At 46.0% G+C, this 68,536-nt stretch overlaps 7 protein-coding genes across 10 annotated transcripts in view; 4 read left to right on the top strand and 3 right to left on the bottom strand.

Annotated features, from left to right (window-relative positions):
• The window catches only part of usp49 (ubiquitin specific peptidase 49), a 7,815-nt gene extending 5,049 nt beyond the window's left edge, over window positions 1-2,766 (top strand). For 2 of the 3 annotated variants that reach the window (XM_069724043.1, XM_069724042.1), the window contains 3 exons: window positions 508-616; window positions 774-979; window positions 1,077-2,766. In XM_069724043.1, coding sequence (XP_069580144.1) covers window positions 508-616; window positions 774-979; window positions 1,077-1,180 — 419 coding nt within the window. In that variant the 3' untranslated portion in view covers window positions 1,181-2,766. The remainder of the gene's footprint in view (window positions 1-507; window positions 617-773; window positions 980-1,076) is intronic. The other variant, XR_011312237.1, reaches the window with a different exon arrangement.
• A 1,216-nt stretch (window positions 2,767-3,982) lies between these two features.
• On the bottom strand, window positions 3,983-11,673 carry tmcc2 (transmembrane and coiled-coil domain family 2). The gene is made up of 5 exons (XM_069724056.1): window positions 11,421-11,673; window positions 8,873-9,295; window positions 8,129-8,772; window positions 6,269-6,404; window positions 3,983-5,076 (listed from the first exon to the last, which is right to left on the bottom strand). The coding sequence occupies exons 1-5, from the start codon at window positions 11,421-11,423 to the stop codon at window positions 4,777-4,779; spliced, it is 1,506 nt and encodes a 501-aa protein (XP_069580157.1). The 5' UTR covers window positions 11,424-11,673; the 3' UTR covers window positions 3,983-4,776.
• Window positions 11,674-16,809: 5,136 nt separating this feature from the next.
• Window positions 16,810-17,529, bottom strand: cdkn1a (cyclin dependent kinase inhibitor 1A). The gene is made up of 2 exons (XM_069724037.1): window positions 17,487-17,529; window positions 16,810-17,286 (listed from the first exon to the last, which is right to left on the bottom strand). The coding sequence occupies exons 1-2, from the start codon at window positions 17,487-17,489 to the stop codon at window positions 16,810-16,812; spliced, it is 480 nt and encodes a 159-aa protein (XP_069580138.1). The 5' UTR covers window positions 17,490-17,529.
• A 5,028-nt stretch (window positions 17,530-22,557) lies between these two features.
• On the bottom strand, window positions 22,558-27,369 carry srsf3b (serine and arginine rich splicing factor 3b). The gene is made up of 6 exons (XM_069724050.1): window positions 27,251-27,369; window positions 26,051-26,261; window positions 25,663-25,803; window positions 23,826-23,864; window positions 23,317-23,403; window positions 22,558-23,226 (listed from the first exon to the last, which is right to left on the bottom strand). The coding sequence occupies exons 2-6, from the start codon at window positions 26,251-26,253 to the stop codon at window positions 23,199-23,201; spliced, it is 498 nt and encodes a 165-aa protein (XP_069580151.1). The 5' UTR covers window positions 26,254-26,261; window positions 27,251-27,369; the 3' UTR covers window positions 22,558-23,198.
• Window positions 27,370-30,622: 3,253 nt separating this feature from the next.
• LOC138636165 (S-adenosylhomocysteine hydrolase-like protein 1) lies at window positions 30,623-49,945 on the top strand. The gene is made up of 18 exons (XM_069724039.1): window positions 30,623-30,697; window positions 30,788-31,091; window positions 33,900-34,011; window positions 34,328-34,471; window positions 38,966-39,066; window positions 39,749-39,851; window positions 40,388-40,482; window positions 40,591-40,697; window positions 40,780-40,896; window positions 42,861-42,924; window positions 43,752-43,840; window positions 45,679-45,749; window positions 45,881-45,975; window positions 46,078-46,176; window positions 46,303-46,371; window positions 46,580-46,658; window positions 46,967-47,087; window positions 47,397-49,945. The coding sequence occupies exons 2-18, from the start codon at window positions 30,912-30,914 to the stop codon at window positions 47,401-47,403; spliced, it is 1,653 nt and encodes a 550-aa protein (XP_069580140.1). The 5' UTR covers window positions 30,623-30,697; window positions 30,788-30,911; the 3' UTR covers window positions 47,404-49,945.
• A 1,139-nt stretch (window positions 49,946-51,084) lies between these two features.
• On the top strand, window positions 51,085-58,075 carry strip1 (striatin interacting protein 1). Its single transcript, XM_069724041.1, has 20 exons — window positions 51,085-51,229; window positions 51,872-51,941; window positions 52,049-52,123; window positions 52,204-52,338; window positions 52,433-52,553; window positions 52,808-52,983; window positions 53,055-53,182; window positions 53,266-53,448; window positions 53,634-53,854; window positions 53,957-54,022; window positions 54,124-54,187; window positions 54,287-54,358; window positions 54,496-54,570; window positions 55,423-55,520; window positions 55,885-56,011; window positions 56,100-56,200; window positions 56,300-56,366; window positions 56,453-56,557; window positions 56,689-56,893; window positions 57,013-58,075. The coding sequence occupies exons 1-20, from the start codon at window positions 51,119-51,121 to the stop codon at window positions 57,258-57,260; spliced, it is 2,448 nt and encodes an 815-aa protein (XP_069580142.1). The 5' UTR covers window positions 51,085-51,118; the 3' UTR covers window positions 57,261-58,075.
• Window positions 58,076-59,903: 1,828 nt separating this feature from the next.
• The window catches only part of LOC138636181 (tripartite motif-containing protein 16-like protein), a 9,990-nt gene continuing 1,357 nt past the window's right edge, over window positions 59,904-68,536 (top strand). The window contains exons 1-6 of one of the 2 annotated variants that reach the window (XM_069724060.1): window positions 59,904-60,400; window positions 66,802-66,897; window positions 66,981-67,214; window positions 67,289-67,457; window positions 67,545-67,637; window positions 68,501-68,536. The exon at window positions 68,501-68,536 is cut by the window's right edge and continues 30 nt beyond it. In XM_069724060.1, the coding sequence (XP_069580161.1) occupies window positions 59,939-60,400; window positions 66,802-66,897; window positions 66,981-67,214; window positions 67,289-67,457; window positions 67,545-67,637; window positions 68,501-68,536 (1,090 nt within the window). In that variant the 5' untranslated portion in view covers window positions 59,904-59,938. Of the gene's footprint in view, window positions 60,401-66,801; window positions 66,898-66,980; window positions 67,215-67,288; window positions 67,458-67,538; window positions 67,638-68,500 lie in introns of both variants that reach the window. The other variant, XM_069724059.1, reaches the window with a different exon arrangement.

The following is a 68,536-nucleotide window of genomic DNA, read 5'->3' as shown; positions in this document are numbered from 1 at the left end:
TCAGGATGTCTGCACATAACTTAAATATTAATAATCTGGAAGGTTTTTTATTAAAATACATGTCTGAATGTCACTTTCTTTCATTGAATGAGTTAAAACAATATCATCAGGCTCTGCTCCACTGATTAAAGCCTTTTCATTTGTACAAAGAAAAGATTTCATTGGTGGAAGTGGATCTCTGGGAAGTGAAGTCCAAGATCTCAGCTGCAGTTACCCTGTACCTCCACAGGGGTCGCCAAAGAGAACTAAACGGAGATCATAAATCTGACTGTGTTCGTAAAACTAAAAACGTCCCTGTGACAATCTTAATCATGAGGTGTTCCACAAAATTATTCAAACAAGGTTTCATCAGAAATAGAATTGAGCATTAAAAGCAGATTGAATTAGTGACCAGAAGAATTTAGTCTGAATGAGACAAATGAAATGTTTCTCTTTAAGGTTTCATTTTCACTGAAGCCTGACATCAGTAATTCACCTGTGGATTAACTGTCCATCTCTTTGTTTCAGGGAGAAGACGGAAATCATCCCGCAAACCCTTAGTTCTGTCAGAAGCCTGTAAGCAGCTTCTGATCTACCGTTTACCTCAGGTTCTACGGCTGCACCTCAAGCGCTTCAGGTGAGGGGTTTTTCTTATAAAACTTTCATCATATTCTCTGAGCATTTAAAACCCAGCAGTGGTTTTTTCTGGTCTTCTGTAGCTGAAGTCAGCGTGTTATTATATTAACCGTGAGGCCTGTGAATCCTTGTCACTAACGGCCCCTGTGGTTTGGCAGATGGTCGGGGCGGAACCATCGGGAGAAAATCGGCGTCCACGTGGCCTTTGACCAGGTTCTGAACATCAAACCGTACTGCTGCACGGGCTCAGGTCACTCCGTCCACCGAGGAGGCTACACCTACGATCTGTCCGCTGTCGTCATGCACCACGGGAAAGGCTTCGGCTCAGGGCACTACACCGCTTACTGCTACAACACGGAGGGAGGTGAGGAGGAGGAGGAGGAGGAGGAAGCCGGCTCGGTGCTGTCGACACGTGTGCATGTTCTGCCGTGTTCTTGACGTGTTTGTGTCGTCCCCCTCAGGTTTCTGGGTCCACTGTAACGACTCTGAGATGAAGGTGTGCAGCGTGGAGGAGGTGTGCAACACTCAGGCCTACATTCTCTTCTATACCCAGAGGTCTGCCTAAGCTCCTCTCGCTGTGACGCTGACCTGTGCGCCGAGACCGAGGGCTGCATTTATGAAAACGTTCTCCGACGTTTTCCCAGATGTCATTAAACGATCACTTTGACATGATTTGCTAAAAAAAGATGGTAATGAGGGCAGTGGGACAGCCTGAGTCAGGAGTCAAGGTGAGCATTTCAGCAGCTCCATCCAGACCAGACAGACGATCACGGTGGTGTGTAACGTCGTCGTGGTTACGATCACGGTGGTGTGTAACGTCGTCGTGGTTACGATCACGGTGGTGTGTAACGTCGTCGTGGTTACGATCACGGTGGTGTGTAGCGTCGTCGTGGTTACGATCACGGTGGTGTGTAACGTCGTCGTGGTTACTGGAAGGTAAACATGAATGATGGACAGAAAAGTAAAGAATAAACAAATGAAAATCTTATAAATGAGGCTGCAGTTCCTCAGTCTCTGTGGGAGCAGATCGGCCTCAGTCCTGCTGAACACGTGTGTGCGTGTGTGTGTGTGTGTGTGTGTGTGTGTGTGTGTGTGTGTGTGTGTGTGTGTGCGTGCGTGCGTGCGTGCGTGCGTGCGTGTGTGTGTGTGTGTGTGTGTGTGTGTGTGTGTGTGTGTGTTCGTGAACCACTATCAGGTTCACGTCTGTGGAAACAACCTCAGACAGCATTTTACTTTGAAAGGCATCACGGAGTCTGGAGCATTTGATCCCAGAGATGTTGATCATGTGTGTTTTATATGTAACTGTCCACCAGGAGTCTGTCGATGAACCCAAGTTCAGACTCCGTGTTGCCTTCCATCAGCGTTTTTAACGACGGTGAACTCTGATCGTCCTCCTGTGTGCTTCGTCCTCATCACGTCCTCTCCTCGTGTTCTCTGACTGGATACTGTGTCTTCGGCTCAACGCTCTGTCAACACCAATAGTTCTTGTTTTAGTTTGATTTGTAGTCACTCTGTTTCTATTCCACGAAAAAGAAGTCTGGATTTCAGACACGTGATTGATGATGAGTGACGGGACGCTGCACTTTGAGTTGGGCTGGTCCTGGTCCTGGTCCTGGTCCTGGTCCCGTCTGTGGCTCCTGTTGAACTGGCAGCTCTTCCTGAGTTTCAGGGTCGGACCGGTCTGAGGCGGGTCGGTTCTCCTGCAGGAGGTGAGGAGTGTCCGACCGGCCGACTGCCATACTGAAGAATGTTTCTGGGAAACCTGGGTATCCATTTTGAGTTGAGCACCTGAAAGCAATATATTGTACATCTTTGCATCTCGACAGGAAATCAAGATCAAATCAGGAATTCTTCTGCTTGTTATACGATGTTTTTTTCTACTCTGCTGTTTCTATCAAAGTCTTTAGGATTTGCTAGGTAATCAAGGAAACTGTTGTGTTTGATACGAGTCAAATGCAAAACACATTTGTGAACTCTGTGAAAGTTGGAACAATCTAATGACGATGAATGTGTTACTTTTTAGCGGTCAGGTGTGGCCATGCCACCGCCTCTGATCCCCTTCAGTTCTGTCTCGTACTGTAAGAATACCTGTCATACATGTAATGGTCATATGGGTTTTGCCTGACAGTAATTATTAAAAATACAAAACAATTTTGAAATGGGTTTGTGTTGTATTCCTTGTAGAGCGAATAGAAGAGCGGATCATTTAATATTATACGTAGCTTCACTTCCTGTTGCCGTCTCAGGTTTTCATGCGTGTTTAAAATACAAAAGGTGTCCGGAAACATCCCGACTGAACAGACGCACAAAGCAGCACCGACTTAATCCACAGGATGAACAGATGGAGTCAGCTGATCTGAGACCTGCTGTTAATTCTGCCCCTCTAAAGCTTTCCCAAAGAACTTCATGTAATCTGATGAAGATGCTGCTGATGTGAGGACATTAAATGTAAATAATCTCTGACAAATATCTGCCTTCTTACCAGAGAACTGATCCGACTCCTCAGATTGTTTTACAATCAGGTCCTTAAAGCTCTGTAGTTGATGAAAAGTGTACAAACACGAACCGCCAAGAATCCTTCGTACACTTGTATCGATGATGTCCTGGTGAGCTTCAGGACGGCCGTTGTCTTAAAGCAGGACTTTAGAAAGAAGAAACAACAAATTGGAATTGAAAAGCAGTCTTCATAAGTAGAGAAATGCAGCCTTGCTTGTTCTGTAGATCTCAGAGTTCTGTTGCTGCAGCCTCACTTGCTTTCATATAAAATTTCCCCACTGGGATTAATAAAGTCTTATTTTATCTTATCTTCTTAATTCTGTAGCATATGGTGGCTAATGTTAGCTAAATGAAATAAAGTTATTGAAACGGCAGAAGAGAAGAGTCATGAAGTCATCAGCCGACGTTATTCCATATCGTGTAGCTGTAAGCGGATGCTGCTTCATCAGAACATCGAAGTACAAAAGCAGCATTGGGGTCAAAACTCCTGAGAAACTTCTAAAATATGTAGAGGACACCACCAATGTCTTATTAATAATGGTAAACAAATCATTTACTAATCATTTATAGGTCAGCAGGAAAACAGTGAGGTTGACGGGCCGTGAACAATCTACTCCCGTTTGTTTTCTCTCGTCGGCAGAAATCCTGTCATAAATGTTGGTGATCAATTAATAAATGTTTGATACATCAATAATAAATAACTCAAAGGCATTTTTCACACTGCAACCCACAACTTGTTGTTAAAAATGGCCTAAACTATTAACAAAGCCATTAGTTACAGCTTAAGTAATTTTTAATGTTATTATTTCCATATTGAAGTTGTGACGCTCTTCTCCGACCCAGTAAAAAGGATGACGAAGATGTAATCAAGTTCATTCTAACATATGAAATCATTTATTTCTTACATCGCTTAATAAAACAGCAATCATTATTTTTTGCAAACTGGATATAAACGTTGACATGCCAGTTAGTTTGACACTGTGGAGAGTAGTAGTTCTACAATAGTGGTACTGAAACAGCTTTATGGACAGATGTGACATGGTGGGATCGTCATGGTGATTTCAGCAGATATCAAACTTCAGATTGTTTTTTTAAACTGTTCATTCAATTGTAATAAAAAAGACCAAAAGAAAGAAACGAGTCTAAAAGCTTGAACATCAGAGCGGGATGTGAAACGAGCCGGAGACACGACAACGTCCTGACAACGACATGGCAGTTATCCAAGATTAATGTAGTCATTAATGAAATGTTGACTCGTGCTGGATGCGTCTCGGTGCACATATGAACATGCATGAGCACATAACATTCATGAAAAAACATGTTTCCTCTCAGATGTACTAAAGCTTCAACATGAAGATTACAGCGAAGGTGATCGGCGTCGTCAGGAGTCGCTCCAGTTTCTAAACTCGCGTCTCATAAATAGTTAGAAAAAGACCTTCCAAAGACTTCCTGTGCAGCCGATGATGGTCGTCGACATCTGTCGCTTGACAACCAGAGATTCTGTCCTTCTGCTTTGTAAACAGCCGTGAGCGCCCCCTGCGGGCCGCGCCGGGTCGACTCCACAAATGGCGTTTTACGTCCTCGGGAAGCTTCAGGTGGAACCGCTGCAGCAGCTTTCCTTCAGAGGGAACAGCGGCCGGCTGCTCTGGAGTCTGTCGGGGGACATTAGCTGGGCAGCAGCCACGGCTCCACGAAGTCCCACTGCTTCCACAGGACGAAGAGCAGCAGCGTCAGCAGCACGGTGGCCGCCACCCGGGCTCGGGTCTTCATCAGCGGGGTGATGAAGTTGGCCAGCGTGGAGACGAAGACCAGCAGCACGGCCATGAGCGCCAGGATGACGTTGATGAGTTTCCCCAGTAGGGCGCGAGCGTTGGCGTTCTCCACCCCCTCCAGCTGCACCACCTGCTGCTGCTGCTGCTGCAGCTCCAGCTTGGTGATGCGGGTCAGACACGACTCCACGGCCTCCTGGACGCACCACCCAACACAGACAGAAGCACAGCGCTGTTATGCAACCGTTCTGCTCACACAAACAGCTGGGTCAACTTTCAAACCTTCAGCCAGATTACATCTTTACTCTCCCAGCAGCTTCAAGCACCACAACAACAACAACAACAACAACAGTGGAGCACAATGCAAACAGTGCATCTCCTCCTGGAACGATTGTTGTTTGTTTACTTTTGACTTTACGTCCGTTCTGAAGCTCTTTTCTTGAGTTGGTCGTCATAATGATGTAACGGGTTCTTGGTTATAGGCCAGCAAAATGACGCCAACCATCATAAGCCATCAGTGATGTCATCAACCATCAGTGAGGTCATCGTTGGTTTGTGAACGTTATGAATCCTCCAGTTCAGATTCTGTCCGTCACCATCTTGCTAGTTCGGAGCGGTTTGGAGCAGGAAGTGACCATATTTGGACGAGCTGGGGGAGGAGCCAGCGGTGGATCTGACCGATCTGATCGGAAACCTGACGATACTACGTCCCGCCCACCGATAGCTGTAACCTGACTGCACCACAGGACTGTCAATCAAACAGACACGCCCCCAAAAACAGGTCTTCTTGAATCTTCTTTTCTAATGAATGAGGGATTATTTTCAGATGGACCTCCAGAAAACTAAGAAGAAGGAGTGACTTTAGCTAACAACACCGAGATAACTGATGGACACATTTTATTCACTTTGGATTTGATGAGAGAAGTTGAATGGGAGTCTATGGAGCCGGAGACTTTTTGGAGCCGACCTCTAGTGGCACTCGCTGGTATTGCAGCTGAAGACACTTCTGGATTGGAAAAAATGTTCAGACTTTTACCAACAAATAGACAAAACATGAGAGCTCGAAAATCTTTCTGACAGGTGAGCTACTTTTTCTCAGGTGTCTTTTTTTTTAGTTCTCTGAATTACAGTAAAATGCCAGCTTGAGCCTCCTTGAATAAAATCTTTGAAACTGGATTGCAGAGCTGAAGAACCGTAGGATATGAAGGAGGTAATCATATAGTTATAATTATGTTAATTTAGAAACATCCAAATATTTTACATAAAGTGAAAAGAGAAACAAGAAGTAATATTTCATTTCTTTAACTCCCTACTAAAGATGTTTTACTTTGTTCCTTCTTCAGTTCTGAATATCAGACGTTAACCGGAGGAACTTGAGCGTGTTTTACCTGAATGTCGCGGGCTCTCTCGTACGACTGGTAGGCCACCTTCTCCTCCATGCTGGCCAGCTCCTGTTTCAGGTTGGTCATCTCGTTCTGGTGCAGCTCCGTTAAGTCATTCAGCTGCTCTTCCAGTCGCTCGTACCTGAACACAGCGCAGAGCACACGGGACTCCTTTAGGTTAACCAAGAGTAAACAAAGGTTTCATTTCTAAATAGTGTAAGTGTTGCACTGAGTCATATTCACCTTCACTGACCTGAATCTTTATTGACTACCTGTCCAGATGCACTAATCACTCCCTAGAACACCTGAAAATATCCCCCAATGAATGCACTGCTGACTCAGGTAAAAACTAATAATCCTGGATGTATCGAGACATAATTCAGTATTTTTTTTTTTAAAGTATAGAAATATTTGTGATTTATTTGAAAAGATTTGCATCTTCAGTAGGAACACTGATGATAAAACACACTTTGGTCCTTCAGGATGTGTTGATAATCTTATTGTAGCCTTAATATTGAAGGGAACGATGGTTGTGCAGGTGTGTGCTGGTGTGTGCTGGTGTGTGCTGGTGTGTGCAGGTGTGTGCAGGTGTGTGCTGGTGTGTGCTGGTGTGTGCAGGTGTGTGCAGGTGTGTGCTGGTGTGTGCTGGTGTGTGCTGGTGTGTGCTGGTGTGTGCAGGTGTGTGCTGGTGTGTGCAGGTGTGTGCTGGTGTGTGCTGGTGTGTGCAGGTGTGTGCAGGTGTGTGCTGGTGTGTGCTGGTGTGTGCTGGTGTGTGCAGGTGTGTGCTGGTGTGTGCAGGTGTGTGCAGGTGTGTGCTGGTGTGTGCTGGTGTGTGCAGGTGTGTGCAGGTGTGTGCTGGTGTGTGCTGGTGTGTGCAGGTGGTGTGTGTGTGCAGGTGTGTGCTGGTGTGTGCTGGTGTGTGCAGGTGTGTGCAGGTGTGTGTGGTGTGTGCAGGTGTGTGTGTGTGTGCAGGTGTGTGTGTGCAGGTGTGTGCAGGTGTGTGCAGGTGTGTGCAGGTGTGTGCTGGTGTGTGCAGGTGTGTGCAGGTGTGTGCTGTGTGTGCTGGTGTGTGCTGGTGTGTGCAGGTGTGTGCTGGTGTGTGCAGGTGTGTGCTGGTGTGTGCTGGTGTGTGCAGGTGTGTGCTGGTGTGTGCAGGTGTGTGCTGGTGTGTGCTGGTGTGTGCAGGTGTGTGCTGGTGTGTGCAGGTGTGTGCTGGTGTGTGCAGGTGTGTGCTGGTGTGTGCAGGTGTGTGCTGGTGTGTGCAGGTGTGTGCTGGTGTGTGCAGGTGTGTGCAGGTGTGTGTGTGTGTGCTGGTGTGTGCTGGTGTGTGCTGGTGTGTGCAGGTGTGTGCTGGTGTGTGCAGGTGTGTGCAGGTGTGTGCTGGTGTGTGCAGGTGGTGTGTGTGTGGTGTGTGCAGGTGTGTGCTGGTGTGTGCAGGTGTGTGCTGGTGTGTGCAGGTGTGTGCTGGTGTGTGCAGGTGTGTGCAGGTGTGTGCTGGTGTGTGCTGGTGTGTGCAGGTGTGTGCTGGTGTGTGCAGGTGTGTGCTGGTGTGTGCTGGTGTGTGCAGGTGTGTGCTGGTGTGTGCTGGTGTGTGCAGGTGTGTGCTGGTGTGTGCTGGTGTGTGCAGGTGTGTGCTGGTGTGTGCTGGTGTGTGCAGGTGTGTGCTGGTGTGTGCAGGTGTGTGCTGGTGTGTGCTGGTGTGTGCTGGTGTGTGCAGGTGTGTGCTGGTGTGTGCAGGTGTGTGCTGGTGTGTGCTGGTGTGTGCTGGTGTGTGCAGGTGTGTGCTGGTGTGTGCTGGTGTGTGCAGGTGTGTGCTGGTGTGTGCTGGTGTGTGCAGGTGTGTGCTGGTGTGTGACCGTGTCCCACCTGTATCTCTCCTCCTGCAGACACTGCGTCATGTAGGAGTAGTCGCTCTGCAGCTGTCCCTTCATGTCCTCGATGGCGTCCTCCATGTGCGTCTGGCTGGCTTTGATCTCCTGCAGGCCCTCCAGCAGAGAGTCCCACGAGCTGTGCACGTGGTGGTGGTGGTGGTGGTGGTGGTGTCCGTCCAGCCGGGGACTCCCCATCGTCGGCCCCAGCAACCCCCCTCCTCCTCCACCTCCACCCCCTCCCCCTCCGGCTCCCCCAGAGTTACTTCCGGCCCCCGAGCCCGACGTGGCGCTCGAGCACTCGTCGTCGCTGCCGTACTTGGGGCTCGAGACCAAAGTGGCACTTCCGCTGAGGGCCCGAGGTGTGGGGGCGTCGTCGGAGTGCCCCCCCACTCCGTCCTCCAGCGAGTCCTTCAGGTGAGCGATGTTGTCCGCGCTGCCGAACTTGTTCCGGATGAGACTGGCGAACTCTCGCGGCTTGGACACCACGGCGGTGTGCGTGAACGCGGACACGCCACCTTTGACCCCTTCAACCACTCCGCCTCCGAAACCACTGATCCCCGCGCGCACGTTGGCCCCCACGTCCTTCAGGCCCTGCTGCATGTCCCGCAGGACGTCCTTGGGCTGCCGGGCCGGTCCATTCTGGGGAGAGGGGGGGACATGGAGGATGTCAAGTGGGACACAGATGAGCAGAGGGACAAAACTCCCCGTGGACAAGTGAAGACACCACGTGCACACGCACCTGCTCGATCTCCTTCAGCTTCTTGTGGTAGTGCTCCAGCTTCTTGTGCAGGTGAGCGATGGTCTGCGCGGACTTCTGGTTCTTCTTCTCGAACACCTGCTTGATCCGGGACGCCTGCTGCTTGTCGGCGTTGTGAGCGAGCTTCAGGTACTCGGCCACGTTGTCGTCTCGCGCCTCCTGCTCCACGCGGATCTGCTCGGTGACCTTCAGGATCTTCTGCTGCAGGTGCTCCAGAGCGGCGCGCGTGCGCTGCGGCTCGCCGGCCCCGGAACCCTCCGCTGCTCCGGCCGGGACCCCGGAGGAGGAGGAGGAGGAGGCCGCCGCCGCCGCCGCCCCGACTCCATCCGCGCTGATGTTGCTGTCGGAGCCTCCGTGGCTGGTGGTGGAGGGCAGGCCGAGGGTCGCCACATCACTCTTGTCCAGCTGTAGGGACGGGGAGGGAGGAGGAGGAAGAAGAAGGAGGAGGGAGGGAGGGAGGGAGAAGAAGAAGAGGAAGGAAAGCGGAAGAAGAAGGAGGATAAAGGAAGGGAAGAAGGAGGGGAAAGGGAGGGAGGAAGAAGAGGAAGGAAAGAAGAAGAGGAGGAGAAAGGGAGGGAGGGAGGAAGAAGAAGAAGGAGGAGAAAGGGAGGGAAGAAGGAGGAAGGGAGGAAGAAGAAGAGGAAGGAAAGAAGAAGAGGAGGAGGAGGAAGAAGGAGGAGAAAGGGAGGGAGGGAAGAAGGAGAAAGAAAGGGAGAGAGGGAGAAGAAGAAGGAAGAGGAAGGAAAGCAGAAGAAGAAGAGGAGGAGGAAGAAGGAGGAGAAAGGGAGGGAGGGAGGAAGAAGAAGAAGAAGGAGGAGAAAGGGAGGGGAGAAGGAGGGAGGGAGGAAGAAGAAGGAGGGGAAAGGGAGGGAGGAAGAAGAGGAGGAAGAAGGAGGAGAAAGGACGGGAGGGAGGAAGAAGAAGAAGGAGGAAGTGATGGGAGGAGAACAGAAGGAAGCAGAAGAAACACAGTTTGTATTCAAATGAAAGGTTCTTTTTCTGCACCATGATGGAGCCACGTGACATCCTGTGTTTAATTATTTGGGTTTTGTAGGAAAAGAAGTCTATTTTAATCTGATGATGTCACAACAAACTACAGGTTCCGTTGCACCTTTATTTGAACAATAACTATATTCACATTATAGGAAAAATACAGATGAAAAAAGGATTATTTACAATAAATTTCTCTCAATTAGATTCTGCTGTAGTCCAGGTTTCTTTTAGAACAGAAATGTTCAGCTGATCATGTAAAACTATCTAAAAATACTATTAACGATATATGAGGATTCAAATCTCCAAAAATAAACAACAAACAAATATTTACTTTGGTTTAAACTGAACCATTTTTTCCAAAAGAAATTCATATTCATAAATAATCTCAACATAAGTAAAATAACTTTTTTTTTTACATCCCAGAGTTTTTGTAGAAGAAAGTTCCCCTCAGACAAAGTAAAAGCACTGAGCTAATTAAAAACCCTTCTGAGATATGAGGACTTAAAATACGAGTTGGTGTCCTCGCTGGTGCTCGTGGCTCTAATTGATTTGGTAGAGAGATCAGAGAACAGAGAGGCCAGCATGCAGTAATTAGATGATACATAATTATACTTCCTGCTCGGCACGGCCTCACAAACAAACCACTTTAATACTCTTCAAATGCATCAGCAAGGTTGAGACGGTTTAACAATAAAATGTAGATTTAAAACCATGAAAGTGACGATAATGAGCTTTGAAATCTCTGCAGGATCCTCCTGACATCACCCCGAACGTCTCCGTTATAAAAACAGTAAAAGGATGCGTGCTGCCGGCCGTCGACCCGCGAGGGCATCCCCGGTCGGTCAGCTGCATCTTTACCAGCAGCCCGGCAGATGGCGGGAACGTTAATGACTGCTGACGTCAAAACTGTAATCAGAGCCTGCAAACATGAGCTCAGCGACACATGACACCACACATCTCAGCGCTGCTCTAATTTCTGCTGGCAGGACGCTGCAAGGATTTATTTCTGTTTTATTTGCCTGAGTGTGAAATGAGCACGAGCTCCCTGGTCAATATTTAAATACAGATAAATATATAAATAAATGAGGCGGAGCAGGCAGTGATTTTAGTTTTTAAAAGTAGGTTACAATCAAGGGATGAAAAGCATCTGGTCATTTTACTGATCTTGTGAGGATAAGTGAGACGCTTCTGCAGCAGCAGTAGCTCACAGGATGGAGGTGTGTGTGTGTGTGTGTGGGGGGGGGGGGGTGCAATGTCCAGCGTTACATATGTGTGAAAAACAGCCTGTAAAGCAGCGACACGGAGACGTTGTTCAGGGAGATGCTGAGGAAGCACGCAGCCTCCGGCAGCGCTGCGGTGAGGATGGAGATGGGAGATGTCTGGAGCATGAAAACAACAGGACGGGAGCTGTGCCCCCCCCGCATCCCCCCTCCACCCGGCAGGAAGACACAGTGAGACATGAGAGACGGCCGATGGATGCGGACACATGAGGATGAGACACAAGCAGCACAGCAAGAAATTAAATCAGAAACGTTACCATACTGCTTTAATCCAATTTTTGCAGTGCCATTGCAAGTCTGTGTTCGAGGCCCATCCTCCCCATCCTACTCCTCCTCCTACTCCTCCTCCTTCTCCTTTTCCTCCTCCTCCCCCTGTGCTCACCGAGGAGGAGCCCCCCTCCTCAGATGTCTTCACCCCCAGCTGCTGTGAGGCTGACTACCACCTCTCTGGATGCTAACCCTCCATTGTTGATGCCATCAATACTGCAGCCTCTCTCTCTCTCTCTCTCTCTCCCTCTCTCTCTCTCCCCCCCTCTCTCTCGCTCTCTCTCTCTCTCTCCCTCCTTTGTGTCATGTGTCCCCCCCGCCTCCCCCTGTCTCTCTCTCCTGCATCTCTCTCTGTCTACATGCAGTCCTGCCCTGTAATGGATGTGGGAGCGGAGGGACAGATGATGGAGGGGGGGGAGGGGGAGCTTAGCGCAGGCGTGCAGGTGCCACTGTGCTGCTCAGGGCAGAGGGAGGGGGGAGGAGAGGGAGGGGAGGAGAGGAGGAGGAGAGGGGGAGGAGCATTACATCCGCTGAACCTCAGTACAAACATGCAGCTGGTGACTAAATACACTTCAGTCTGATTCTACACGCAAATCTAAATAAAGAGGTTTCTCAACAACAGAGACTTCTGAGGGAGTCCTCATGTGTCCTCTGGTGTTCTCAGGTGTCCTCAGGAGTTCTGAGCTGTCCTCTGGTTTCCTCTGGTGTCCTCAGGAGCCCTCATGTGTCCTCTGGTGTCCGCAGGAGTTCTCGGGTGTCCACAGGAGATCTCAGGCGTCCTATGGTTTCCTCTGGTGTCCTCATGTGTCCTCAGCAGTTCTCAGGAGTCCTCAGATGTCCTCAGGTGTCCTCAGGAGTTCTCGGGTGTCCTCAGGAGATCTCAGGTGTCCTCTGGTTTCATCTGGTATCCTCAGGAGTCCCCAGGTGTCCTTATGTGTCCTCAGGAGTCATCATGTGTCCTCAAGAGTCCTCAGGTGTCGTAAGGTCTCCTGTGGTGTCCTCAGGAGTTATCAGATGTCCTCGGGTGTCCCCAGGAGTCCTCATGTGTCCTCTGGTGTCCTCAGGAGTTTTCGGGTATCCACAGGAGATCTCAGGCGTCCTATGGTTTCCTCTGGTGTCCTCATGTGTCCTCAGCAGTTCTCAGGAGTCCTCAGATGTCCTCAGGTGTCCTCAGGAGTTCTCGGGTGTCCTCAGGAGATCTCAGGTGTCCTCTGGTTTCATCTGGTGTCCTCAGGAGTCCCCAGGTGTCCTTATGTGTCCTCAGGTGTCCTAAGGTCTCCTGTGGTGTCCTCAGGAGTTATCAGGTGTCCTCGGGTGTCCACAGGAGATCTCAGGCGTCCTATGGTTTCCTCTGGTGTCCTCAGGAGTTATCAGGAGTCCTCATGTGTCCTCTGGTGTCCTAAGATTTCCTCAGGAGTTCTCAGGTGTCCTCAGATGTCCTCTGGTGTGTGTCTCTGCAGAGGGATGCCCACTCGCAGCTTTCATCACATCTTCAAAACAAACCCTGAATACATTAAAAAGATGTTCAGAGAAAGAAAAAGTCCAAACAGACGTTCAAACACGGAGCTGGAAGAAATATTCACACGTTTTACTTTAATAACGAGCAGAACTATTGAATGTAAATCTAAACTAAAGTAGAAATGTAAATACTATGCATGTTGTTAGATTACTGGGTTATTGTTTATTATGGATTATCTATAACTATTGATGGGAAGATGATTATTTGTACTGTAGTTTCTATCCTGTCTGCAGCTCTCATGAATTTAAAAAGGACATTTTAATGTCTCTGTGCTGTTGACAGCTGAAAGTGTTATTATTAAACTATTATATTTCATTTTTATTATCTATATACTATGTCTTATTTTCCATCTTTATATTTCATGGCTTCGTGTTTTCCGTCCTTTCATCAGCTCAAATGCTCACTGGGATTCAAGGATGAACTGATTTGATTTTAGAGGTCAAAGGTCAAGGTGAGCCTGACCTCACGTCCGTCCCATTCCTGTAAAAATGATGCGGTCACTGAGGAACGGGAGTGAACTCTGTGATCCTGATCCACATGTGGTCCGATCCTGAACTGGGTGTTCACCCTGAAACCCTGATCATACAGATCATTGGTTCTCAACTAGTGGGTCGCGACCCAAAAGCGGGTCGCATGCAGCATCACTTTGAGTCAGTCACAGATGTGTCCATTAGGAGTTAGGATCAGATAAATCAGACTTTTGTTTAATTGTTTTTGTTTATTTCATGTGGTCAACACTTTAGTTACATGTTGTGTATCTCTGAACTTCACTCACTGCTGCAGATCGTGTGTGTGTGTGTGTGTGTGTAACATTCACCTTTTACAATCTGTTGCTTCTCTGCAGCATCATCTGTTGTCACGGTAACGACTTCTATCAGAATCAGTTTATTGGACAAATTTCTTCAAAGTCTTCACTTTGTGTATTATATGAAACTGATGGAGACATTCAGAGACTTTCACATTTATTTTATAATATCTATTTATCAGCTGTGATTTTTCTTGCACCTGCAGATGGAGAAACATCAAAGCAAAAAATGACCACAGAAAATGTATTTGAACATTTTATTTAAATAGATTTCACATAATAATTAAACATAATCTAAATAAACAGGAGGAACATCATCTGACAATAAATAAGGATAGATCTTTTCATTCGTAGCTTCTAACAGAACATGGAGGACGTGTGCAAACGTCTATAAACAGAAGTACATTCTTTCTGATTTGATCTCAGCGGCACCTTTAAATGTCATCAACAAACTTATTTCTTCTTCGTCTGTTAAATTTCACGCTGCGTCCAAATAAAGCTTCAGCTTACTAACTTTTCACTGCTCGTCCTTTATGGAGCTTCAGGGTGCTTTAAACGCCGCCATCAGATTTATGTGCAACACTGCAACGTTTTTATGTTGCTGCTACTCAACAACGCTATATTAAACTCTGAAATATATATATTTAGCTTTCTATAGGTGTTAAAGTGTTGCGACGTGGTGTGGAACTGTTCAGGTGTGAGTGTGGACAGGACAGCTGGGGGAGGAAGACGAGGACATAAAGGCACTTCTGTCATTTAAAAATCAAAGCAAAGCGTGTTCAAGACATCCTGAGCTGCTTCCTGGGATGGTGGAAAAGAGCACGATGATACAGCTGGAAATATAAAAGTATAAAAACACTTTGGACAGTAAAACATGAAGACTTCCAGCTGAGACACGTAAAAAAAACTAGAAAAACAAGAGAGGATCCGAACGAAGGAGCCAAAGAGCTTCAATCGGTTCTGTTCAGTCCGTCTGCAGCAGTTCAAGTGTGTTCAGGTGTGTGTGTGTGTGTGTGTTCAGGTGTGTGTGTGTGTGTGTGTGTGTTCAGGTGTGTGTGTGTGTGTGTGTTCAGGTGTGTGTGTGTGTTCAGGTGTGTGTGTGTGTGTTCAGGTGTGTGTGTTGGTCAGTCGACCTGCAGGAGGAGCAGGTGAGTCTCCTGCTGGCCGTCGCTGTGCAGAGTCTGTTTCCTGAGTGCATCTCTGGTTCTGAGGTTCTGATGGACCGTCGGCACCTTGGCAGGACATTTTTTTTCTTGTTTCAGACGTTCTACTTGTGTTCCAGATGTTCTACCTGTGTTCCAGAGGTTCTACTTGTGTTCCAGACGTTCTACTTGTGTTCCAGACGTTCTACCTGTGTTCCAGAGGTTCTACTTGTGTTCCAGATGTTCTACTTGTGTTCCAGACGTTCTACTTGTGTTCCAGACGTTCTACCTGTGTTCCAGAGGTTCTACTTGTGTTCCAGACGTTCTACTTGTGTTCCAGAGGTTCTACTTGTGTTCCAGACGTTCTACTTGTGTTCCAGACGTTCTACTTGTGTTCTAGAGGTTCTACTTGTGTTCCAGACGTTCTACCTGTGTTCCAGAGGTTCTACTTGTGTTCCAGACATTCTACTTGTGTTCCAGAGGTTCTACTTGTGTTCCAGACGTTCTACCTGTGTTCCAGACGTTCTACCTGTGTTCCAGACGTTCTACCTGTGTTCCAGACGTTCTACTTGTGTTCCAGAGGTTCTACTTGTGTTCCAGACGTTCTACTTGTGTTCCAGAGGTTCTACTTGTGTTCCAGACATTCTACTTGTGTTCCAGAGGTTCTACTTGTGTTCCAGAGGTTCTACTTGTGTTCCAGACGTTCTACCTGTGTTCCAGAGGTTCTACTTGTGTTCCAGACGTTCTACCTGTGTTCCAGACGTTCTACTTGTGTTCCAGAGGTTCTACTTGTGTTCCAGATGTTCTACTTGTGTTCCAGATGTTCTACCTGTGTTCCAGATGTTGTTCTTGTGTTCCAGATGTTCAACCTGTGTTCCAGATGTTCTACTTGTGTTCCAGATGTTCTACTTGTGTTCCAGATGTTGTTCTTGTGTTCCAAATGTTGTACTTGTGTTCCAGATGTTGTACTGGTGTTCCAGATGTTGTTCTTCTGTTCCAGATGTTCTACCTGTGTTCCATATGTTCTAATTGTGATCCAGATGTTCTACCTGTGTTCTAGATGTTGTACTTGTGTTCCAGATGTTGTTCTTGTGTTCCAGATGTTCTACTTGTGTTCCAGATGTTCTACTTGTGTTCCAGATGTTCTACTTGTGTTCCAGATGTTCTACCTGTGTTCCAGATGTTCTACTTGTGTTCCAGATGTTGTTCTTGTGTTCCAGATGTTCTACTTTTCTACTTGTGTTCCAGATGTTCTACTTGTGTTCCAGATGTTCTACTTGTGTTCCAGATGTTCTACTTGTTTTCCAGATGTTCTACTTGTGTTCCAGATTTTGTACTTGTGTTCCAGATGTTCTACTTGTGTTCCAGATGTTCTACTTGTGTTCCAGATGTTCTACTTGTGTTCCAGATGTTCTACTTGTGTTCCAGATGTTCTACTTGTGTTCCAGATGTTCTACTTGTTTTCCGGATGATGTTCTTGTGTTCCAGATGTTCTACCTGTGTTCCAGATGTTCTACTTGTGTTCCAGATGTTCTACTTGTTTTCCAGATGTTCTACTTGTGTTCCAGATGTTCTACTTGTGTTCCAGATGTTCTACTTGTGTTCCAGATGTTCTACTTGTGTTCCAGATGTTCTACTTGTGTTCCAGATGTTCTACTTGTGTTCCAGATGTTCTACTTGTGTTCCAGATGTTCTACTTGTGTTCCAGAGGTTCTACTTGTGTTCCAGATGTTCTACTTGTGTTCCAGATGTTCTACTTGTGTTCCAGATGTTCTACTTGTGTTCCAGATGTTCTACTTGTGTTCCAGATGTTCTACTTGTGTTCCAGATGTTCTACTTGTGTTCCAGATGTTGTACTTGTGTTCCAGATGTTCTACCTGTGTTCCAGAGGTTCCACTTGTGTTCCAGACGTTCTATTTGTGTTCAGAAGAAGTGCTCACACCTGTGATGTTGGTCTGCTTCCTCTTCATGGCGCCGTCCTCTCCTCTCCCCAGCGTCCCCAGCGTCCCCAGAGTCCCCAGCGTCTCCATCTTCAGCTCACATCTGTCAGGAGTAGGAGGGATGTTCTCCTTCTGCAGCCTCCCTCCTCGGGGAGTGACTCCAGTCTCCGCTGACCTCTGACCTCTGACCTGTCCCAGTATGCAGGTTCTGTAGAGCGGCGGTACTCCGGTTCCGGGGACGACCTCCCACTGGAACTCGCTGCTCTCCAGAGGCTCGTCCGAGAGGAAGTCGAAGCTCCAGCGCCGCGACGCCTCCTCCAGGTCTCTACGCAGGGCGGCCTGGTACTCCACCTGCAGATGGTCCCGGTCCACCGGGCCAAACAGGTTCCGTCGGGTCGGGCCGTTCCTCAGACATCTCAGGATCGGCTTGTGACAAGCCATCAGTCTGCACTGGAGGAAACCGAGAGGAGAAGCCGGGTTAGATGGAAAACAACATTTCAAGGAACATAAAAACTCAAACGAAATAAAATCCTGCACAAATCAAAGATGTCACTTCTGTCAGGTGATTAAAATAAAGATCTGAAACTCAAACACAAGAAATGATCTAGAATCTGGACTCTAAATCCTCCGACATCAGAAGTTCTTCTCACCATCGCTGTGATCAGAGTGAACAAACACTTCAGTCTCTGAGGATCTTTATACTGCAGCCAGTGACTCACTGAGCCTCCTACATGCCTGGACATAATCTCAGACATGTAGGGACACGTCCTGAGCAGTGACCACAGCTACCAGCAGGGGGCGGTGTCGCACCGCAGCCTCAGAAACACCTCAGACCAGCTGATCAGCAGCTCTTCATTATGAATCTTCTGTCCACAGTCACAAGTTCACAGCTCTGATGTAGAAACTTAAACAGACTGTCAGAGATCAGCTGTTTCTCTGGAGAACAACACGTCATCAGAACCATCCGGGTTCTACTGTTCAGAACATGTTCTAGTTTCTACAGATGTTCATGAAGTACAAGAAGAGTCAAGAACACTAACTTCAGCTTGGAGTTCATATAAATACACTCGGATCAATGAGTCAATGAAGTCTGAGGACCTACAGAGATATTTATTAATCATAATCATAATAATACCAAAGAGTGGGATCAAACAGCTGATCAACACCCATTTATTCTGTGTGAAACTGGGTCAGAACCATTTAGATTTTAAAAACACACACAGACACACACACACACACAGACACACACACACACAGACACACAGACACATGGACACACACACAGACACACACACACACAGACACACACACACACAGACGCACACACACACACACACACACACACACACACACACACACACACACACACACACACACACACACAGACACACACACACAGACACACACACACACACACACACACACACACACACACACAGACATACACACACACAGACACACACACACACACACAGACACACACACACACACACACACACACACACACACACACACACAGACACATACACACACAGACACACACACACACAGACACACACACACACAGACACACACACACACACACACACACACACACACACACACACACACACACACACACACACACACACACACACACACACACACACACACACACACACACACACACACACACACACACACACACACACACACACACACACACACACACACACACAGAGTCACCGGGCGGAGCTCCGCAGGGAGTTTCATCTGAACCCAGAAGAGAACCGAAGCAAGAAATCAGTGCTGGAAACTTTTCATTTATAAAAACAAACTGGAGTGTACGGGATAAATAACCTGAACAGCTGTTTCCTGAAGTTACATACAAACCAACTAAACACAAAACAAACACTTTAAATACTAGAAACGTCTTTAAAACATTAGAAAAGTTCTTTTACTCACATTTTGAGGAATAAAATCCTTCTTTAAAGATGACGTTTCTTTTTCTTCCTCGTTGGTGTTTCTGACGTAAAGTTTCACAGCTCATGTAAAATCTATCAAAATAGATCACATCTGTCGTTAAGCGACAGCAGCCTCCTCGGTCCTTTCTCCAGGTCTTCTCCAGGTCTTCTCCAGGTCCTTTCTCCAGGTCTTCTCCAGGTCTTCTCCAGGTTTTCTCCAGGTCTTCTCCAGGTCCTTTCTCCAGGTCTTCTCCAGGTCCTTTCTCCAGGTTTTCTCCAGGTCTTCTCCAGGTCCTTTCTCCAGGTTTTCTCCAGGTCCTTTCTCCAGGTCTTCTCCAGGTCCTTTCTCCAGGTCTTCTCCAGGTCTTCTCAAGGTCTCCTCCAGGTCTTTCTCCAGGTCCTTTCTCCAAGTCTTCTCCAGATCTTCTCCAGGTCCTTTCTCCAAGTCTTCTCCAGATCTTCTCCAGGTCCTTTCTCCAGGCCTTCTCCAGGTCCTTTCTCCAGGTCTTCTCCAAGTCTTCTCCAGGTCCTTTCTCCAGGTCTTCTCCAGGTCTTTCTCCAGGTTTTCTCCAGGTCCTTTCTCCAGGTCTTCTCCAGGTCCTTCCTCCAGGTCTTCTCCAGGTCCTTTCTCCAGGTCCTTTCTCCAGGTCTTTTCTCCAGGTCTTCTCCTGGTCCTTTCTCCAGGTCCTTTCTCCAGTTCCTTTCTCCAGGTCTTCTCCAGGTCCTTTCTTCAGGTCATTTCTCCAGGTCTTCTCAAGGTCTCCTCCAGGTCCTTTCTCCAGGTTTTCTCCAGGTCTTCTCCAGGTCTTCTCCAGGTCCTTTCTCCAGGTGTTTTCTCCAGGTCTTCTCCAGGTCCTTCCTCCAGGTCTTCTCCAGGTCCTTTCTCCAGGTCTTCTCCAGGTCCTTCCTCCAGGTCTTCTCCAGGTCCTTTCTCCAGGTCTTCTCCAGGTCCTTTCTCCAGGTCTTCTCCAGGTCTTCTCCAGGTCTTCTCCAGGTCCTTTCTCCAGGTCTTCTCCAGGTCCTTTCTCCAGGTCTTCTCCAGGTCTTCTCCAGGTCTTCTCTAGGTCCTTTCTCCAGGTCCTTTCTCCAGGTCCTTTCTCCAGGTCTTCTCCAGGTCGTTTCTCCAGGTCCTTTCTCCAGGTCATTTCTCCAGGTCTTCTCCAGGTCCTTTCTCCAGGTCTTCTCCAGGTCCTTTCTCCAGGTCCTTTCTCCAGGTCCTTTCTCCAGGTCTTCTCCAGGTCCTTTCTCCAGGTCCTTTCTCCAGGTCTTCTCCAGGTCTTCTCCAGGTCCTTTCTCCAGGTTTTCTCCAGGTCTTCTCCAGGTCCTTTCTCCAGGTCTTCCTCAGGTCTTCTCCAGGTCCTTTTTCCAGGTCTTCTCCAGGTCTTCTCCAGGTCCTTTCTCTAGGTCTTCCCCAGGTCTTCTCCAGGTCCTTTCTCCAGGTCTTCCCCAGGTCTTCTCCAGGTCCTTTTTCCAGGTCTTCTCCAGGTCTTCTCCAGGTCCTTTCTCTAGGTCTTCCCCAGGTCCTTTCTCCAGGTCTTCCCCAGGTCTTCTCCAGGTCCTTTTTCCAGGTCTTCTCCAGGTCTTCTCCAGGTCCTTTCTCCAGGTCATTTCTCCAGGTCTTCTCCAGGTCTTCTCCAGGTCTTCTCCAGGTCTTCCCCAGGTCTTCTCCAGGTCCTTTCTCCAGGTCTTCTCCAGGTCTCCAGGTCTTGTCAGGTCTTCTCCCAGACGTGGACTGGCCTGAACTTCTATCAAACTCCGGTGGGCGGGGAGCCGCCAGTCCCGTGCAGTCTCTCCGGGGGACACGTGGAATTCACACGGTAAACACACGAGCACACGTGAACTTAGCTCAGTAGTAGGTCAGCTATATGAACGGAGGGAATTCCAGGTCAGGACCAGCCCAGCACGGCTCCCCTCTCCGGCTGCTACTGCGCATGTCAGAGCTCGGCACGGCTCCCCTCTCCGGCTGCTACTGCGCATGTCAGAGCTCGGCACGGCTCCCCTCTCCTGCTGCTACTGCGCATGTCAGAGCCCGGCACTGCGGCTCTCTCCAGCTCCCACTGCGCATGTCAGAGCTCGGCACGGCTCCCCTCTCCGGCTGCTACTGCGCATGTCAGAGCTCGGCACGGCGCCCCTCTCCTGCTGCTACTGCGCATGTCAGAGCTCGGCACGGCTCCCCTCTCCTGCTGTTACTGCGCATGTCAGAGCCCGGCACCGCGGCTCTCTCCAGCTCCCACTGCGCATGTCAGAGCTCGGCACTGCGCCTCTCTCCGGCTGCTACTGCGCATGTCAGAGCGAAGCAGAATCCGGAAACATCCTCCTCCCGTTTTCTAAAATCAATAATAAATGTCAGTTTGTGTTTATCAGATCGTTCCCACGAGAGAACAACAGGTTGCTAGTAGAAATATCACTTAATATAAAGTAGAAACACCAGAATGCACAAATAAACAATAATAAAGTATATTTACTAAAACAGGCTCCTGTGCTTCGGTACAGATCTGCAGTAACTACTTTTATATTTCCTGTCTGTTACTTAACATTTCAGAAGGAAATATTCGGCTTTATACCTGATCTATAAATATTTTAACATAAAAAACACTATTATTTTAGACAACAAGTTTTCTTCAAGTCTAGCCTGCGTGTTTTGTAGGTGATACTCCTTTTACATTTTGCTCTTCTTTAAGGACCAGTTTCAAATGCAGGACTTCTACTTTACTTTTAAGATCCAAACACTTCTTCATGACCTCCAGATGTGAAGCAAAATGTACTAAAAGTATGAACAGTGAAAGCCAAAAGGGTCCAAATGTCACATGCAGCACTGTAACATATATATAAATAATATTGACTATTTTTAGTTGTCCAAATCTTTCATCTGATTTGATAATACTCAGAATTTATGTGTTTATATCAAAGAAAAAAAAATCATCTTATGAAATTGCTATTTTTACATGTATCTCACCATGAAGTATTGTCAGTAGAGAAATCTTTTTATAATTGTGTAGAAAAGATTGTCTGGAATCTGGTAATATCTGAGTGTTTCTGGGAGATTGTATGACTCAGCAGATTAAATAGAATAACAGAGAACATGCAGACCTGTGAACGCTCCTCCCTGATGGACGTTGTTCTTTTAGCTGCAGACTGTTGTGTTGCTGTTGTTTCTCTCAGCGGTGAAACCTGTCGACCGTCTTGCTGCCCGTCAGCCCGGTTCACAGAACCTCAACTGTTGGCTCCAGAGAATAAAGGCGGACTGACCTGAGACCAGTGAGGCTTTTATTAGGTGGACGGACGGACGCACACACGAGCCAGACTTTCAACATTAGTGACAGGATGCAGATTTTCACATTTTAGTCAACTGAAACAAGGAATCTTAAACTACATTTTCAAAAGAAAATCCGATCTCTCAATTCAGTTTTTGCTGCCTGAAATGTGAATTTCCTTTAAGTTCAGTTCACGACATCTTCAGAACAAGTTCCCAACAGAATAAACAGTTATAAACATCTAAAAGTGGATTTATGATTCCTGAAAGCAACACTGCTGATCACCTGAAAACATACTATTATTTAAAATGGACTGAATCTCAACAGAACCGCCAGGTGAAGCATGACCCTGTGACTCAAAGTTTCAGCCTGCAGATCAGTGGACTCAAATAAAATCTCCCGTTTTCATGACCTGAACCAGAGCTCACCGACATGTTGAAGGAGAGCCTTCTTGTAGAGAACAAACACAATATTAAGAGAATATAACAAAGTCTAAAGAGGAATAAAACACGTGCTCAAATGTCTTTTTCTTAAACCAACCAGTTTTAATTGAGACCATTTTCACATCGTATCAAACAAAAGAAAAAATAATGGAAAACCTAACCGACTAAACTTGGACTTGTGTTCATTATTTTTTTTCTCTAATCGATGCCGAGGTTCTACATCTTGAACGGGGTTTCCCCTTTTTTTGTTTTGTCATCAGATGGAAACCGTCAGTGTGAAGAAAGTAGCACGTCGAAAACAGACCCGATTTTACAAAAGGAGGGAATCTCCCGGTCCTTTCTTTAAAAAAAAAAATAATAAAAAAAAAATCACAGTGAAACTGAGGAACTAGTCACGATGTCAAACTACACAGTACATTCATGGACAAAACGCTCAGAGGATTAAGTGATGAACTGGAATGCGAGGCGACGGTACAACTCTTCAGGACCGGCGAGACAAGACGTAGCTTCCGTGACACAGGTGAGGCGTCACACCTGGACATGCCCACCACTCAGTTACCTCAATAAGAAAAGGGAGGGGACACTAAAAATGCTCGACTGTTTAAAAAAAGAAGAAGAAGAAAGAAAACAGGCAGAAATGACCACACGGTCATGTTTGAAGTCCATCACATGAAACGGCATGAAACCGTTCATCTCCGGCTCCCTTCACACCAGACAGGCTTTTATTTCCTGTCGTTGGACCTGGAGCGGCTGTGGAGGAGCAGGACAAAAACAGTTAATGACGTCACATTAAAGGACTGAAATTATCTGATCTGTCCAAAGTTCAGGAGACGTCCGTACCTCCGTGATCGAGAGAAGGACCTCGAAGGTTTATGGTTCCTGTCCCGGGAGAGGGACCTCTCTCTCCTCCTGTCTCTGGAGAAAGACCTGAAAAACACAAACCATCCCATCACATATACGTAATAAACTCAAAGAACAGACACATCATATTTCCATTAGGTCACCATGAAATTTCATGCAGAAATGTAAAGAATATTTTTTCCTAAAAACCCATTTATGATCAATTTATTGGTGGAGTTACTATAATGTGTAACAGCAGCACAGCCTGCTGCCTTTGACGTGGTAATAAAAACCCTCCAAACACGCTCAGATAAAAAAAAAAAAAAGGGTTTAGTTTTAGCTGGGTGTACCTAATAAACTGGTTAGATCAGCGGTTTCCTGAAGTTTGGAGGCAATTTTAAGGGTCATCTTTATAGAAAATGTTAATTTATCAATGAAAAAAAAAACTTCCCATCATATTTGAGCATTAATAAGCATGTTTGTGTGAAATGCTCCCAGAGGAGACGTACCTGCTACGGCTGCGGCTGAAGCTCCTCCTGCGTGGGGATCTGTGCAGGGAGAAGTTCACATGTTAACACCACAGACAGAAGCTCTGACTGCCCTTTAGAGCGCCACATTATGTTACTCTCTTTCTTACATGGGGCTCCTTCAGAAAAAAACCCTCCCTGTACATATCAGTAACTCAATATAAAAACACTTTTTCCCAGGGAATCAATTTTCTCAACCAGAAACTAGAAGTCACTGAGCGCTCCGAGCTCGTACAGATGGAGACGCTCACCGGTCCCACAGCACCGTGCACACCTTCACATACAGTCACCCGTGTGGATCATATTGAAGTGTGATGTAAAATCAAAGTGAGATAACACTAGCAGAAGAGTGAGCATGGTACTGTGGACTGGAAGTAAAACACACAGCGCCACCATCTGTATGAAACGGTCCACTGCTCTTTGGGGGAAGAAGATCTCTTAAAAGCAGCACAGAAACAGATTTACACTCATTGGGGGTTGAGAAGAGGTCAGATTGGAGTGACTTCATTATTCTGCTCAGACATATCAGATGGTTATCTATCATCAAAATCTCTGGAAACGTGACGTTCCAGATATTTGATGTTGGACCATTCCCCTTTGAAACAAGGACTACAGAAATGGTGGAGGACAAAATGACAAACTTATGATTCAAATAATAATAATAATAATAATAATAATTAAAAAAAAGAACAACCTTTTTAAAACCAGCTGTTTCTTCACTTTCAAAACTAATCAGCAGTGTACTGAATGAAGCAGGAAAACTTACTAGTATTTTTGGTTTTCAACAAGCTAGATATGACGAAAGGGAGGCAGACTGTCGGCCGGGTAGGTAGAATTGGCTGAATAGGACTGGCCAGATGCTGCAAGGTGATTAGCTGGCAGGCAGATGGGGGCTGCAGTGGCTTTTTTCCTGCTTTAATTGGTTAGCCGAAGGCTGCTGCTGGTAGGTTGTAGACTTTTGGGAACGTAATACGCTGATTGGTCGGGAATGTGAGGTGGGCCGCTGCCGTTTGGGTTAAGGTTGAAGGAGGAGGAGGTTGAGAACGGCATGCTGAGGAACCAATGGCCTGGTGCAACCTGACGACTGGCCATGCCTGGGTCATGTGACAGCACCAGCCAAGCTGATTGGGGCACGATGATCAGCAGTCACATGATGCTGAAAGAGGACTAGTTGATTGACTCAGAGGGTGGTGAGAAGAGGCATGGTGGTGGCTCTGCAACGGGTTTCATTCTTATTAATATAGATGAAAAATAAAAAGCATCCTCAAACAAAAAGAAAAAATTGCATCACATTTCGCAATTTCATCCCCCCAAAATTTAAACAGATTACACTTTATCCGACAAAGGAGCTGCCTAGACCTGTTTCACATCCTACAGCTGCTGTAAGGCAGCTCAAATGGAGAACCTTTGAGAGTGCACAAAAACATGTGCACTTCAAAAGAAGCACTGCTGCCTAAAGCAGAAATTATGTTTTGCATGCCATATTTTAGATGCATTTTGCAATAGACAGGCATCCTTACATGACCAAGCATCATGTCCTAGTTCCTCATCATATCTCATTAGTTAGTTATGAATGCCTATCTTCTCGGCTCCTTACAGAAAATGACCCTTAATGTTAATGAAGATGAAACTGCAAGCCTTACACATCGCAACAGTCACAAATGTATAAAAAGGTCACAAGAACTAGAAATGCTTAAACTGGAGCACCATTAGCATTACCGGCAAATCTACGGTGGGTACGAGAGTTGCATCACAAAGACACAGAGCAGACTGAACGCGGTCGCTACTGGCCGCCGTCAAACAACAACATGTAGGTCACCTTCGCCGAGGTGGCGGGCTGCGCCTCCTGTAGTCGTCTCGGTCTCGAGGACGCCGGCTCCACGAAGGGGGAGCGCCCCGGGTGCGGCTACGCTTCTCCCCGTTGGACAGCTCCACTCGCACCCGGCAACCACACAGCGTCCTGGAAAACAAGCAGCCGCCGTGAGACGCCGAAGTCGAAGCAAGACGCATCTTCTGACAGCTGTCACTCAGAACACGGTCAGATCGTCGGGCAGGACTCTGCAGCCGTCCCAGAGTCACCGCTCACCACTGAAGGTGAGCAGGTTTTAGCAGTCAGCTGGGGAACTTCCTGTCTGAGTCTGTGACATCTTTTAAATCGCTGATTAATATTATGGTGATGATGATGATGGTGATGATGATGGTGGTACCTTCCATCCAGCTCTCGTACAGCATCAGTTGCGTCTCTGGGATCTTCAAACTCTACGAAGGCGAAGCCGGGCGGGTTCCTGGCGACCCAGACGCTGCGGAGGGGCCCGTAGTAGCCGAAGGACCGCTCCAGCTCCGTCTTGTTCCCATTGTTGCCCAAGTTTCCAACGTAGACTTTACAGTCGAGGGGACAATCACGATGCATGACTGGACCTGGACATGGGGACGAAGAGACTTGGTGAATGAGCAGCATGTCGTTTCCAGTTAAAACAAAGACACCTTCTTTACAGGTAGAAACTAACAGGTTGCATCATGGTTGTGTTTCAAACTGGAAAAGCTCCCATTAGTTCAAACACTGCTTTACTGCGCATGTGCAGTGAAAACGAGCATCGGTGCTCCACATTTCAGTAAAATACGTCTTCAACACATCTTCCACAAAACATCCAAATAAATAATAATCCAAAACCGTGAAATTACATTTTCTGTTACTGAACCAACTTTGCATCAAAAACGCACTGCGTTCAAAAATCACGATCTTTCCTGGAAACTATTTGCGAACAGAAGCCCGTCGGCGGCCTACCGGCCTACCATCGGCGGCCTACCGGCCTACCGTCGGCGGCCTACCGGCCTACCATCCTACCGTCGGCGGCCTACCGGCCTACCATCCTACCATCGGCGGCCTACCGTCGCGGCCTACCGTCCTACCGTCGGCGGCCTACCGGCCTACCGTCCTACCGTCGGCGGCCTACCGTCGGCGGCCTACCGGCCTACCGTCGGCGGCCTACCGTCGGCGGCCTACCGTCCTACCGTCCGCGGCCTACCGTCGGCGGCCTACCCCGTCGGCACGAAGCCGAACGGTAGCTTAGCTTAGCAAAAACACGCTGTGCACACGCTCGCTACCAGCTCACTCCTCTTATGACTGAAATAATCTCCTGAACTAAACTGAACGGTTCTCGGTAACGTTTCCGTTAAACCGCCTTTTATAAATGTTGTTTCGCGGCCGGCACCGGATCGTGTTTCGAAGCTAATGATAGCTAAAAGCTATTCCCGGGCAGCTAAGATGGCTGTCGGCTCCCCGCGGCCTCGGCGAGGCGGCGCGCCGGCAGCAGACACGCGAACCGGCCGCGTTACGTCGGACTCACACGACGCTCCGTGAGCGCCTCGGTGTGACTTCATGGTCGGTACTTTAAGATGAACTCTACCGTGAGATGCAGTTACAGATCCGGTTCTCCGCGTTTGTACCGGTGGTTCGCTCTCGGTCGTCGACGGAAAATGGCGTGACGGAAAATACGTTCGTCTGGTCGGTGACCAGGATGTTGATCCGGGGGGGAGGGGGGAGCAGGGGGAGGAGAACGAGGGGGAGGGGGAGGAGGGGGAGGGGAGGAGAAGGAGAACGGGGGAGGAGGGGGAGGGGAGGAGAGGGGAGGGGGAGGAAGGGGAGGAGAAGGAGAACGAGGGGGAGGGGAGGAGGGGAGGGGAGGAGAGGGGAGGGGGAGGAGAAGGAGAAGGAGAACGAGGGGGAGGGGGAGGGGAGGAGAAGGAGAGGGGGAGGGGGAGGAGAAGGAGAGGGGGAGGGAGAGGAGAAGGAGAGGGGAGGAGGAGAAGGAGAGGGGAGGGGGAGGCGAGGGGGAGGAGGAGGGGGAGGAGAAGGAGAGGGGGAGGAGGAGAAGGAGAGGGGAGGAGAGGGGAGGAGAGGGGGAGGAGGAGGAGGAGGGGAGGAGAGGGGGAGGAGGAAGAGAGGGGGAGGAGAGGTGGGAGGGGAGGAGAAGGAGAACGGGGGAGGAGGGGGAGGGGAGGAAGGGGAGGAGAAGGGAACGAGGGGGAGGGGGAGGAGGGGAAGGAGAAGGAGGGGGGAGGGGGAGGAGAAGGAGAAGGAGAACGAGGGGGGAGGGGAGGAGAGGGGAGGGGGAGGAGAAGGAGAGGGGGAGGGAGAGGAGAAGGAGAGGGGGAGGAGGAGAAGGAGAGGGGAGGGGGAGGCGAGGGGGAGGAGGAGGGGGAGGAGAAGGAGAGGGGGAGGAGGAGAAGGAGGAGGAGAAGGAGAGGAGAGGGGGAGGAGGAGGAGAGGGGGAGGAGGAGAAGGAGAGGGGAGGAGAGGGGGAGGAGGAAGAGAGGGGGGAGGAGAGGGGGGAGGAGGAGAAGGAGAGGGGGAGGAGGAGGAGAGGGGAGGAGGAGGAGGAGGAGGAGGAGGAGGAGGATCCTCTCTTTGCTAATTCAATCTAACAGTCTACGAACCTAAATTAATTCAGGGAGATGAATTTATAAATTTTTAAGCCGTTTTGTATTTTGTATTTATCCAACTCACCCATTAACGCAACACGAGAAAATAATTGCGATACCACCTGTGGCCACAGAGTGGGAGTCAATGTGGTTGTGGCGCTGTTGAGCCATTTTTACAAAGAAGCGATGCACGGGAATTGGTAGGTTTTTTTTTAACCAGTAAAACTTTATTGATTTAAATGATGTACAATGGACAACTTATTCTAAACAGGTCACAAAGAAACAGAATTTTGATTTCATAATACGTTCACAATCTGCCTAGAGTACACAAATAATACAAATAAAAAGGAACCAAGGAAACCGAAAATTTATCTTTTTGTGATTTTTAAAAATGTAGATTACACCAAGCTATGGTTATTTGAAGATTGATAATGCTTGTTTTTCTTTTTTTTTCCCCCCCAATTTCTTAGATAACTTACAAACCCATTAACAATCATCATGCAGATAATAACACCAGCTCATTCCCATGAACGCCAGTTAATTACATCCCAACCTTGAAACCAAGCTTAAAAATAAGTTTTCAAACATGTACTTGAACTCAGTATTTATTTCCTAACAGTTTAAAGCTTCAGCCTACTTTTAAACCCATGTGTGTTGTTTTAGTTGACCATTAAATTTTTTTTCCCCTTGTGGGATTAATAAAGTAACTATCTATCTATCTATCTATTATCTATCTATCTATCTATCTATCTATCTATCTATCTATCTATCTATCTATCTATCTATCTATCTATCTATCTATCTATCTATCTATCTATCTATCTATCTATCTATCTATCTATCTATCTATCTATCTATCTATCTATCTATCTATCTATCTATCTATCTATCTATCTATCTATCTATCTATCTATTCACTACGGCTTTATATTATATTTCATAATTTAGTATCATAGACTTAATAAAGATTTCTATGAGCATCTTTTTTTTTAGCCTGAGATCAGAACTGTAACATGAGGAGTGATAATGAACAAGAAAAGCACCTCTTTTGGTTTTCACTAACATAAAAAAAATGGCATCTTGTATTATACAAAGCTGCATTACGGGTTGAAAGGGTGACAGCTGAGTTAACTGCATCATCCTATCAAAGTTTTAATGGCCCAGACCAGCTTATCTTTCTCTTTCTCTTTTGTCTTCTTTTGTTTCATATCTGGACTTCTCAGGTTTCTGTGTGCACAGCTGATGTCTCCCACTCAAGCAGGAAACGTCTGCAGTGCTTTCAGTTTGGTTTGAGGTAGTTTACTTCAGTTTATCCACCAATACTCGCTTATTCTTTTCACGTGGGTGTGGATCCTTCCCCGGCATGCATGTGACACCCTTTTCAGTCAGGCTTTACACAGATGGTCACACACCACGCTCTCAACTCCTTTCAAGCTATGCAGAGATGGCTCAGTGAGCAAGACAGCTTAAATGGCACTGGGCAGCAGTCATGCGTGAATGTCACTAAAACAACGGGATGCACACATTTATACAAGAACAACAAGGTGTGAAACTACGGAAACCAAGTGAACATCTTGTTTCTGGGTTAGGTCGACTGGCACACAACAAATGTCAGACAAGTTTGTGGCTATTACACAGGTAATACTTAATATTGTCTGCATTTTAAAAACTGCTTGATTTGTGAGAGAGGGTGATGGACTCTTAAACGTAATGCAAAAGGTACATTGTTTTATAGCTAGAGTAAATTGTGGTCAATGACATGACTGGATGGAGGTTAGGTTTCTTTGAAAAGTGCTATATAAATAAAATGTATTATCATTAAAATAGAATAAGATAATTGAAGTAAGTGCTCTTTTTGTGAAACAATTTGACTTTTTCTACGTAATGCTTTGTACTTTTTTTTTGTGTCAAAACCACCGTTTGATCCGTTGATACACTTTAAAAAAAATGTATTTCCTGTCAGTGTGAAAGATTGAAAACTTGACTCACTGACAAAACTGCATATTATGCAAATTAGTACATCTTGTATACCTCATAGTCTCAGTTTATAGTGTGGAATTGGAAACTTCTTCCTGCTCTGACAAAGTAAAGTGGGAAGAAAAACAGGAAATTAAAAGGAAATGGCATTTTTAGAACACAAGACATATTATAATAAAAGTGAAGTGTTGTAACTACAATTAGCAGCTCAAATTTTGCAGCAACTAAAAAGATTTAATACACGAAACTAAAAATACGCTGTTTTCACGAGTAAACGGTGTTTTACGACTGACATTGAATGCAGCTTAACACGTCGACACGCCCCCTCCGTCTGTTTGTTACCGCCCACAAAGTTACTCAGCCAGGTGACAGCTGAGCTTGCACGGAACCAGCACGGAAGCCGCGCGCCTCCACCAACAGACCGCATAACGATATTTCTCAGCGCCCAAATCAAAGTCCACACATCATAATTGACTTATTAATCACAGTTATTGTCTATTTTATGTGTCCGTAGTCTGAAAGCCTCCTTCCGTCCGCCGTTGCAGAGTAGGCAGCTAGCAGCGCGAGGACGTCGGTAAACGTTGGCCTGTGACGTGTCGACCGGAGAGGACTCAACGGCCGCTGCTGTATTTCTGTCCCCGGGTAACGTCACACAGACCGCCGCGGAACATGTCGGAGCCGGCCGGGGAGGCCAAGCTGGAGGGGAAGCAGGCGAGCAAAGAGGTGAAGGAGAGCGAGAACGTGGCGGAGAAATATTCAGCCATGACCGTGAGCAAGAACAGCGAAGTGACCATGGGAGAGCTGTCGAGCGCCTTCACCGCGGTGCCCACTCACAAGCCGGTGAAGAAGGTAGGACACCGGCCGGCAGCAGATCCAACACCGCCTCCAGAGTAACAGCAATATCATATTGAATATTCTGTATCTGTGGCAGCATCTGTTTCTGGTCCTCACTGGGCACCAGAAGTATGCTGGTAGTAAATAATAAATCAAGATCAAATAAAAGCAGTAGCCTTGATCTCAACCCTTCACCTGCCAGATACAGACATTTAACACAGTTTTTAATTGATATTGATTTTCTCTTAGTGCAAAATAAAGAGTAACAACACTGCAGACATGTTGCTGTTGGGGAAGAGAGGGTTTTAAAAGGTTGTTTGTTTGTTTGTGTGTGTGTGTGTGTGTTTGTTTGTGTTGTACCCAGATAGTGAAGTAGTAAGTAGTCATGGGAAGTCACTTCCACCATCATGTCGAGAATAACTACAGTCTGGAACAACAGAAAGTTACGGTCAAAGGTCTTTTTTATTTATTTACAAATCCTAAAAGTACCTTTTTACAACCTGCACCTCCTCTGCACCTCCTCTGCACCTCCCTCGTTAACAAAAGATTCCCAGACACAAAGAAAAGAGAAATATTTCCATGCAAAAATTGCAAAACAACGATGACACATTCAAGGAACAAGGAAGAGCTGCGTCTTGAATTCTTGAGGCTTTAGGACGGAAAATATTCACGCGCTTCATTGCGGCTGGACAAAAGGGGAACAAATAAATACCAGTTCTGAGCAGAATAAACTGCTGAGTCTATTTTTATGCTGTGAAAGCGCTAAGCTCATAGTTTGAGTTTGTCAAATTCAAAGTCCCAACATGCTCAACCAAAGATTTATTGTTCAGTCTGGCAGCTTTACATTAACTGCTTCACCTCCTCATTCTGGAGGCGCTTTGTTTACAGCTGTCATCACAGATGATGAAATGATTTCAACAGTAACTCAGTCAGGGCAGCACAGTTAACATATGTATGATATGTAACTGTCTCCTGGACGGCTGACGGCTCCTTTTATCTGTCATATGAAGTCTAATAAAGCTCCTGAAGGTGTTTGTTGTTCATGTAGTTTAATCCCTCTGAGTTTAAAGTTAAATGGTCATTTTGTTAATGACCATTTTGTTTGTTGTTAATATTTAGTTGTTAATGGTTAAATTAAGGTGCAAGCTTACAAAAAGATTATAAAAGGGAATTAGACTGGAGATGATGGTTGAGTAGGGCTTTTAGCTACTTTTATTAGTCAAGCCCCATTAATCGTGTTTACTACTGTAATCTCTTTGACATGCATTTGAAAACAAAACAATGACGCGATCAGAAATACCATTGGTAAGAAATAATGTTGTCAACAATATTCTTATAAAACACAGAAGAAGATGTCTTAAGTTGCTTTTCTTAAAATTCTAACCTTAGTTAAAGACTTCTGTCTGTCAGGTGAAACATAAATACTCTCAGATATGAAACATAACTTAAATACACACCACATGCAGTAAAATGATATAAAACAGGTGATAAACTCAGCTCACGCAGAGCAGCGCTCATCAGTCCTTCAGGCTCTGGGACCCTGAACCTCACACCGTCCTGTCCAGGAGGAAATATGTGGCGTCTCTTCACCTTAATCTCCACAAAACAGCTTCACATTGTTCCCGGTTGCCGCGGTGTTTAACTGGTATGTGGAAGGTTTTCAGTGGCAGGACGACTGTATCCTGACTAGAGAACCTGGAGAAGATGAAGCTGAGTGGCGTTAATGATGGAACATCTTGCATCCTACACTGATAAAGGCTGCAGGCTCATTTATTACACTGCAACTACATAAAAACAGATTTGGAAACATCACCCGGCACCGTAAAGAAAAGGAAAACAAATACGTTCCAGAAAGTGTTGAGGTGTGCAGATCTGCTTGTTTACGGTTTCATACCTTCAATCTGGAGCTGGCGTGAGAGAAAATACTCCTAAAGATCTCATGTTACTACAGAGCACGCAAAACCTCTGTCAACACAAATGTTCTGATTACTGCTGCGATTAAAAAAAACAGCTGAGCAGGCAGGAAGTTATGTACATGACAAAAACATCAGCTCTCCCTGTTACAGTAAACATGCACTGTGTATATGTGTAGAAATGTATATGTGTAGAAATGTATATGTGTATATATGTATATGTATATGTGTATATATGTATATGTGTATGTACACTCCTTATTGGGATACAGAACATGAAAACTTTATGAATAACTTGCAGCAGCTGAAATAGTGCAAAGTTTTGTAACGCTGAAGTCTGTTAGATGTGTGAATTAATCACATTTCATGTCACTTTAAAACCTCGATATTAAAATAAAACCGAACATCTTTGGCAACTTTAATTTGTAGGATTCATTGAAAGCAGTGAGTTCAACACACCACAGTGGAAATGTGGTTTCTGGTTTTTATTTCCCAGCGGGGAATCAAATTCTGTAATTACAGCAAATCTGAGAGGGGATGTTCACCATCATTGCACAAGCAGGGGTCAGAGGTCATCCACACCAGAGTTTGGGTCGGGCTGCTTCCCTCTGTAACATCTATTTCTGGAAATACAACCAAATGAGCTCACTACTTTGAGGACGAAAATCATGCTGCCAAAGTGTTTGTGGCTCACAACTTCTTTCCATCAGATCCTGTCGAGTCACGTAAACAATAAACAGAAACAAAAGCCTCCAGTTTCTGAACGGTTCTTCATTGAAGCCTGAACAGAACCGAACCTCCATCTGAACTCTAGAGTTAACTTTTAAACTGCTTCTGTCCTTACGTTGAAATACTTCCAGTTTTTAAACCTGCTGTGAAATAACTGAAACACGACTCCTGTTTGTTTTAGCAAATCCAGTTTGTGGAGGACAAACAGGAGTTCAGCAGGTTCCCCACCAAGGCGGGTCGGCGCTCGCTATCCCGCTCCATCTCCCAGTCATCCACCGACAGCTACAGCTCCGGTAACAAGCACAGCTCATGTCTCTGCAGCACTTTGTGTCTCACTCATTTATTATTTTAATAAAAAAAATTACATGCTCTATTGTCATTGATGTAAACTGTACCAGTGTGGTCGGAGAGCTGAAGATGAATATGGAGCTCTAAGTTCATCCAAACATCAATACATATTAAGTTTAAAAAAAAAGAAAAGAAAACTCATAATGTTGATTTTTTTTGTTTGTTTGTTTGCTCCTTATCATATATTCAATCTTTAACAAACTGGTCATACCGAGTACCTTCCTCTGTCTTTAAGTGTTTAAACCCTCTTTTCCTCTGCAGCTGCGTCGTACACCGACAGCTCCGACGACGAGACGTCTCCACGCGACAAGACGCAGACGAACACGAAGGGCAGCAGCGACTTCTGCGTGAAGAACATCAAGCAGGCGGAGTTTGGAAGGCGAGAGATCGAGATCGCAGAACAAGGTGAAGCACAGAGAGGACGGCGTGACCTCAACGTGACCTCAGAGTGACCTCAGAGTGACCTTACAGTGACAGTGTCCAGATTTACTGATCTGTTTTCATTTGATCTAATTCAAGAAATTAAAACTGGACCAGCAGCTGCAACACACAGTTAGAAAAAATGAACAGATAAAAATAAAGTTGAGAGAAAAAGTTATTTCAAAGAGAGCTTTTATCTAGAGATATTTTGGGTCTGTTCGGACTTCACTATCTTTCTGTTTAACTTAGGTTAGGTTAGGTTAGGTTAGGTAGTTACTTTATTAATCCCCGAGGGGAATTTTTTTTTCCGCTACAGCAGCATACAGGAAGCAATAAGATAATAATAGAATAATAGAAAGCAATAAAATAGCAGTAAAAAATATAAAATATAAAATGCACAGTATATACAGTACAGTATATATCTATATATATTATATACAAACAACCAAGAAACACAGTCAACAGTGTTATTGTTATGTGATGGATTTTGCCAGAGGTGAGTTATTGTACAGTCTTATTGCGGTCGGCAGGAATGATCTCCTGTATCAGGAATGATCTCCTGTATCAGGAATGATCTCCTGTATCTGGAATGATCTCCTGTATCAGGAATGATCTCCTGTATCAGGAATGATCTCCTGTATCTGGAATGATCTCCTGTATCTGGAATGATCTCCTGTATCAGGAATGATCTCCTGTATCTGGAATGATCTCCTGTATCTGGAATGATCTCCTGTGTCTGGAATGATCTCCTGTATCAGGTCTGGAATGATCTCCTGTATCTGGAATGATCTCCTGTATCTGGAATGATCTCCTGTATTAGGAATGATCTCCTGTATCTGGAATGATCTCCTGTATCAGGAATGATCTCCTGTATCTGGAATGATCTCCTGTATCAGGAATGATCTCCTGTATCTGGAATGATCTCCTGTATCAGGAATGATCTCCTGTATCTGGAATGATCTCCTGTATCAGGAATGATCTCCTGTATCTGGAATGATCTCCTGTATCAGGAATGATCTCCTGTATCTGGAATGATCTCCTGTATCAGGAATGATCTCCTGTATCTGGAATGATCTCCTGTATCTGTCCTTGTGACAGCAGCTGGAGGAGTCTTTTGGAGAAAGTGCTCCTCTGTCCCTGCAGCAGGTGGAGAGGGTGGTCAGGATTATCCAATATGGATAATAGTTTGTTCAGCGTCCTCCTCTCCACCACCTTTTCCAGGCTGTCCAGTTTGTAGCCGATGATGGAGCCGGCCTTCTTAACCAGTTTGTTAAGTCTGTTGGTGTCACCGGCTCCAATGCTGCCCCCCCTCCTACCTCCCCCCAGCAGACCACAGCGAAGTACAGTTCACTGGCCACAACAGATGGTAGAACATCTCCAACATCTCGCTGCACACATTGAAGGATCAAAGTTTCCTCAAGAAAAAGAGTCGACTCATCACCTTCTTGTAGACAGCGTTGATGTTGGTCTTCCAGTTCAGTCTGTTGTCATGGACACACCCAGGTACTTGTACTCCTCCACCATGTCCACCTCCTCTCCCAGAACTCTCAGCGGTTGTGGAGCCGTCGTCTTCCTCCTGAAGTCGACCACCATCTCTCTGGTCTTGGCCACGTTCAGGAGGAGGTGATTTCTACCAGCCCACTCCACAAAGTCCTCCACTACTGCCCTGTACTCCTCCTCCCGTCCATCCCTTATACACCGACCACTGACTCCTCCTCCCGTCCATCCCTTATACATCCCACCACTGCAGAGTCATCAGAGAACTTCTGCAGATGTCTTGACTCTGAGTTGTTCTGGAAGTCAGTGGTGTAGAAGGTGAACATGAAGGAGACAGAACAGTTCCCTGAGGAGCTCCAGTACCACTGACCACCGTATCAGACAGCACACTGCCCAGACGGACAAACTGTGGTCTGCCTGTCAGGTAGTCATTGATCGAGGAGACGGTGGACGTGTCCACCTCCACCACCCCCCCACCACCCGCAGCTTCTCACTCAGCAGCAGTGGTTGGATGGTGTTGAATGCACTGGAGAAATCAAAGAAAGTGATTCTCACAGAGTCACCGGTTCCATCCAGGTGAGACTGAGCTCGTTGCAGCAGGTAGATGATGGCGTCGTCCACTCCCACATGAGGCTGGTACACAAATTGCAGAAGGTCCAGAGAAGATTTCACCAGCGGCCTGAGGTGGGCCAAGACCAGCCTCTCCAGCACCTTCATCACATGAGATGTGAGGGCAACCGGTCGGTAGTCGTTGAGGCCGGATGGAGTCGTCTTCTTGGGGACAGGAACCAGGCAGGACGTCTTCCACAGCACCGGGACTTCCTCCTGCTTCAGGCTCAGGTTGAAGAGGTGTTGTAGGACCTCAGCCAGCTGGACGGCGCAGGTCTTCAGGACCCGGGGCTGATGCTGTCAGGTCTTCAGGACCACGGGGCTGATGCTGTCAGGTCCTGCAGCCTTGCACTGGTGGATTCTCTCCAGCTGTCTCCTAACCTGGCCAGTCGTCACAGAGAGTGTGTGTGTGTGTGTGTGTGTGTGTGTGTGGGGGGGGGGGTCATGGTGTCGATGGAGGAAGAGCCCTTTTATATTGAGGGCTCTATGCAGTTCACCAGGAGGGGGAGGGGGGAGGCAGCAGAGGTGTTTGGGAGGTGTGGTGTGTGGAGGAGACAGATGAGGGTGGTGAACTAAACCCGTTGAAGAAACAGTTTAGCTCATTGTTCCTCTCCAGGTTCCCCCTGATTGTTCCTCTCCAGGTTCCCCCTGGTTGTTCCTCTCCAGGTTCCCCCTGATTGTTCCTCTCCAGGTTCCCCCTGGTTGTTCCTCTCCAGGTTCCCCCTGATTGTTCCTCTCCAGGTTCCCTCTGATTGTTCCTCTCCAGGTTCCCCCTGGTTGTTCCTCTCCAGGTTCCCCCTGGTTGTTCCTCTCCAGGTTCCCCCTGGTTGTCTCTCTCTCCCCTTGAACCCAGTAATCTCCTTCATACCGGTCCACACCTCCCTCATGTTGTTCTGCTGGAGTTTATCCTCCAGCTTCCTCCTGTAGGAGTCCTTGCACTCCCTGAGCTTCTCCTTCAGGTGGCGCTGCACTCTCCTGAGCTCCTCCCTGTCCCCAGACCTGAAGGCTGCTTTCTTCTTATTAAGAAGCACCTTCAGGTCACTGGTGATCCACGGCTTGTTGTTGGGGAAGCAGTGTGCAGTCCGGGATGGTACGGTGGAGTGTTCACAGAATTTGATGTATTCTGTGATACAGTCCGTCCTGCTGTTGATGTCCTCCCCATGTGGTCCACACAGCACATCCCAGTCCGTGGACTCAAAGCAGTCCTGCAGGGCGTCTTTAGCCTCCTGTGTCCACCTCCTCACAGTCCTGGTGGACACAGGCTGCCTCTGCACCAGAGGAACATACTTTGGAGTCAGCAGGACCAGGTTGTGGTCTGATCTACCAAGGGGAGGGGGGGGGGTAGTACTGTATGCATCCATGTCATTAGCATACAGGAGGTCCAGGGTTTTATTGTTCCTTGTGGGGCAGTTCACATACTGGTGAACAGTTGGCAGGACTTTATCCAGACTGGTTAAAGTCTCCAGTAACTAACAAAAATGCACCGGGATGCTGAGTCTGCAGTTTGGACACAGTGGAGTGGATGGTGTCCACTGCTGCCTCTACGTCAGCTGATGGAGGAACGTACACAGCGATAACAATGGCGGACGTGAACTCCCTCAGTAAATAATAAGGGCGCATCCCCACGGCTAGAAGTTCAATGTCCGGGCTACAAAAACGTTCCTTCACACACACGTGGTCGGGATTGCACCACCTCTCGTTCACATAGACTGCAATCCCTCCACCTTTCTTCTTACCGCTCTGCACAACGTCTCCGTCCCCCCGAACGGTCCTGAAGCCGGGTACGGCCGTGCTGTGGTCCGGGAGATGTGAGTGCAGCCATGTCTCGGTGAAACACATGATGCTGCACTCCCGGTACTCTCTCTGGGTCTTTACCAGCGCCGAGCTCGTCCGTCTTGTTGGCCAACGACCTCACGTTCCCCATTAAGATCTCCGGTACCGCTGGTTTATATTTCCTCCTCTTCACCTTCATCTTAGCTCCAGCTCTGCAACCCCGCCGTCTTCTCCGAAGTTCATCGGGGATCTCAGGCCTCGCTCCGGGCAGCAGCAGTAGAGGTCTACTCAGCGCGATCAGCTGATCACGAGAGTAAACAATAACAGAGCCCCCAGCCAGAAAAGAGGAAAAATTACCGTCCATTGTCTGACCGTTAACTTAACACACGTGAAGAAAAGAAAACAACAACTCCGAAGAGAGAAGAAAGAAAGAAAAATACTTAAAATAAACTTAAAATACTTAAAACAAAACACACTCGGGGGGGGGGCTGCTGTAACAGGCTTCCGCTAGCGCGGCGCCATCTTCGGCCATCAATGTTCAGTGTTTTAGGTCAGAATGAACAAGTTCTAATGGATCTGTTTCTGTCTCGTCTTGTCCAGACATGTCGGCGCTGATCTCCCTCAGGAAGAGAGCGCAGAGTGAGAAACCGCTGGCAGGAGCCAAGATAGTGGGCTGCACTCACATCACCGCTCAGACGGCGGTAAGACTGTACCTTCAACACCTGAGACAGGCAGCAGGGAGACGGGGTGTAGGGAGACAGGCAGCAGGGAGACGAGGTGTAGGGAGACAGGCAGCAGGGAGACAGGGTGTAGGGAGACAGGCAGCAGGGAGATGGGGTGTAGGGAGACAGGCAGCAGGGAGACAAGGTGTAGGGAGACAGGCAGCAGGGAGACGAGGTGTAGGGAGACAGGCAGCAGGGAGACAGTGAGACAGGCAGCAGGGAGACGGGGTGTAGGGAGACAGGCAGCAGGGAGACAGTGAGACAGGCAGCAGGGAGACGGGGTGTAGGGAGACAGGCAGCAGGGAGACGAGATGTAGGGAGACAGGCAGCAGGGAGACAGTGAGACCGGCAGCAGCGAGACAGGCAGCAGGGAGACGGGGTGTAGGGAGACAAGCAGCAGGGAGACAGGCAGCAGGGAGACAGTGTCTCTTCATCAGGACAGTTTTTCACTGTATTAAAGGATTAAAGTGATCAGTTGTGAGTATTTTCATAAATGTTTTCATTATCAGATAAACTGTAAATCACAGACTCGGTTCATTTCATCTTTACTGAATAATAACATACTTGTAGACTGACTGATCTACAGTCTGATATCTGACCAGTGAACCGCTCTTCCTTCCTATTGGACCGTTACCATGGTGACCTCCTGCGGTGTCTCCAGGTGCTGATCGAGACGCTGGTGGCTCTCGGGGCTCAGTGCAGGTGGACAGCCTGCAACATTTACTCAACCCAGAACGAAGTAGCTGCTGCTCTGTCAGAGACAGGTGAGCTGTGGACATCATGTCACCACCGGTGATGTTAGAAGATGTTTTCTTACGAGCAGAGTTCTTCCACGTGAGCGTCTCCTGTTTGGAAACGTTAAATAAACTTGGTTCAGCCCTGCTGAGATATTAGGATCTCATCAGATGTTCCTTTCAGAGAAGGAGCAGCAGGACCGCACTCCTTTTATCTCAGGTTGCTACGTGACGCTCTGAGGACGTACTAAATATCCACAGGAGACATGTTCATGAGGTGAAGAGCTGAATGATGTGTTCAGGTGTCTGCTGGTCTGTAACGGACTGCTCGTCATGCTGGGCTGTTCATTAAACTACATCTGTCACTGCCGAACACATCTCCAGCTTCTTTCTACACCTAATAATGACCTTCATGTCCAGTCGGAGAAGCTGAGAAGGATTTCTTCTGCAACATATTTTACAGTTGAATTTGAACTATGAGTGTTTATTTACTGGTGTTATGTAGACTCTCATGTTCACCAGCGTTGATGTCAGAGGCCTCAGGATGTTCTCCTGCTCTGCTCCAGGTGTGGCGGTGTTCGCCTGGAAGGGCGAGTCAGAGGACGACTTCTGGTGGTGCATCGACCGCTGCGTCAACACGGAGGGGTGGCAGCCCAACATGGTGGGTGGAGACGTGGACAAATACACCACAAGTCAAACTGTTCCCTAGTTAATATCAGTATGTAGATATTTTTCTTTGTAAAAAAGCAACATAACTTCTCCTTCTCAGATCCTGGACGATGGAGGAGATCTGACTCACTGGATGTACAAGAAGTACCCGAACGTCTTCAAGAAGATCCGGGGCATCGTGGAGGAGAGCGTCACCGGGGTTCACAGGTCAGTCAGCGTCTGCTCGATGTGAACTTCCTTTTTTAATATTCAAACACATACAAAACGCGTTCCTGTCTTCTCCCTTCAGGTTGTATCAGCTGTCCAAAGCTGGAAAACTGTGTGTGCCGGCCATGAACGTGAACGACTCGGTGACGAAGCAGAAGTTTGACAACCTGTACTGCTGCAGAGAGTCGATCCTGGACGGGTTAGTGAGCCGCAACACAACTCATTCACAAACACCTGCTCAGGAACTTTAGAGACACCAGCCAGTGGAAGGTGTTAATACAGAGAATAAAGAGGTGACAGTTACAAACACGCCCGCTAACATCTCTGACTGGAAAACATGATCTCAGCTGCCAACTCACCAAAATGTTAAATAACAGTAGTTCCCTTTTTTTTTAAGTGATAAAAATGAAAATCTCATCATTTCACATGAATCACTGAGAGATTAGTTTGTGGAAAAGCTTTGTGTAAATCTTGTTGTGGCTCCAGAGGGAGTTCAGGAAAGTCTGATTTAAAAACCTCGTCAGAGTACCAGACCTCATCTTCAGTAGTGTTTATGAATATTACTGCTGCAGCCCAGGTGCATCATGGGTAATGTTTGTAGTGGGTTTTTTTCAGGGCCTTGACCTTAAATGAGTAAAAAAGACTTGTGCTGTGTTCCAGATGTTGTACGTGTGTTCCAGATGTTGTACGTGTTCCAGGTGTTGTACGCGTGTTCCAGGTGTTGTACGCGTGTTCCAGGTGTTGTACGCGTGTTCCAGGTGTTGTACCTGTTTTCCAGGTGTTGTACGCATGTTCCAGGTGTTGTACCTGTTTTCCAGGTGTTGTACGCGTGTTCCAGGTGTTGTACCTGTGTTCCAGGAGTTGTACCTGTGTTCCAGGTGTTGTACGCGTGTTCCAGGTGTTGTACGTGTGTTCCAGGTGTTGTACGCGTGTATTAGGTGTTGTACGCGTGTTCCAGGTGTTGTACGTGTGTTCCAGGTGTTGTACTTGCGTTCTAAATGTTGTACGTGTGTTCCAGGTGTTGTATGCATGTTCCAGGTGTTGTACGTGTGTTCCAGGTGTTGTATGTGTGTTCCAGATGTTGTACCTGTGTTCCAGGTGTTGTACGTGTGTTCCAGGTGTTGTACGTGTGTTCCAGGTGTTGTACGTGTGTTCCAGGTGTTGTACCTGTGTTCCAGGTGTTGTATGTGTGTTCCAGATGTTGTACCCGTGTTCCAGGTGTTGTACGCGTGTTCCAGGTGTTGTATGTGTGTTCCAGGTGTTGTACGTGTGTTCCAGATGTTGTACCTGTGTTCCAGATGTTGTACGTGTGTTCCAGGTGTTGTACGCGTGTTCCAGGTGTTGTACGCGTGTTCCAAGTGTTGTACGTGTGTTCCAAGTGTTGTACGTGTGTTCCAGGTGTTGTACGCGTGTTCCAGGTGTTGTACGTGTGTTCCAGGTGTTGTACGTGTGTTCCAGGTGTTGTACGTGTGTTCCAGATGTTGTACGCGTGTATTAACAGTCATCACTGATTTCTGGGTAAAATAATTAAGACTGCAGATATTTTGGAGGGTGGTGTTCACATGATGAGGTCATTTCCTGTCAGGGGGATGGACGGATGTCATCTGGAACACAGCACAGATCTCTTTGATCAGTTATGATTCTTTATTTTTAAACTGTCCCTCATATTACAGGATCAGTTCAATTTCACCGAACATGGATCGGCTCAGGAAACACTGCTGCTCATTAGCACCTCTGTGGGTTTCTAAAAGTCTTCCTCTGTGCTGACTGGAGCTTCTCTGGACTCTGATCATCTGAGAACGTCCCTGTTTACTATTAATTATCACCTGCGTTCTTTCAGTGTGCCGACTCAGCGGTTTCTACGTCTGCTGCTCAGGATTTATCTGTTGATGAGTTATCAGTAAGCTGCCCTGCTGTCCTGCAGCAGCTGGTCCCGTATGAAGCAGATGATTTATTCTGCAAAGAGAAAAACATTTTACACAGAAACAGAACATACATCACATGATCAAAGAATATTTTTACCGTCTGGAACAGACCGAACCAAAGAACATTTTACTGTCCGTGATGATGGAGGAGCCAGATTTCAGAGTCCAACACAGACGGACGGCTTTTTGTTTTTAACTTCCACTAAATGTTGTGACTTTGTGTGTCCAAACTCTGCAGCCTGAAGAGGACCACAGACGTCATGTTCGGAGGGAAACAGGTGGTCGTGTGTGGGTACGGAGAGGTGAGAGATTCTTCTCATGACATGCAGCGCTCATCTTCATCTTCATCACGCAGCAGAGGAAACATTCAGGAGGAGACGTTTTAGGACTAGAAACTCACAACACGAGCCAAGAAGTTCAAACACCAACAGAGTGCAGCTGTCGTCTGACTGAGGAGTTCAGAACATGTTCACAATCACAGTCTGACTGCATTTACATGAATAAGATAAGATACGAGAGAAGAGATGGGATACCAAATGATAAGACTCAGCTTAATAATGCAGGAAAGAAAAATAAAAGTACACAGGAAGACAAAATTAAAAATACACATGCAATAAAAAAGAATAAAATAAAAGAGAAAACATTTTTAGAAAACTGTAAAAAAAATAAAAACCAATGTATAAATACACACACGCAAGCCATATACATAAAATATATAAATACACCTTGATAAGTACAGAGTAATGTCAAGAAAAAAATTATTATTGCATCTAGGTGATAAAAAAAGTATTGTTTATTTTGAAATTCCAGGATATATTGTAAATTGCATGGAAATGCGCACTTTATGAGTAATGTGTATAAGATATATTTAATATACAGTATAGTATAAATGTACAGAAAATGATAGAGTACAAATTAAAATGTATGAGGTATATATTTGTAATGTATATATTAATAAGTAGTAACAATATTTGATTAAATATGATAGATCTGACTCAAAAAGTAGTGATGGTGAAAAGTGGCAGGTGCTACGACTAATAATAAGTCATGTGACGTGTTTGTATTGTTAGTGTTTAGTTTTATTTCTGTTGGTCTGACATCACATGGTTTCCCTGTTTTGTGCGTCCAGGTTGGAAAAGGCTGCTGTGCTGCTCTGAAAGCGTTGGGAGCCGTCGTCTACATTACAGAGATCGATCCCATCTGTGCCCTGCAGGCCTGGTGAGCACGGCCAGCTGATCGCTGATGTTTTTACATGTAGGAATAAGAGGAAACAGAAGCAGAGCAGAGCTGCACTACTGTCCAGAGAAAGATGATGTTCTTCTTTATCTACCAGACTTACAGTGGGTACGGAAAGTATTCAGACCCCGTTACATTTTTCACTCTTTGTTTCATTGCAGCCATTTGCTAAAATCAAAAAAGTTCATTTTATTTCTCATTAATGTACACTCAGCACCTCATCTTGACAGAAAAAAACAGAAATGTAGAAATTTGGGCAAATTTATTAAAAAAGAAAAACTGAAATATCACATGGTCATAAGTATTCAGACCCTTTGCTCAGTATTGAGTAGAAGCACCCTTTTGAGCTCGTACAGCCATGAGTCTTCTTGGGAATGATGCAACAAGCTTTTCACACCTGGATTTGGGGATCCTCTGCCATTCTTCCTTGCAGATCCTCTCCAGTTCCGTCAGGTTGGATGGTGAACGTTGGTGGACAGCCATTTTCAGGTCTCTCCAGAGATGCTCAATTGGGTTTAGGTCAGGGCTCTGGCTGGGCCAGTCAAGGATGGTCACAGAGTTGTTCCGAAGCCACTCCTTTGTTATTTTAGCTGTGTGTTTCGGGTCATTGTCTTGTTGGAAGGTGAACCTTCGGCCCAGTCTGAGGTCCAGAGCACTCTGGAAGAGGTTTTCTTCCAGGATATCTCTGTACTTGGCCGCATTCATCTTTCCTTCAATTGCAACCGGTCGTCCTGTCCCTGCAGCTGAAAAACACCCCCATAGCATGATGCTGCCACCACCATGTTTCACTGTTGGGATTGTATTGGGCAGGTGATGAGCAGTGCCTGGTTTTCTCCACACATACCGCTTAGAATTAACGCCAAAAAGTTCAATCTTGGTCTCATCAGACCAGAGAATCTTATTTCTCATAGTCTGGGAGTCCTTCATGTGTTTTTTGTCAAACTCTATGCGGGCTTTCACATGTCTTACACTGAGGAGAGGCTTCCGTCGGGCCACTCTGCCATAAAGCCCCGACTGGTGGAGGGCTGCAGTGATAGTTGACTTTGTGGAACTTTCTCCCATCTCCCTACTGCATCTCTGGAGCTCAGCCACAGTGATCTTTGGGTTCTTCTTTACCTCTCTCACCAAGGCTCTTCTCCCACGATTGCTCAGTTTGGCTGGACGGCCAGGTCTAGGAAGAGTTCTGGTCGTCCCAAACTTCTTCCATTTAAGGATTATGGAGGCCACTGTGCTCTTAGGAACCTTGAGTGCTGCAGAAATTATTTTGTAACCTTGGCCAGATCTGTGCCTTGCCACAACTCTGTCTCTGAGCTCCTTGGACAGTTCCTTCGACCTCATGATTCTCATTTGCTCTGACATGCACTGTGAGCTGTAAGGTCTTATATAGACAGGTGTGTGCCTTTCCTAATCAAGTCCAATCAGTTTAATTAAACACAGCTGGACTCCAATGAAGGAGTAGAACCATCTCAAGGAGGATCAGAAGAAATGGACAGCATGTGAGTTAAATATGAGTGTCACAGCAAAGGGTCTGAATACTTATGACCATGTGATATTTCAGTTTTTCTTTTTTAATAAATTTGCACAAATTTCTACATTTCTGTTTTTTTCTGTCAAGATGGGGTGCTGAGTGTACATTAATGAGAAATAAAATGAACTTTTTTGATTTCAGCAAATGGCTGCAATGAAACAAAGAGTGAAACATTTGAAGGGGTCTGAATACTTTCCGTACCCACTGTATTAACTAATATTCAGACAAGCACGCAGGAAGCCCCGCCCCTTCATGTTGAACTGATGTGCTGATTTCTCTCCTGTATAAACAGCATGGATGGATTCAGAGTGGTCAAACTGAATGAGGTCATCCGGCAGGTTGATGTCATCATCACATGCACCGGTAACGTGACTCTGGGATCTGGGATTAGTTTTTTTTTATATTTCAATCTATAACAAATGCTTTTTAGTTGATGATTCTCTGTCAGTTCCTGATTTACGTGATGAACACAGTCTGGTTGTGTGTGTGTGCAGGGAACAAGAACGTGGTGACCAGGGAGCAGCTGGACCGCATGAAGAACGGCTGCATCGTCTGCAACATGGGGCACTCCAACACCGAGATCGATGTGGTAACGTAGTGACGATGACGGCAGTTAAATCCATCCTGGTTTCATTTCAATCAGTGTGCACAAACATGCTCAAACAATCAGGGATGTTCTGGTCTCCTGCAGGCCAGTCTCCGGACCCCCGAGCTCACCTGGGAGAGGGTCCGCTCGCAGGTGGACCACGTCATCTGGCCAGATGGGAAGAGAGTCATCCTGCTGGCTGAGGTGACCGGCTGCATCCATCCGACCGTCACGTCACGTCACGTCACGTGACCATCACGTGACCACAACACACCACAGAGATTTCCCTCTTCATTGGTTCTTGCCAACACGTTGATTTCCTCTCCGCAGGGACGTCTCCTGAACCTCAGCTGCTCCACCGTGCCCACCTTCGTGCTGTCCATCACCGCCACCACTCAGGTGACGTGTTGTTGAAGTCCCTCCACGGTTATTAAAGCCGTCCTCTGCAGAGAGGCTGAGATAAGCTGCTGATGTGACCTGGAAATGTCACGGTACAGAGGAGGCTCACAGCTGGAGCTTCTCTCTGATATCAGAAGGCCAGAGTTTCATTTATTCTCCTTCATGACGTGTTTATTTCCATCAGTGTGATGACTGCGTGTGTTTTCAGGCTCTGGCTCTCATCGAGCTGTACAACGCTCCGGAGGGACGCTACAAGCAGGACGTTTACTTGCTTCCCAAAAAGATGGGTGAGGATATGAATACTTTAACGGCTGGCCGAAGTGTTTTTCATGTTCAAAGCTTCCCAGCAGCATCGCTCACGGTCGGGCTGTGCGACTGCAGCGCAGGAATTTACTGCTTCAGCACTCCGCATTGCATGCAAATTCAGAGATTACAAATTTACGACGAGATTAAGTTCCTCTGTGAAGTGACTCGTGCAGTCTGGTTCTGTTCGCGGTTACCTAACTCGCTCTGTGACTGTGCTCTTCTGCAGGAGGGTTTACTGTGTGCAGGCCTTTTGTGTTTCTTATGAAACAACCTCATCCTTATTTTACAGATGAATACGTCGCCAGTCTGCATCTGGCCACGTTTGACGCTCACCTGACAGAGCTGTCTGATGAGCAGGCCAAGTACCTGGGTCTGAACAAGAACGGCCCCTTTAAACCCAACTACTACAGGTACACCTCTCAACATATTCAATCTTTTAAAATAATATATTTGTAAGAAAAACTGCACTTTTTAATGGATTAAAACTTATTGTTCATCTATTTCATTCTAAAAATATACAAATTTCTATTTCAAATTATAGCCTACAATAATGACTTTTTTTTCTTTACCAGACCAACAATTATAAAACCAGAGTTTCACACAGAGACAAATAGCTTAATCCTGAATAAACCTTGAGGTACTTTGTAGATAATAGATAGATTATAGCAGGCTAAATAAAAACAAGAGTTTCTCATCATAATGTGTTTGTGTTATTCCAGGTATTAATCTCCAGACACCTCAGAGCACCTCTACGTTCCTCATAAAAACAGATTTCTGTATATTGTATTTTTTACTCTTCACAGGATGCACAGCTTGTGTTTAGTTGTACTTTAGAGGCCGCGGCAGGTTTTTTGCTTTACTTGCTGCTTCCCACAGACGACGCACTCAGCTGGCCATGAAAACTTAATGTACCTGCAGCACTCAGCTGTCGGATACGGTTCCTATTGCATGTTTTCATACTCGCTGGTTCCTCTCTGAATAATATATCAGTATATTGTGCCAAATGACTGAGAGGAGGATTTCAGTTGTTCTGAAATGTTTATGGTTGGTTGTGAAATCAGTTAAACTCTCATTTGATGCTGGTTTTTTTCAGTTTAAAAAAATATATATAAACACTGTAACAGATTCATACCCACAAAACTCACTGAGCTTCTCTGACACGTTATTCACACACTGACGTGCAGACAGACAGACAGACTCACTGCTGGCAGTAGGTGCCCTAACTGCTCCAGCATTTAGACACTTTTAGCTCTCTAATTAACTGTTAGCTTAAATCTGTTTACAGCCATAAATCAGAACAAAAAGTGTAGACATGTTTTGAGTTGTACAAAAAGACAAACAGCCGATGTGAATCTCCCGACTGAATGTTTTTGGACCAAATCAGAGCCGGTGGATATGAAACTTTGAGTCATCCAGATGTTTGGTTCTTTGTGTTGTCGGCGGAGCGTTTGCCTCCAGATGAGCCATAACGACGTGATCAACTGTAAATCAGAACTTGGCTCCTGTCGGCGTGTGTTGGATTGTGTTTTTACCGTCCAGTGGTTTAAAGTTTTCCTCCCGCTTTGGTATCGAAGAATTTATTTTAAAACATTCCATTCACGAGCTGCAGAGGAGCCGCGCCGCCCTCTGCAGCATCATCAGCATCATTCACCACCTGCAGCAGCGTCGCTACCTGTTCACCTCTAAAACACACAAGAAGGCAGGTTTTCTGTTTCTTATTAAAACGCGTCCTTAATGAGGTTTTGGTGTCTGGTTAGAAGGATTTCTGCACCTCAGGGCATTCAGATATCTCAAATTATGTGTAAATATATTTTTATCTGACTGTAGTATCAATGTCTAATCTCACTGTCATTGAGATGAAATATTTAGTGTGATCCGATCAGATGATGATGCTGTACTGTATCAGCTGTGAGGTTCATCTGTCCACAGTGAATGTGTTTGGTGTGTGACGCCGGCTGAGCATCATGCACCGTGTTTATTCTGCTCATCGTGGTTTTATTTCTTCGATTTGTCAGGACTCTGATCTGGAGTTAATTAGAGGACGTCTGTTTTTTGGTGTTTTTTTTTTTTATTAAAGAATTTAACAACAGTAAGCCCAGAGATGCAGTGCGACTAGACATGGATACATTTTATTTTTAGCACATTTAACTCTCAGTTGTGTTAGCTGTCTCTTCTGTGTTATCTTGTGCTGTTGTAGGTGTTTTAATGACACAGTGTTTCTGTTTCATTGTTTTAAAGGCTTGAAAATGTTTAGTGAAACTCGTAAAATGCACAAGTTCACATTAATCTCTATATTCACCATATTTTTAAAATAGCGGGCACACTGGATGAATATGTTTAGTGATTTATTTGAATTTAAACTGTATGTATAACGTGTCGGTTGAGTCTGGCTGCTGTATTCGATGCAGGGGATCGTTGGGCTGACTTTACTCCAAACAGTATTACTCGGTATCCTGTTGCGTCACCCTTCAAAACAACCTAAAGATCCTCTTCACGTGCAGGTGACTGCTGCATTTCATCTGTGACATAACTGTGAATGATTTCTGTCTGAGTCGCAGCCGACAGCGTGCTGCAGCGAAGTGCTTCTCATCTTTGCACTAACAGCTTTACATCCAAGGACATTCAGTGAGGACATCATCGGGCTGTAACCGTGGTTACCGATCAGTTGACGGTGCCTTGTAACTCACTTTACTAATCAACGTTTTTCTCAGAGTACGTTAACGCCCAACACGGCTGTTATTTTGCAATATACAGTGAAAGCTATGCAGCAACACGTCCTCTCCTCTGTCTGATCAGTGTTTCACATTACTCATTAATATGATAATAATTACTGTAAGCTGTTTTAGACATTATTAAGAATCATTTTAAACTCTGTTGTGAACGTTTTACCTTTATTTTAATGTATCTTTCATCCCAGTTTTGTTTCTTCTAACAAACCTACAGTTTCATTTCATAATAGCACTTGAAAAGCTGATAATAATGCTCGTTTTAACCAAGTTTAACTCTGTTATAGAGACAAATGAATATGTTACAAACAGGAGCAAACAGCTGGACTCGAGTCAAAAAACACCACCGTGATCTGACGGTTGTTGCTGGTTTGGAGTTTTTGATTTGGAGACAGCTTTGTATAATATAGATCGGCTAAAATGTAAGCTTATATTTTTAACACTCTATCTGTGGTTTAGTTTGAAGAACACGATTTCAGCAGTTACACCCTGTTAAACTTCTGTGCACTATTTCCTCCAATAAACTGCTGTTTTAATTTAAATCTGTCTCAGATGCATCATTTCACAGACTGGTGTGTTGCCTATGTGCCCAACGACACTTAATGTTTGGGAATACATTTATAGCATAATTAAATCACTGTGTATATAGTAAATGTGTCGATGCTTCAGTAAGAATATAAAGCCTGCGTTTTTTTTTTTTTATTATATATTTTTTTTATTGAACAAGATATACATTTACAAACCATGTAGACAAGTACTCATTATATTGTACAGAAAAACTGAAATGTGGAATGAAATAAAGTCTGTAAAATAATAAATAACAGCAGGAAAAACAATTAAAACTGCAAGCAGTGATATGCCGACCCTCGCACGCTGCAGGTCGGGGCCGCCGGTGGGTCCGCCGGTGGGCCGGGGCCGCCGGCTCCCCGACCTGCAGCGCGCGAGGGTCGGCATATTCCCGCTGGCAGTTTTATTTTTTTCCTCGATCTCGTTCCTTGTTCTTCTTCTTTTTTTAAAAAAGGCTTTTTTTTTTTGCAGTTTCAACATCTTCAAAAACTTGGTCGGGCACCACCGGTGCTCGGCCCTAATAAAGATAACTGCACTTGGATACATAAATTCCCTTAATGTACATATATCAGGAAAAAAGGAGAGAAAAAGAAAAATCTTTTGTAGTATTAATAAGTTTGAGAGTCTCAACATATTCTTTAATTTCACTCAAAAATACAGTGAAGTTGGGGGAGATTTTTGACCTTTGACATTTATGAGTGAACAGGTTTACAATTAATTCATTATTATGCATTATTATTATTCATTATTATTATACGGTGGTGCAGTGGTTAGCACTGTCACCTCACAGCAAAAAGGTTCTGGGTTCGAATCCGGTCCTGGGCCTTTCTGTGTGAGTTTGCATGTTCTCCCTGTGCTTGCGTGGGTTCTCTCCGGGTTCTCCGGCTTCCTCCCATCATCCAAAAACATGCACCTCAGGTCAGGTTACCTGGCGCCGCGCTAGTGGCAGCCTGCTGCAGCAGCTCCCCCCTGAGAGCCCCCCTGCTGTAGTGAAGACATTTCCCCTCGGGGATTAATAAAGTGTATAAAATCAAAAAAATGATTTTCGTTTTTAAAAAATATGTAAAAACACTCGATGTGATGTCATAGCGTCAAACTCTCGCAGAAACACGATCGTCTCGCGAGACTACGCTGCCCCCCTAAACATTATGGACGTCGGTGGGAACGGTGGAGGGCTGCCCGGGAACAACAAACAGAGAGCGATGCTGCCGAACAAAAGCAGAGGCGAGTTCAGCCGCAACCAGAGGAAAGACTCCGAGGTACGAAGACACAAGTCCGCCGTTTATTTACAGCTCGGACACAAACAGGAGGCCGCTACTGCTGCTGGCTAACGGAGCTAGCTCCGTGGAGCTTCACCGGTGGCTCGACATGAACCGGAAACTAACAGCAGCTAACATCTGCTGTTATCATATATATTTATATTTATATATTTATATATAATTAATTAATGAAGCTGGATATCCCTGTTCCACCTGGTGCATGCTAACTCGTATAACGTTGAACAGCAGTGTGGGATTAACAGGAGGCAGCTAGCCGCTGCTAGCCAGCCTCAGGCCGGACTGGAACCTGTTTACATGTCCGGGTTAAAGGTTAAAGGTTAAAGGTGCTTCTTCTGTCCGCTGCTCAGCTGTCATCTCACCACCAGGTGTTACACGGATCCCCTCAGACTACAGATCTGCTCCTTTAATCAGGTTAAAACAACCAGGAAGTCAAAGTCTGACCGGTTTCATAACAACGCAGTTTATTAAACACCAATCAGAATAAAACTAAGTATAACAATTATAACTCAATAACTTAATACGATGAATACCGAAGTCTGCTGCGGTCAGTGTCTGAATCCCACCAGATATTAAATGTGTAAACATTTGGTCAACGTCATATTTAATATTTTCTCTGTTCAGGGGCTGTCGGAGTTTCCAGATCTCGAGTTTGAATACTCTGACACGGACAAGTGGTCTGCAGAGCTGTCAGGTGTGTGTGTGTGTGGGGGGTCGTCATGGAGACGGAGATTTGTGAATGCGTCACTCTTTCATAACCTGTAATCGTGGTACAGTTACGGTGTGATGTTTCTGTCTCAGAGCTCTACAGTTACACCGAAGGACCGGAGTTCGCTCTCAACAGGAAGTGCTTCGAGGAGGAGTTCAGAGCTCACGGTACGTAATGAGACACGCAGTCGTATTAATAATTATAGACTAACGACGAGGAAACCAAATGTTATGATCTCCTCCTCCAGTGTCCGATAAGAAGTGGACGGAGCTGGATGTGGAGCAGCACAGAGCTCACGCCATGCGCCTGCTGGACGGCCTGGAGGTCATCGCCCGGGAGAGACGGCTGAAGGTGGCCAGAGCCGTTCTCTACATGGCTCAGGGTCGGTCCGCCTCTCGTACCCACGACCTCCAACACAACCACATCCTAACAGAAGTGGAGGATGTGTTACGGCGGTGCATCTGTTTTCTGTGCAGGGACGTTCGCGGAGTGCAGCTCGGAGGCCGAGGTGCAGCACTGGATGAGATACAACATGTTCCTGCTGCTGGATGTGGGAACCTTCTCCGCTCTGGTGGAGCTGCTCAACATGGAGATCGAGTAAGTTCTCCGGCTGATTGGAGTCCACTTCCAATTAAAAACTGTAATTTTGCCCCCAAAAGTTTTCTGGAAAGGATTGACGTTCAAAAGTTCTCTCGATTAGAAATGAATGATAATGAGAACTTTAGTTTAATTTGAGTTTTTGAATCATAAAAGGTTTATCCAGAAATAAATCAGTTAATGAATCGTGATGATGTCATAGTTTCTGAGGAGTCTCTAACATGCTGCGATCCCCTCTGTGATGTTTCTTTTAGTAACAGTGCTGCTTGTAGTAGCGCCGTCAGGAAACCGGCCATCTCCCTGGCGGACAGCACCGATCTCAGGGTGCTGCTCAACATCATGTACCTGATGGTGGAGACCATCCAGCAGGACGACCCGGCCGACAAGCCCGAGTGGAAAGTCATCAGAGAAACCGTCCGGACGGAGCTCGGTAAATTCAGCTGCCGTCACGTGGAGGACGTGCAGGAAGTCTCTGTAAACTAACGACCTGCTTCTGTCCAGGATCTCCTCTGTTCAACAACGAGCCCATCTCCGTCATGCTCTTCGGCATGGTCACCAAGTTCTGCAGCGGTCACGCCCCTCACTTCCCCATGAAGAAGGTCCTACTGCTGCTGTGGAAGAGCATCATGGTGAGAAACGCTCAACCGACCCTCCCGTAGAAGGCTCCGGTGCGGACGTGAAGCGCTGAGCTCCTCCTGTTTCTCGGTTTCAGTTCACGCTCGGAGGCTTCGAGCAGCTGCAGAGCATCAAGGTCTGTAAGCGTGAGGATCTGAGTCTTCCTCCTCTCCCGGAGGACAGCATCCGGGTCATCCGCAGCATGAGGGCGGCGTCTCCTCCGGCGTCGGCGTCCGACCTCATCGAGCAGCAACAGAAGAGAGCGCGCCGCGAGCACAAGGTACTCGCTGCTGCTTCGTACTATTAAATATCAGTATTTCTGCACATATTGAACATATTTAATTCATATTTTTCTGGCCAAATACATTACTTGTGACCTGATATTGGCCCCCTCATTGTTTACATGCTGTCTGTCCTGCTTCCTCCACCGTGTCATCATGATCTCTGTCCTCGTGTCTCACGCAGTCGCTCATCAAGCAGGACAACCTGGACGCGTTCAACGAAAAGGATCCTTACAAGGCCGACGACTCCCGAGAGGACGAGGACGACAACGACGACAACGACAACTCCATCGAAGCCGAGACGTTCCCGCTGGAGAGGGACGAGGTGATGCCGCCGCCGCTCCCTCACCCGCCCTCAGAGAGGGTGTCCTTCCCCAAAGGGCTGCCGTGGGCTCCCAAAGTCAGGTACCGTCAACACTTACAGACGACAATCTGTTGGCTCCTTCGTCAATAAACATTTCAAGATTCTTGGATTAATGTTGTTTTTGTTTTTTTTTGCTCCAACAGGGAAAAAGACATTGAAAATTTTCTGGAATCGAGTAGAAGTAAATTCATCGGTTACACACTTGGAAAGTAAGTTTGGTTTTAGTCATCAAAACTGAACAAAGAAACCTGACTTTATTTAACATGTATGTTCTGTAATGAAGTATTAAATGGAGTTTATTTCTGTGCAGTGATACGGACACGGTGGTCGGATTACCGCGGCCGATACATGAGAGCATCAGGACGTTGAAGCAGGTAAACATTTCTCACGGCTCCCTGAAGGTTGGTTGAAGGTTTTCTTTGAGCTGCAGAGCTCCTGGACTTCAGATGAATCATCTTCGTGGTGTTTTTCAGCACAAGTACGTCTCTATAGCAGAAATACAGGTCACGAAGGAGGAGGAGTACCAGAAAACCCCTCTGTCTGGGGTAAGTCCTCACAAAACAACATCACTTTAATACTCTGTAGTGAACCAGATCCGCTCTTCACCCTCCTGTTGGTGAAGCTCAAACTGTGGATGTGTGGTGGTGGAGTTCTTAGGTTGTGACTTGTTGTGTGTCGTCAGGGTGAAGAGGAGGTGGAGATGTGTTCCACTGAGCTGCTGTACCAGGGCATCCTGCCCAGCCTGCCTCAGTACATGGTGAGAGCTGCAGTTCATCTGCTGCCAGACACTCACACATACAGATCTGATGGAACTAAAGATACAGTTTGATGCTTCATTTAAATATTTACAGGTTTATATACTCTATCACAATCAGCCTTCAGTTTAATATCTACTTTAAACTACTTAAATCTCCAGTTTCATGTGTTGAGATAAAATTTAAGATGTTTAAAGTACCGCAGGCAGAAGATGGACGACATCTGTTGACTGTTTCACCGAAATCAGTCGTAACATGATCACACACACACACACACACACACTCACTCACTCACTCACTCACACACTCACTCACTCACTGTCACACACACACACACACACACACACACACACACACACACACACACACACACACACACACACACACACACACTGAAGTTTTAATAACCAAACAGGCTGCTACTGAAGGAAGCTCAAATCTCAGCTGTCAATCATGATGTTTTATTGATGATGTAACAATCCAGTAGGTAAGTTTTAGACTGTTAGGAAGAAATTAGGATGATATAAATATAAATTTCTGATGTTTGGACATTTATAAACTATATTATCCAATCAGAGATGAGCATTATCTGTATGTTAATAAATCCTGTTTGTCCTCCACTGATTCAGTCGGTTCTTTAAATTGAACCTTTTTGGCCCAACAGTCTCTCAGGGGAAGTATTTATGTAAAAAAATCAACACAAATGTTTAAGTACCAAAGAAAGCAAACATTAATGAAGAGTGAATTTATCATTATTGATATACTTTAGTAATCCCAGTGGCTCACCGTACGAACATCATCCTCCCCTGTGTGTTCGTCTCTCTGCCGTCCTGCCGTGTGTTTCTGAACGTCAGATCGCTCTGCTGAAGATCCTCCTCGCCGCCGCGCCGACCTCCAAAGCCAAAACGGACTCCATCAACATCCTGGCAGACGTGCTGCCGGAGGAGATGCCGTAAGTGGGCTTAACATCCTGCCGGCTCCTCCTGCAGTCCGGCATTAAGTTCTGAGGACCGGCAGGACTCCATCAGCACCAATATCACATCATTATATCATTATATCATATTATATCATTATTAAGTGGGAAAGGTTTAACGTGTCGCGTTACTTTATTTGATTACTGGAGCGAATTGATGTCTGATGAGGTTTGTCAGCAGATTATTTTTCTTTCCTTTATGGGACCACTACAAATGAATAATCCAGGATTTTGCAGGCTGAGTTGTGAGTTGCAGGTTTGAAGTGAACATGTGAACGGTACCGGTCGGAGGTCGATGACCCGATCTGGGCTCCTGGTTCTGATCCGCTCTGTGACTCCGCAGGACCACCGTGCTGCAGAGCATGAAGCTCGGCGTGGACGTGAACCGACACAAAGAGATCATCGTGAAGGCCATCTCCGCCATCCTGCTGCTGCTGCTGAAGCACTTCAAGCTCAACCACATCTACCAGGTGGTTCAACAGGAAATCACTTCATGTCCCTGCGGTTCGTTGGATTGAAGGACACGTCCTCTTTATCTGACTGCGTTGTGTCTTTCAGTTTGAGTACATGGCTCAACACCTGGTGTTTGCCAACTGCATCCCCCTCATCCTGAAGTTCTTCAACCAGAACATCATGTCCTACATCACAGCTAAGAACAGGTCCTCTGACAGCCTCTTTGAACAACACAGATCCTCTCCTTTACTGACAGAAAGCATCAGTGAACTGTACTCAAAGTGATTTCTATTTCACCGTTTCAGTATTTCAGTGCTCGACTTCCCGTACTGCGTCGTGCACGAGCTGCCAGAGTTAACCGCAGAGAGTCTGGTGAGTCGTCTCCGTCGGGTTCATTGAAGTGTTGCTCTGATGTCCAGCTACTGTCTGCTGATGAGCTCTGTGATGATCTGTGACAGGAAGCAGGAGACAATAACCAGTTCTGCTGGAGGAATCTGTTCTCCTGCATTAACCTGCTGAGGATCCTCAACAAACTGACCAAGTGGAAACACTCCAGGACGATGGTGAGAGCTCGTCTGGTTAAAACATCCACGACAGAACGGCAGCTGTTTAAACTACAGGGTTGACTGACGGCTGTTTAAACTACAGGGTTGACTGACTCTCTACAACCGTCCATCCGTCTCTCCTCCACCAGATGCTGGTCGTGTTCAAGTCCGCTCCCATCCTGAAGAGGGCGCTGAAGGTCAAGCAGGCCATGATGCAGCTCTACGTCCTGAAGCTGCTCAAAGTGCAGACCAAGTATCTGGGCCGCCAGTGGAGGAAGAGCAACATGAAGACCATGTCGGCCATCTACCAGAAGGTCCGGCACCGCCTCAACGACGACTGGGCCTACGGGAACGGTGAGTGGAGGAGGCAACACCTGTAATACTATGTACTGTATGTACAATACTGTATGTACTGTGGAGGTGAAGACCGTCGCGCTCCCTCTGAGTCTGATTGTGTGTTTGTCCCGGATCAGACCTGGACGCCCGTCCCTGGGACTTCCAGGCCGAGGAGTGCGCTCTGCGGGCCAACATCGAGCGCTTCAACAGCCGGCGCTACGACAAGAGCCACAGCAACCCCGACTTCCTGCCGGTGGACAACTGCCTGCAGAGCGTGCTGGGGCAGCGCGTGGACCTGCCCGAGGACTTCCAGATGAACTACGACCTCTGGCTGGAGAGGGAGGTCTTCTCCAAACCCATCTCCTGGGAGGAGCTGCTGCAGTGAGCCCATCAGAACCAGAACCCCGTTACTGTGTTGTGACGGACGGGTGGAGGATCTCTGAGGTCACGCTGCTCTTCAACCGTCAGCTGGTTTCACTCCAAACAAACGCTTCATGTGACGAACTGCTGCCTTTAAACACGTTTGACATCGTTGTGATTTCAGTCAGAAATAACATCCTTTTTTATTCATGTTCCCGCCACTTTTTTACTGAATCAGCTGATACAGAATGAGTTTAGCGGAGCTCCTCCTTTCCATCCTCAGGTGTTCGTGTGCCTCTGACCTGCCAACACACGACCATTTGTTCACCTTTAATTTGAAATGAGTTTATTTGGAGGAAATCTTCCGTTTTTTCTGTTAAGACGAGACTCAGCAGGTCGGATACGACATTCCTGCTTTTATCCTCTTCAGAGAGGAACAGCTGATTGAAACGGTTGGTTCCTGGTTGCTGTGCGTGCGTCCTCCCCTCCGGTGTGCTGGGAACCCTGAGGCCTCGCTCACACCGTATTTGACCTTTAGACGTGATATTTGACCTCTAAGAACGAACCTCATCGTTAGCGCTGATTTACTTCGTCGTGTGTGTAAGAGGAGAGAAGATTTCTGGTTTGAAATGTTTGAGTTGGAACAGCTGTTCTGAACTGAAGAGGAGAATCACTTTAATTCCCAGTTACACACCCCGTCTCCTTTTCCAGCTTTTTTTAACATTTTTATTTTTCCGTTTTTATTAAAAAGGTTAAGGAAATGAAAATACATGTAAATTGTGAAACTTATTTATCATAGTTTTGTCTTTGAATCCTGTAATAAAAAGATACTGTAATTCATGTAGTCTTTAATTTTGAAGGTTTCTCTTTGAGTGAGATGCAGACAGGAAGTGATGAGAGGAGGAGGAACTGTTGCTGGTGTTGTAAGTACCTGAATCCTCCTGCAGCGTGAAGGAGTCACAGGGAGGTGAGAGAATATCTCAACATCAGCATTAGGACATCATGAATCCTCCAGATCGTAGAAACATGGAACACCCTGAACTCATATCTGCTTCATCAATAACTCCATCACAGCAAATGGCTCGCTAGCGCCCCCTACAGAGATGCCCCGGCGGCTACATTTACCTCCGTGCACGAGATTCTGTGGACACGTGTATCACACCTAGACGTACAAAAAAGTTCCAAAGCACCATTACGTCAACTTGACAGGAAGTCCGGCATTTTGAATTTAGTTGCTATTTTTGGCGATTCAGACATGAAAAAATGACCAAAAACTGATGTCAAAACGACATAGCATGTCGCTAACCCTAACCCCAAGGTGAACCCTAACCCTAAAGTAAACCCTAACCTTAAGGTTAAACCTAACCCTAAAGTGAACCCTAACCCTAAAGTGAACTCTAAGGTTAAACCTAACCCCAAGGTTAAACCTAACCCTAAAGTGAACCCTAACCCTAAAGTGAACTCTAACCTTAAGGTGAACCCTAACCCTAAGGTGAACTCTAACCCAAGGTTAAACCTAACCCTAAAGTGAACTCTAAGGTTAAACCTAACCCCAAGGTTAAACCTAACCCTAAAGTGAACCCTAACCCTAAAGTGAACTCTAACCTTAAGGTGAACCCTAACCCTAAGGTGAACTCTAACCCAAGGTTAAACCTAACCCTAAAGTGAACTCTAAGGTTAAACCTAACCCCAAGGTTAAACCTAACCCTAAAGTGAACCCTAACCCTAAAGTGAACTCTAACCTTAAGGTGAACCCTAACCCTAAGGTGAACTCTAACCCAAGGTTAAACCTAACCCTAAAGTGAACTCTAACCCAAGGTTAAACCTAACCCTAAAGTGAACCCTAACCCTAAAGTGAACTCTAACCTTAAGGTGAACCCTAACCCTAAGGTGAACCCTAACCTTAAGGTTAAACCTAACCCTAAGGCTCTGAGTGAACTCCGTGAAGCGCTTCCTCTGGCACCAAAGATAGTCCAGTGGTCTATAACGCTGACACCCAGCTAGAAAGGACCTCATGACGACACGGGTTCGAGTCCCGCTCAGGTAACACACATGGTTCAAGGAGGGAGACATGCAAGGTTACAGTTCATGGGGACTGAGTTCCTCTCAGGCAGATCCCTGTTAGCCTTCATGTTCAGAGTGCTCAAGGTTTCAATGTTGTACATGCAGTCCAAATAATACAAAACTAAAGGTCAACAACAATACAAAATATTTAACACAAAGTAAAAAATCCCATTAATACATTTTAATGCTATAGTATGACTTTTTTTTCTTCATATTTCGGTCGCCGTGACCCGCTGATCCCCAACGTGCAGCGCCGCATATCAGTTTTAATTTTGAAATATATTTCTTCAAGTTGAAACAGTTTCCGTCTGAAGATGTAAAAACTTCATTCATGAGGACTGAGTGTAAACAAACCACATCACATGACCAGAGGAGACCTGGGAGTGATCATGTGATCGGGGACTTCAGCTTTCAAAGTAAATATGAGGAAAAAAAATGCACTGATAACTCTCTGGACACATTTAGACGATGAACCTGAAAACAAGAAAAGTTGTACTATTTGAATAAACTTAATATAAACTGAATAGGTTATAACCCCGCCCCCTCTACATTTTGAAAAGTGCTTCGACCCATTTCCTCTCTGACATCCGGAAGAAGACTCCAACTGACTTTGTGACTTTCTGTTTTTCCCTGAACGTTATGTCGGGACGTCATCATGTCTCCGTGAGGAGGGACCGTCTCTGCTGTCCGATCTGTAGCAGCGTCCTCCGGGATCCGGTCACCGTCCCCTGCGGACACAACTTCTGCAGGCGGTGCGTCCGGGACCGCTGGGACCGGGACCGGGACGGCGGCCGGCCCTGCAGCTGTCCACAGTGTGGCCGCAGGTTTCCCTCCAGACCGGAGCTGGTCCAGAACAGCACCCTGTCTGCGGTGGTGAGGGACACGGAGAGGAGACACCAGCAGTTGGACGGGTCCCCGCAGGTCCAGAAGAAAGCCCGCAGCAGCACCGGAACACCGGACGGGACTCGGTGTCGCAGACACCGCAGACCTCTGGACGTTTACTGCTGCACGGATGAACGGATCATCTGCGACCTGTGCGCCTCCAACGAGCACCGGGGACACCGGATCGGCGGGGTGGAGGAGGAGCGGAGGAGGGGGGAGGTACGGAGACACAACCGGAGCAAAAAACAGGACGTTTCCGACTGTTTTTAAAGTTTTATATTCAGGAAGTCAACTTTAATCCGTTTAAACCAGTTTACTGAGACAATGAACCGATTTCTGAAAGGTTCTGTGATTTAAGCCAAGAGTCAATAATCAGTCATTAATCTGTGGAAACTTCATCAAATGAAGCAACAGTATTAAAAACGAATTCATTAATATCAGACTGAGTTCTTAAAAATATAGCTGACTAAAGAAAATATTACTCAAATATGTTTTAAAAGCAGTTCAAACTTCCCTCTCAGGTAAATAATAGAAAATATCTTTAATCTGTTTCTTCTTAATTAAGTTTGCAGACAAAAAAATGTTCTGGTATACATTTTTTTTTTTTTAAATAATCAAAGATCCTATTTTTTTTTTTAATAAAATAAATAATATATGGTTAAATATGTCTGAAGGAAATTGTTAGAAAAATGACTCAGAGGGTGGATTCAAAATCAAACATATCGGACATTTATTCTTGCAAGAAGGAGCAAATGCTTGTGCCCTCAAAGAAAGATGTCCAGCAGTGCTCAACGTCTGTCCTCCGCAGGACAACTTTTATACAGTTTAACAAACAGTTGACAGTCACTCCCACGTCCTCTCGTATTTCTGGTTAGCTCTGAGTTCGGTTGTAGGTCACAAGATAAAGACACAGAGACGGCGTAAATGAGACAACAGAAACATCCTTGAGCAACAGGTATATAAGTATATCTTATTTCCCATCATATCCCTCCTGTTTATACAAAGTATAACATGTACTTAAAAAAATAAAAGAATCATCATGAGGAAAATCATAGTAATCACACAGTTGTTGTTGAGTATTGTTCAACCAGACATCATCTCCATTGCTACTTCTCTCAAGTTTCAGCATGGTATCCATTATTTTATCACTCCTCAGTGTCTGAGAACATGTCCTGATCTCCAGGGAGGAGAACAAATACGTCTTCATAAGGGGGTCGTTCAGTCGTAGGTAGAATCGGTGTCGTATTAGCGGTCTCGTACGTTTGGTCAGTTGTAGTAAATCGCATATAAAGGATGTCCTGTTTAGTCAATGTAACATTGATTAGTCTTTGGATCAATCCTTGGATACGGGGATTACAACAACAACCACAAATAATAAGTATGGCTGCTACTATTTCAACACTAGTGAAACAGGCGAGGAACAGGTCTGTCCATTTACCAAACCAAGATTCCATCATCCTGGAAAAATGATCATCAATCCCAGCATTTACAGCAAGTTCCTCACTTAGGGCGGTAAGACCCCGTAGAGCCTTGGTGACAGATCCATCTGATGCTGTATTGTTAGGAATAAACGTACAACATACAGAGCCAAACATTTTACATATACCCCCCTTTGTCAGCCAGCAGCATGTCCAATGTCATGCAGTTCTGCCACACCATAAGACTAGTGGCATCGAGCCGTTCGCTCAGGCCCTTAACAGCATCTCATGTATAGGACCTAAATGTGGGCGTGCCTCGGAGCATCCAATGCAGTCGGCTTTGCCCACCATCTGAGCTGAGTACTGCATCCACTGTAGCCACATATTGGTATCACCATATCCCGTCTCTAGTGACACCACATCTGTAAATTTAGTGATTTTCAATCGTCGGACTACAGGATCTATGTGTGAGCTCGTATTTGCAACGCTTTGGCGGGATACCGTGGTGGTTGGTTGTACTATATTTATCCAGATTAAGCCCTTTGGATCTGCCCCAGATACTAACAGTCTGGAGTCACATTGCTTTGGATCCTTCAGTGTCAGTATTATGGTGTTGCAGTTTTGTACGTGACAACCTGGTGCAGTAGATCCTTTAATCAGAGACAGTCGTTGTTTTAGGTCGACACAGATGCTACCATGCACAGATATTTGTCTGACCAAACTAAGCTGCGGTCTTTCCCCTTGCAGGGAAGAACCGCACATGCGTCAAACATGAGACTGGCCTGTTGCCCTTCCGTGAATGTGAGAATTAATGCTCCCTGTACCCGGTACTGATTTTTTGTTCCTTGCATATTTTCCACCAGCCTTTACACGAGCTCTTTTAGTGCTGTGAACTTTGTCAGTAGTCCGAGGTCCGATTGTGGTCTTGTCGTCTGATGTCTGATTGTCAGGTATGTTATGTTGGCTTCGTACCAAAATATGGCCAGTACTATGAACAGAGCTGTGACTATCAGAAAACAAAGGTCCCTCTGAGGCCACAGAGTCCTATCCTCCTGAATGGATGCCATGTTATGCTGCCTTGAGTCATTTTAGCTGAACTGTCCATCCACAGATATACCAAAATAAGCTCACCAGAACCTACTCGCCAGGGTGTTTGTTGGTTTCTTCACTGGTTTGAGACAAGTACCCCTATTGGTATCACCTCCCTTTGTAGCCAGACTTCACCACAAGGGAAATGCCGGTTTACTGAATCTGGTATGTCTGAGTTATGTGGTTCAAGCAAAGGTCTCATCCTTCTGCAATGGCTGAGGTGTATTCAGGAGGTCCGTTCAGCAATCCGAACTGCTGTTGGGGTAGCCAGGAGTATCTTGAAGGCTCCTTCCCATCTGGCAGAGCTCCAGTATTTATTTGTTATCACCTTAATGAAAACCCAGTCCTCTGGTTTTAGGTCTATTGACTGGTTTTCCACCACCTGCGTAGGAGGGACAACAGAAGACATAATATCTTTTCTTTTTAACATTTTGGCCATGTAGTCTGCAGTCGTCTGGTCAGTGGGCTCTTTCTTGTCCACAATAGGTCCAAGTTGTGGCATGTGACAGGGATGTTCGTGTATCATTTCAAACGGTGAGATGCCTCTTGTCCCATTAGTTCTTTCCACTCGGCCTGCTGACTGTGGATGGTATGAGCAGTGATGTCTTAACTGTGACCCGAAAGCTGTGGCTAGGTGTTTTATAATGTTCACGAAATGTGTCCCGTTGTCACAAAATATCTTTTCTGGTATTCCAAATCGTGGTATAATGTCCCTTGTCAGCGCTTTTGCTACGGTCAATGCATCCGGTGTTTTAGTTGGGAATATTTCTACCCACTTTGAAAAGGTGTCGATGATAACCAGCCAATATTTCTTTCCTTCGCATGGTGTAAATTCAATAAAATCCATGCAGAGATGTTGGACTGGATACTCTGGTGAAGGGAACCGGCCCCTTGTGGGTCTCATGTTTCCTTGGGGGTCGTGTTTTGCACATACAGTGGGTACGGAAAGTATTCAGACCCCTTTAAATTTTTCACTCTTTGTTTCATTGCAGCCATTTGCTAAAATCAAAAAAGTTCATTTTATTTCTCATTAATGTACACTCAGCACCCCATCTTGACAGAAAAAAACAGAAATGTAGAAATTTGTGCAAATTTATTAAAAAAGAAAAACTGAAATATCACATGGTCATAAGTATTCAGACCCTTTGCTCAGTATTGAGTAGAAGCACCCTTTTGAGCTCGTACAGCCATGAGTCTTCTTGGGAATGATGCAACAAGCTTTTCACACCTGGATTTGGGGATCCTCTGCCATTCTTCCTTGCAGATCCTCTCCAGTTCCGTCAGGTTGGATGGTGAACGTTGGTGGACAGCCATTTTCAGGTCTCTCCAGAGATGCTCAATTGGGTTTAGGTCAGGGCTCTGGCTGGGCCAGTCAAGAATGGTCACAGAGTTGTTCCGAAGCCACTCCTTTGTTATTTTAGCTGTGTGCTTCGGGTCATTGTCTTGTTGGAAGGTGAACCTTCGGCCCAGTCTGAGGTCCAGAGCACTCTGGAAGAGGTTTTCTTCCAGGATATCTCTGTACTTGGCCGCATTCATCTTTCCTTCAATTGCAACCGGTCGTCCTGTCCCTGCAGCTGAAAAACACCCCCATAGCATGATGCTGCCACCACCATGTTTCACTGTTGGGATTGTATTGGGCAGGTGATGAGCAGTGCCTGGTTTTCTCCACACATACCGCTTAGAATTAACGCCAGAAAGTTCAATATTGGTCTCATCAGACCAGAGAATCTTATTTCTCATAGTCTGGGAGTCCTTCATGTGTTTTTTGTCAAACTCTATGCGGGCTTTCATATGTCTTGCACTGAGGAGAGGCTTCCGTCGGGCCACTCTGCCATAAAGCCCCGACTGGTGGAGGGCTGCAGTGATAGTTGACTTTGTGGAACTTTCTCCCATCTCCCTACTGCATCTCTGGAGCTCAGCCACAGTGATCTTTGGGTTCTTCTTTACCTCTCTCACCAAGGCTCTTCTCCCACGATTGCTCAGTTTGGCTGGACGGCCAGGTCTAGGAAGAGTTCTGGTCGTCCCAAACTTCTTCCATTTAAGGATTATGGAGGCCACTGTGCTCTTAGGAACCTTGAGTGCTGCAGAAATTATTTTGTAACCTTGGCCAGATCTGTGCCTTGCCACAATTCTGTCTCTGAGCTCCTTGGACAGTTCCTTCAACCTCATGATTCTCATTTGCTCTGACATGCACTGTGAGCTGTAAGGTCTTATATAGACAGGTGTGTGCCTTTCCTAATCAAGTCCAATCAGTTTAATTAAACACAGCTGGACTCCAATGAAGGAGTAGAACCATCTCAAGGAGGATCAGAAGAAATGGACAGCATGTGAGTTAAATATGAGTGTCACAGCAAAGGGTCTGAATACTTATGACCATGTGATATTTCAGTTTTTCTTTTTTAATAAATTTGCACAAATTTCTACATTTCTGTTTTTTTCTGTCAAGATGAGGTGCTGAGTGTACATTAATGAGAAATAAAATGAACTTTTTTGATTTTAGCAAATGGCTGCAATGAAACAAAGAGTGAAAAATTTAAAGGGGTCTGAATACTTTCCGTACCCACTGTATAATACATGTCAAACAAAATTTTTTAGTAGTTTGTAAAGCCACATGTTGTAAATGCTTAGTTTATTATAGATACCATCCCTCCTGTTGAGACATGGTTCAACCCTTGGCTCAAGAGGGGCGCATATCTATATAAACTTTTTGGGAGTATCATCTTGCCTTCCTGTCATCTCCATAAATCATTGTCTTTTTGTTGTGCTTTATTTCCCTTCCACTGTTGTTTTTCTTGTTCCGTAGCATTATTCTGCATGTTTTTTAGTATCTCATTGTCTACAGGTTCAATCTCTTGTGTGTTTTGTGTGTAAGTGTGTGTGCTGCTTTTTTGGCTTCCTCATCTGCCTTGCGGTTTCCCCTTGATACCGGGTCATTCCCTGTTGTGTGTGCGGCACACTTACATATCGCTACCTTCTTGGGGAGCTGTACGGCCTGTAATAATTGTAGTATCAGATCCTTGTGTAGGATCGATCAGCTTCCCTGTTGATGTAATCATACCTCTGTTTTTCCACTGTTGCTCAAACACATGACAGCATGCAAATGCATAACTGCTGTCTGTCCAGATATTCACTATTTTTCCTTGTCCTATTTTACAAGCTTCAGTTAAAGCTATCAGTTCGGCTGCTTGTGCAGAATAGTGTGTCAACAGACTCCCTGATTTTAGGATGGTTTTTGTTGCGACCACTGCATATCCTGTGGCATTTGTGCCGCCTGTGTTCTTTTTACATGAGCCATCTACAGACATAGTCAAATCAGCGTTTGCATATGGTGTGTCCGTCAGGTCTTCTCGTGGTGTCACCCTTTTCTCTACTGTGGCAATGCAATCGTGTGGTGTGCTGTCGTCTGCAGTCGGTAGTAACGTGGAGGGGTTTAATGAAGTACATTGTTCTATAGAGAGATGAGGTTGTGAGAGTAGTATTGCCATGCATGAGAGATGTCGAGCAGGCGACATATATGTGATCTTATTTTGTAGAAGGAGAACTGCCACTGCGTGTGGTACCTTCAGGGTCAGTTGGTGGAATAACACAAGGATTTCAACCAGGAACAATAATCAACCAAAGCAGAAATTCACATCATGAAAGCTGTGAATCTGAAATCTGGCAGCTGTTACATCCTCTTTCTCTGCACGTATTTAATTGGAGGAATCCTGTCTCTCCGTCTGCCGACACACAAGTCTGGTATTAGGAATGGCCTTCAAATTCATACGAGATAATAGACTTTGTGTCACTGGGACATGAGTTGTAGAGTCGTTCATCTGCTGTGGGAACCAACCTGGAAGACTTTCCTGTTGGAAGGACACTCAAAGTTCATTTTCTAATTTATAAACAAAATTTAAAGGAATTATTAAGATGCAGTGGGAAGTTTTTAATTTTGAGTTTAACACTGAAACGTGCCCAGAAGGATTTATAAAGTCCCCACCTGCATGTAATGAATGAAATGATTAGAGTTTTGGAGTTACAGGTAAATAGGACAAATAAAAGGATGTAATGAAACGTGTTTAAAACTAATTTCAGAAATGTAAGTAAGTCCTGTTTGTCCGTTGAACTCTGAAGGAGGAGCTGAAGACGATGAGGACCGAACTCAAACAGCATCTCCAGAAACAGGAAGAGAAGTGGGAGAACCTGGGGAGGATGCCGGAGCAGGTTCAGGTGAGGAGATCATGTGACCAAAGTGTCTCCGTATCATTGGTGCCGTGTGCGTCCATGTAGACGCTCACCTGTGTGTGAAACAGGAAGAGGCGGGGCTAACGAAGAACTACTGCGAGAGCGTCATCGTGAACGTCATGGACTCCCTGCAGAGACACTACCGGTCGCTGAGTCAGCTGATCGGAGCTCAGAGGGAGGCGGCGGCCGCTCAGGTGGACGCCTCCCGACAGAGGCTGCAGGTGAAGATGGAGGCGATGAAGAGGAGGGACGCCGAGCTGGACCGTCTGGCTCAGACTGACAGCAGCGTCCACTTCCTGCAGGTATGGTGATGACATCACTGGAGGCTCTGTGTACCTGTCTGACAGCTCACCTGTCTGTCTCTGTATCCTCACAGTCGTGGCCCTCGGTGCGGCTCCTCTGTGAGGAAGACCTCCTCCCTCCTCCTCCTCAGGACTCGGAGGATCCTCTCCTCCCCTTCCAGTTCACTAAGAGATCCGTGGAGCAGCTCGGGAGGAAGCTGGAGGAACTCTGTGACAAAGAGTTCGCCTCCATCTGTCAAACCGGTGTGTTTCTGGACTGACACGTAGAAATCTATTTTCATTTACAGTTTTAATTCTCTTTAAGATGATCTGAGTCTTTATTAGTTCCAGCTGAGAGCGGAGAGCAGCAGGAGTCAGAAGAAGAGTCAGATGATGAAGATGATGTCCAGCCCAGATATGAAGCCAGCAGCTCACCGCTTCCTGGTTTGTACCTTCAACTCTTTAAATGAGAAGGAGTTCATGTTTTTAATTATGAAGAGTTTCTCTGTTTATTATCTCATGAAACGTCCCGAAAACAATGAAAAAGAGGTTCCTAAATACTCTTTACGCTCCTTGATTGGCTGATGAGATTCAGGTGTGCAGCATCAGTTATACTAAATGTATATTCATAAGTTTATTCATAATTATCAGAATAGATGTGGTGACTTAGTGGATTATAACTTTTGAAATGTGGTTTACTCTGTTTTGTTGGATATTTAATTTTTTTATGTTTATCTATATTTAACGGCAGATAGAAGGAGAGGATGAATATTTAAATATTAAGTTTAAAAAGAAGACGTTTAAAGTATGTTTACTCTAAAAGAAACAGTTTGTTGTGCAAAAATATGAATCCACTCATTATTTAACTTTACTAAGACAATCTTAGGTTTTAAGTCACTGTTGAAACTCAGCAAAATAGTTTGTGTGAAATATTTATTAAGGATATTAAAGTGTGCAGATTTTTCTGAAGTACCACGAGACACTAAGAATAAAATCCCTCTCTTCTCTTTTCTGTGCTGATGATGTCGCTAAATCAAAGAAAGTAAAAACTTTAAATTTCAGGAGAATTTCCCTTTTTTTGTTGTTATAATTTGAGCGGGCCTTTTAAGGTGTAAACTTTCATGTTGCACACGTCATGACGGGGAAGATGTGTAACTGATGACATCAGCGATGCTGCGTTTCTTTTGTGAAGCCGGTTTTCAGCATCTTTATATTGTCTGCAGTGATTTACTGAGTTCTCTTCACCGGTCAAACTGCCTGCTGAGTTTCCGTCGGTGACTCGTAACGATGCTCTGATGTGGTCTCAGGTCTGATTGGACTTCACAGGACTGAACAGAAAAAGG

The sequence above is a fragment of the Brachyistius frenatus genome, unplaced genomic scaffold, assembly GCF_029030835.1.
Source record: "Brachyistius frenatus isolate BFR_SWC_R1_liver_20210118 unplaced genomic scaffold, ASM2903083v1 Contig_359, whole genome shotgun sequence".
Classification (NCBI taxonomy): Eukaryota; Metazoa; Chordata; class Actinopteri; family Embiotocidae; genus Brachyistius; species Brachyistius frenatus.
The sequence above is the reverse complement of the archived record's forward strand: the minus strand, read 5'-3'. Positions and strand labels throughout refer to the sequence as shown.

What these genes read in the sequence shown, in the direction of transcription:
- srsf3b (XM_069724050.1), bottom strand. Translation starts at nt 26,253, where the DNA reads ATGCATCGTGATTGTCCCCTCGACTGTAAAGTCTACGTTGGAAACTTG. An exon ending in GTACGAGAGCTGGATGGAAG is followed by an intron (nt 25,804 to 26,050) that starts GTACCACCATCA and finishes CTTGTTTTCCAG; the next exon opens with GACGCTGTGTGGTTGCCGGG. An exon ending in TCCTTCTCTCGATCACGGAG is followed by an intron (nt 23,227 to 23,316) that starts GTACGGACGTCT and finishes GCTCCTCCACAG; the next exon opens with CCGCTCCAGGTCCAACGACA.
- LOC138636165 (XM_069724039.1), top strand. Translation starts at nt 30,912, where the DNA reads ATGTCGGAGCCGGCCGGGGAGGCCAAGCTGGAGGGGAAGCAGGCGAGC. An exon ending in TGCTGCTCTGTCAGAGACAG is followed by an intron (nt 39,852 to 40,387) that starts GTGAGCTGTGGA and finishes GCTCTGCTCCAG; the next exon opens with GTGTGGCGGTGTTCGCCTGG. An exon ending in GAGTCATCCTGCTGGCTGAG is followed by an intron (nt 46,177 to 46,302) that starts GTGACCGGCTGC and finishes TCCTCTCCGCAG; the next exon opens with GGACGTCTCCTGAACCTCAG.
- tmcc2 (XM_069724056.1), bottom strand. An exon ending in AGCTGAAGGAGATCGAGCAG is followed by an intron (nt 8,773 to 8,872) that starts GTGCGTGTGCAC and finishes CCCTCTCCCCAG; the next exon opens with AATGGACCGGCCCGGCAGCC. An exon ending in AGAGAGCCCGCGACATTCAG is followed by an intron (nt 5,077 to 6,268) that starts GTAAAACACGCT and finishes TGGTGCGTCCAG; the next exon opens with GAGGCCGTGGAGTCGTGTCT.
- strip1 (XM_069724041.1), top strand. Translation starts at nt 51,119, where the DNA reads ATGGACGTCGGTGGGAACGGTGGAGGGCTGCCCGGGAACAACAAACAG. An exon ending in CGTTCTCTACATGGCTCAGG is followed by an intron (nt 52,339 to 52,432) that starts GTCGGTCCGCCT and finishes TTTTCTGTGCAG; the next exon opens with GGACGTTCGCGGAGTGCAGC. An exon ending in CCGTGGGCTCCCAAAGTCAG is followed by an intron (nt 53,855 to 53,956) that starts GTACCGTCAACA and finishes TTGCTCCAACAG; the next exon opens with GGAAAAAGACATTGAAAATT.